Source organism: Beta vulgaris, chromosome 8, assembly GCF_026745355.1.
Source record: "Beta vulgaris subsp. vulgaris cultivar EL10 chromosome 8, EL10.2, whole genome shotgun sequence".
NCBI lineage: Eukaryota > Viridiplantae > Streptophyta > Magnoliopsida > Caryophyllales > Amaranthaceae > Beta > Beta vulgaris.
Genome location: NC_079209.1, coordinates 12,483,594 through 12,555,682, shown reverse-complemented (window position 1 = coordinate 12,555,682; position 72,089 = coordinate 12,483,594). Strand labels below are relative to the sequence as shown.

Sequence of the window (72,089 nt, the reverse complement as noted above, 5' to 3'; positions counted from 1 at the left end):
GCGGTTTGAATGAAGCTGGCAAAGGCTCGCCAGGAGTCAAACCTGCGCCTGGCGCATGGTTGTGCGTCAGGCGCGGGTCTTTCCACCTATGTCAGGTGCACTGTGTCAGGTGCACTAATCTGCACCTGACACGTGGATTCATGACTCATTCAGAGTCTTGCATCAAGCGCAGGTCTCTGCGTGAGACGCAAAGTTTCTTTTTTTTTTTTATCTTTTTTAAAACGCTTGCCACATGTACGCTTTTTACCGGGCATGCCGTGTCATATGCTTAACATGTTAGCTGCGCCAAGTGCCATTGGCGCGTGATGCGCAATGTCGTTTTTCTATAAATACTCCAGATTTCCAGAATCAAACACGACTTTTCAGATTATTATTTTACGAATACAAAACATTCTCTCGAATACTAACAAATACACTTCGACTTCTAAAATACTCAAACACACTAATACTTTTAATGCTTTCAATCTAATCCTAATCACATTGTGTTCTTAGTTCCACGATTGCTTAGCCTAAAGATCGTTGTGCTTTTCAATCTAAACCGCATAGGTATAATCATGAGGATCCTTGAATATTCTCTATTTTTATATTGAAGTTACCCATCGTTTCTTTCATGATGTAGATCTTCAATATAAAAATCGCTCCTTTATTTATAATTTGTATATTCTAATCCATTTTCTCTTCGTTATTTCATATTATATTTATTCATGGCTTTGGATATCATATACCTGCCTGATCATTCTATGCGTATGATATGATTGCCCAGCATGATTGTTATCACCCACATGTTCTTATTGCTAACAAGACCTAAAAAAATGTTCTAACATTAATCGGATTAATTTAGACAACATGTTAGGTTCCTTGTAATATTGATTGCCTAAATAACATATCATTAAAATTAATCCTTTTATGTGTTTCTTGAACCAACCTAGACTAAATATTTTTAGGGTAAACATTATATAAATATTCTTTGGTGTAAGATCTGTAATGAATCGATATTTAGTAGAGACCAACAATGGGCAATATGGTTTCTGACGGTATTGTCCCCTTAGCCTCGAACTCAATCTTTGGTTCATTTTGAACATCTATGAAGTCAATGACGGGCAAATCTACATTGGACAAGTCCTTCGTTTTTGTCCCTACAATTTTCCAAGATCCAATTAGGTTCATGATTCTTCCTTTAAAGAAATGTCGGCGACTTTAGAACATTTTCAGCATAAAACCTTTACAGTGGAGTAGTCAAATCAAATAGGCTCTCACACCGCGTAGGCGAAATAAAAACACGCCTATAATTTGAGGATATCACTAGGGAGGATTTTTAAAAATATTATTATTTAAATGAGTGGGTGAAACTTGAAAAATACGATTCTTTCTTATTTTTATGCCTCTGAATAATATACAGTTTTGCATATGCATGGCTTTTGATCAGCCACCACGAGGATAATCTACCTTGCCGCATTAGCACGTGTTCTATGTGTGAGGTCACCTCAGGGGGTTTGCGCTTTGTCCTTCCAAAAAGCTTCATGAGCGATAGTGTTAGATCTTAGTTATAAGCAAACATACCAAATCATGGTATTGTTCTCTTGTTCCTGACTTGAGACTGGAGTGCGTCTTACATGTGACCATCTCTTAGCCATGGACCCTTTTCAGACTGAACTTAAACCTGGCCAATAGTCTCCAACATAGAACTGGACTTTAGGTTGAAACTTTGCATCCATGTTATATGACATTTGCCTGTGATTGCAATTTATGCCTATTATTATCCAGTCAATTTGTCATTATTATTCGTCTTCCTAAAAATCGCGTCTAAAAACAAGCAAAATCATCAATCGACAAAAACTTCGCGTTGGGGGAGTAGTGCGCCAAGCGCATAATGTCTTGCGCCAGACGCACACCTGTGCGCCGGGCGCAGCAATGCTACGCGGCACGCAGTTTGTGCATCACATGCTTTTCTCTGATTTATTCATCGTGGTCGTCGATCTTACGTCCAGTCCTATGTTTGTCTGTCTACATTCATGTAGTACATGTTCTAATCAGAGGTCCTACCTAATTCAAAAGGGTCAGCCTTTTCATGGAAGGTCGATTCTCTCCTGAAAAAAATGCATACTAGGAGTCAATTAAGCACCCTTGAAAGTTCATCAAATCTAGTATTCTAACATCATTAGACGTCTATCAAGTTTAGGATTCTGAAGTGATTAGAATTTCCTATCTGTTAGGACTCCATTGATACTAGAATCCTTTTGCATTGCATAGTCCATCGTTCATACACTTAATGCATAACTAGAGTCCATAGGAGTCTTATTGCATCCATACTCTCTATTTCATTTCACGCATTCCGTATTTATTAGTCATGGACTACAAGCGATCTGATTCCCTCTTTTGGGATATGTAGGCAACCTTTACAGGTTCGAACGCATAGACCGAGTCACTCATACATTATCATGCATGTCTACCTTCTCCCTGCTTTTCAACTAATCCTTCGTATCAATCATACCTTACCATGTTCAACCAATTTCAAAAACTTACATTTTTCAAAATTAATCCTACGCTCTCTTCTATTCTAATCTTTTTCAAAAACATTTACAAATCATAATCATACACAACATTTACAAATATTTTTTTTTTTCAAAATTAATCCATTATCTTTTCCTAAATAAAAGATAAAAACAAGGGGTTCTTTTCAAAAACAGACTTCGAAAATTCTAAGCCCTTTCCAAACACCTTCAATCCAATCAAATTGACCCAATTGACTTACATTCATTTTTTAGGCCCATATGCATTAGAGTCCATTTTACATTCATATTAGGTCCGTCTGAATTGGAGTCCGTGCATTCCTATTAGGCCCGGTAGCATTATAGTCCATCTTAGGCCCATATAAGTCTAGCATGTGTTAAGGTCTAGGCTCATTTCACTAGTAGAATAATTGCTTATTGCTGCGGTGATATTGTTACGGTTTTACCCATACGCGACAATATATCACGTAAAAAGAAAAGGAAAAATATAAAATAACCATATTGTTACGGTTTCGGCCAAAAGCCGCAACAATATGGTTTCAACGGATATTTTTTTGAAAAAAATTGACCCTTTGACCAGGATATATTGTTGTGGTATCTGGCCGCAACAATATTTAAAAAAAAATATTATTTAAATATATTGCTGCGGTTCTTGCCAGACGCCGCAGCAATATATCCTACGAGATCTAAAAAAACACGGGAGTTTCATTTTCCCTCTTTCCATTTCTCGACCCTCTCTACTCTCACACTCTCTCTCACTCTACTCTCACACTCTCTCATAAAATCCGGAAAAGGGTTTCAATTTTCGGCGAGATACGTTGGTTTTTCGACGAAAGGGTTGGTAGAATTTTCGGCGAAGGTTCGTATAATCTCCTTCGACTTACATTCATTGTGCTTTGATTGGATCCGTCGTTCTTGGTGCTAGTATCATCTTCACACTAATGTTTCAAGAGTAATATTCTATCTTAATATATAGTTTTACAAATATTGATTGTTGCATGATATGTGATTTTTTTAGTAATTATTGTTACTCAATCTTGCAATAGCCGTCATTGGATGCTCCTTGTCATATGTCCCTCGCTCGGGATAGTTTATGTCTTTTATTCCGCTAGCTTACACAAGGAGCGTAAGTTAAAGATTAGAACGCCTATGATAGCGTAAGTTTATCAGTTTGATATATTTTAAATGAATTAAAATTATAATATACAACAATTAAAGTCTAAATCATTTGATGTTGTGCTTATAGGAGGTTTCGGTTGAGCGGCAACACAGTTCGTCCAGAGAAGCTTTTTTGGAAGCATGTTGAGGTATAATAGACTTGTTTTACTCAATTAAAATACTGAAACGTGTTGAAGTATAATAGACTTGTTTTACTCAATTAAAAGCCTACGTTAAAAACCGCAATAATATATTATTTACCTGTTGTTGCGCGACCAAAACCGCCGTAATAGGCCACTTAATGACTGCAACAATAAGCATTTACTCTATTAGTGTTTTCATCTATGTGTGAAACCTAGTCTATGTTAAGCCAAATCCAAATGTGATCCAACTCTAGTTTAATCCAATGTTAAGCCCATGTGCATTTTCAAATCTAACTTTATACCAATATAGGACTAAGTCCAAAATTAGGTTTATATAAGGCCATACTCGTTTCCTAAAGTGTAATCAAGTCCAATTTAATTTCAAACCATATAGGACGAAGTCCAAACCATTAAGCCTAGCGAAGCTAGCATCTCCATAAGACCATAACATCACCCCTTGACTTACCTAAGCTAGTCACCCTTAAGACCATAATGACACCTTTTAAGTCCATAACAGCGCCCTTTGACTTAGCTAAGCTAGTCACCCTTAAGACCATAATGACACCTTTTAAGTCCATAACGACACCCTATAAGACCATAACGACACCCTTTAAGTCCATAACGGCACCTTGACTTAGCTAAGCTAGTCACCCTTAAGACAAAACGACACCTTTTAAGTCCATAATGACACCCTATAAGACTATAACGACACCCTTTACGTCCATAACGGCACCTTGAGTCCATAACGGTACCTTACGTCTAGTGAAGCTAGTCTAGCCTATAAGTCCATAACGACACCTTGACCTAGCGAAGCTAGTCATCCCCAAGTTCATGAAGGCCCCCTCTGAGTTTAGCGAAGCTACTCCTACCTTATATATATAGAAGTCTACATCCTCGAGTCTAGCAGAGCTAGTCTACCCTAAGTCCATAATGGCCCAAAATCATCGAGTCGTGCGAAGCCAATCACCCATAAGTTCATAAAGGGAATCCATTAAGTCTAGTGAAACTAGCATAAAAGCCCAGTCATTTAGTCCATTTCATTTGCATAGTCCAGTCCAACCCAGTTCACATATGCATATGCATATAGTTAGGCCCATGTCGCCATCATAACCATAATCATACCCATTTCTAATAGTTTCCGATTACCATGTCCACTTGCATCCTCATTTCTCATCTCTCATTTTTCATTTTTCATTTCTAATCTCCATTCCCATATCTCCATCCCTCATTTCCATGTCTCATTTCGAAAGCATCATTCGAAATCTGTTTAGGACGAATCGTGAGATTATAACTTAGAAATGCCTGACAAAGAGGATACAAGGTCAACCTACTCCTAGACTCGTTAAACGCATTCTCACATTCTCAGACGAATCCTCTGAATCGTTTGAATCATCATCTAAAATGGGAGACGCTAATGAACAGCTCAGTGCCATTATGGCCTAACTGCAATTGATGAACTCTCGTCTTGCTGAACAAGACAAAGAGATTAAAGCACTAAGAGAGAAACCAACTAAGGAAAAGATGACACTCCTCTGTTACTACCACCTCCAGATAAGACCTAGACTGAACTGAGGTTTGAGAAACTCGAGCGATTGTTCCAATCAATTACAGTGCTCGAGGGTCAGGCTCTTGGCCATGACACTATCAATCCTGAACTGAGGGACAAGCTCCCTAAAAAGGTAACATTTGGTGACCTCCCAAAATTCAAGGGGGTCGAAGACCTGAATGATCATTTGAGAGCTTTTTCCATTTCTGTGGCTCTCAAGGGCATGAGCAAGGACCTGTTTGTCTTTTCTTTAACCTTGGATGCACATCCATCCAAGTGGTTCTAATCACTAAACAAAGTTAAGTTGAATGACTGGGACTATATTAGATAAGAGTTCCACAAGTAATACATATACAATACTCAACTTCCCATTCCTTCTCGAGTTAGAATTAACAAAACAGAATTCTAATGAAGATTTTGTTACCTTCCTTAACAGATGGAGGGAAAAACTGCACGAATGACAAATAGGCCATCCTAGGAGGATCAAGTCCGACTGGTGATTTGTAACCCGCAGCCTAAGTATGGGGATCATATCAAGTTCCAACCCATATAGTCTTTCACGAAGCTCTATAAGGTAGGCCTGCTAATTGAAGAATAGGTACAGGCCAACAAAAACAAGGTTTCCAACAACAACAACTCTTTCAAGAAGAGTAATAATACAAACCCTTCTAGTTTTAACATCAATGTCGTAACTACTAACAAGAGAAGTTATCAAGGACCTCAAAGGACATTCACGGCATTGGGCATGACTCTAGAATAAGCCTTCACTAGGATTCATGCAAAAGGAGCGCTTCAACCTATAGGCCCTACTCCGAACCCTCCTTCTGAGAAAAGATCCAGCAAATGCAATCCTAATGCATACTGCAAATACCATCAAGGGAATGGGCATACGACACCACAATGCTGGACTTTGAAGCATCATCTGCATGATATGGTTGAAGACGGTAGATTGTCAGTTTCGCCTGCAGCAAAAGTCTGCAATAGCGGCAACCTCTTGGGAAGTGCCTAAATAAGGTCAGGGCATAGTCATTTAACACTAGTTTTCTAGGTTGAGTCGGAGAGTCCCTCCCATAGCTCTTTCATTTCCTTTCCTATCAAGTCTATGTCATTTAGTATTTATTTTTTTAGTAAGTCTTGTTTTCTTTATTTTTAATCAATAAAATAATTGCATTTTCATTTTCATTGGCCTTCCATCATTTTATTTATGCTTCTAATTCAATGATGAAACTTAAATCACCTAATGAACTTGACTAATAATAATAAAAAGAGCACTGAAATAAAAATTATTAGTAAGTAAGAAATGAACATACTTTAGGTCAGGAGTTATTCCTCTCTCCCTTCCATTAACCTTCATAGGCCATCCACATACAACCAAGGAAAAGCAAAAATCCTTTAAACCATCATCCACATTAGCCAAATAGCCTTTCAATTCAAAACTCCACAAATATCCTTCAAGCCTTCCAATACCCTAAACCAAACTTGTGTACAAGCCTTACTACATCAAAAATAGATCAATGTCAGGTAAAACAAGAAGTGAAAAATTCAAAGTGCCAAAGAATGCAGAAAAAAGCTAAAGCTAAAAAATCCACAAAACGAAAAGAAAAATGACAAAACGAAAGAGCCGAAGGCAAAGAGATAAAAAGTCAAGTTAGGGGGTTTGCACACAAGTTCTATCCCTTCATTCAAATGCTTCAACCCATCAAAACCTTAGCCTATATAATTCAAATCCATGATCCTACCTTAGCGCATCCAATTAAATTTTCATCAAACCTAAACCTTTTAATATTTCATCAACCTCAACTCCTTTTTCAAGGTATGTTCATGCCCGCTAGGTTGAAAACCTGAAAGGGCGGCCTAGGCATAAAAAAAATATATATAATAAAAAAAATTAGATCCGAACTACGAATGGTCTAATTCCGCAAGGATACATAGGAATCCTCATCTTGAGGTTCGACCCCTTCAATAAAATAAAATTAATCAAGTTCTAATGATTTGATTTTCTAGAGTTCAAGAGCATAATCTCTTTCTAGATCCCCGCATAGACTCGAGTCCGCACCTAGCCTCGTCAAAGCCTTTTCCCACCTACATTCATTTGAGTCACAGATTCGAACTTTTTATTTTTAATCCAAACTCTCCTTTTCCCTGAAGGATTCTCTGATAATTCCATGGTTTTTGACGAAACTTGACTTTCTTCTATCAACTTTCCAAAGAAGAATCCCCATCAACAACTTTCAACAATTCAACTACATTTCAATATCAGATCAAGTACATTTCAATTAAGGCTCAAGCCTAATTCAAGGCAAGCTCACCCAAAGTGGGGGCTTCCTACGTGTGGTCATTCCTCCAAATCAAACTCCTGAAGAGTTACAATCCACATACCTCATTTATGGACCCCAATCATTTACTAAAAATGATTTTCGAAAATCATTCTATGCATTTCAAATCACTCTATCATTCTACATATCCACATCTTCTAACCTTGCAAAATCCTGACCTTGCATTGCAGCTTTGCAAAATCCTGACCTTGCATCACATCACATACATTCTAGTCTTGCATAACCCTGACCTTGCATGACGTATCAACCCTTAGCTTTGCATAAACTTAATCCTCGCATAGCGTCTCACGCATCCTTATAGAGTTTATGTTTGCATCTTTGCATCACTATGTTCTTACTAAAGTTGTTTGCATCTATCTGCTAACATATTTCCCTGCAGGAAATCAAATTGCTTGTAGTTAGTGCCTTGCATACTAACTTAGTTTTGCAGAGACCGCCGTATATAGATCAATTTTAAATTGCAAAGCGTTTAGAATCGTTCTCTGTCCCAAGACTGTATACTTTGACTATTGGTTTCCTAAACCTCAGCCAAAGTGGGGGCTTCTATAGACACATAATTGTGTCTCACCTTTTAAGGATCCAATGATGAAACATACCGCGGATTAGTTCGCGCGATCCAAAGGAAGAGTAATCTAAAGAATCACTCCAAAATTGTGTTTCGAAATGATATTTTAAAGCCCAATTAACTATTCAAGATAATTAATTGTATTTGAGCCCAATTCTTTGTAAAGCCCAATTATTAGTAATTAATTGATTTATTTTAATAAATAAATATTTTCAAAAGATATTTTTTATAAGTTAAAATCAGATTTTATCTCGTATAAATTAGATTTTCACAGTAAAAGGGATAAAAGAACTCTTTTAAATGCGGTTTGAATAAAACTAGCAAAGGCTCGCCACGAGCCAGGCTAATGCGCCTAGCGCACCACCCTGCGTCTGGCGTAGTCTTTCCACCTGTGTCAGGTGCACTAATCTGCACCCAACACGTGGATTCTTGACTCATTCAGAGTCCTACGTCAAGCGCAAGTCTCTGCATGAGACGCGGAGTTTCTTTTTTATCTTTGTCAAAACGCGTGCCATGTGTACGCTTTTTACTAGGCATGCCGCATCATGTGCTTGACACGTCAGTTGCGCTAGGCGCAATAGGCGCGTGAGGCGCAGTGTCGTTTTACCTATAAATACTCCTGATTTCTCGAATCAAACACAGTTTTCATATTATTATTTTAGGAATAAAAAAAACTCTCCTGAATACTTACGAATACACTTCGACTTCTGGAATACTCAAACACTCTAATACTTTTAATAATTTAAATCTATTCCTAATCACACTGCGTTCTTGGTTCCACGATTTTTCCGCCTAAAGATCGTTGTGATTTTCAATCTAAACCGCATAGGTTTAATCCTGAGGATACTTGACTAAATTCTCTATTTTTATATTGAAGTTACTAATCGTTTCTTTCATGATGTAGATCTTCAATATAACAATCACGCCTTTGTATCCTAATCCCTTTATTCTTCGTTATTTCATATTATATGTATTCATGCCTTTGTATATCATATACCTGCCTGATCATTCTATGCGTATTATATGATTGTCGAGCATGATTGTTATCACCCACATGTTATTATTGCTAAACAAGACGTAAAGAATTGTTCTAATATTAATCAGATTAATTTGTACAACTTGCTAGGTTCCTTGTAATATTGATGGCCTAAATAACATATCACTAAAATTAGTCTTTTTATGTGTTTCCTGAACCAATCTAGACTAAATATTTTTTAGGATGCTTAAAAATATTATATAATTATTATTTGGCATAAGATATGTAATAATGAATCGATATTTAGTAGAGGTCAATAATGGGCAATATGATTCCTGACTGTATTATACCCTCACTCATGAACGCAATCTTTGGTTCACTCTGACCATCTATGGAGTCAATGATGGGAAAATTTACATTCGATAAGTCCTTATTGTGTCCCTACGGTTTCCCAATATCCAATTAGGTTTATAATTCTTCCTTTACAGAATTGTTGGCGACTTCAAAATATTTACAGTACAAAACCTTTATAGTGGGGTAGTCAAATTAAATACGCGTTCACACCGCGTAGGCAAAATAAAAACACGCCTACAGTAATGTCCTAAGATATCATGGGTTATGTCTCTAAATGATAGCGACCAACCCAATGAATATTGATACATAAAAGACAAGACATTCTACACAACACAATGACTCTTATGTCTCATTATGGATGAAACCCCCAAACATAAAGGCTCACCATGGTATATCTGATAAGGTACGAGAGATAACTTTATTGTATTTCTTAGAATGATTTCTATCATTGATTGGGCAATTTATTCAAAGAGAAACATTTAGATAAACGATCAATAAACCCTCCCATGCTCTATATCTTGGTCATATTTGGTTAGATGAAACCCTTTAACTAGTACATTCAATGAAATAATGTCCAATAATCACCATTGGTGTCTTTAAAATTTGAATGAATAGACATTGCATTGCTCGATTTAAGCACATCACCAAACACTTTAGACTTAGAATATCTTACGACTTAATGTGGAAATTAAATAATAGGTACACTTTATTAGGTAATGTCCTATAATAGCATGGGTCATGTCTTTAAATAATATCGTATGTCTTAATGTGGAAATTAAATAATAGGTACTAACTCATGATGAATCCCACGTTCATTCTAAATGACTGCAATAAATATACAAGTTCACTTAATTTTCAAATTGTCTAACTGGTGTCATTACATAGAGTCTGACTTATATCATTTCATAAGGTTTGGCTTAAGGAAGAACATTACAGAAAGAATCATATTTTATATTCCTTGTTTTGAGTCAGTTCCTATGAGTTCAAATTTCCTACGTGTGTCATGTTCCTTTACAGTTATTCAGTTTCTATATACTAGAGTTAAACTAAATTATAAAGCGTCTGTATTTGAGGTTGGGGTTAAAGGGTTTGAGTGAACTCTTATAATGGTGACTTGGTGAATAGTTGAGTGAATTCTTGTATCAAGTTCAAGTTAAGAACATGAGTAAGTTCTTGTTGTTTATGCGGAGACTTGGGGTAAAGTCTATCTAGGGGTAAAGGGTTTGAGTAAACCTGTTTTAAAGAGTTGTGGGAATCTTAAGGGTCTTAGAATTAAGTCTGGAGAGTTAAAGTTCCTAGTGGAGCTTGTGAGATTGTTGGAGTTCCGAGTGTAACTTGGGTATGTAATAAGTTGTAATAGAGGAGGTTCCCTATTATAGTGAAGAGTTTCAATCCTAAGTCTTTTATTCTTGTATTGAGACAAGAAATTTCCACGTAAAAATCTCTCTTGCATTTACAGTTCCGTGTTGCTTATGTTTTAAAGTTCGCTTATTTGGCTGTAAGTTCCACACTACAATTCACCTCCTTCCCCTCTTGTAGTATTCTTTTCGAGTTAACACGATCAATAACCCTTCCCCCGCTCTGTATCTTCGTCGTGTTTGGTTGAATGAGACCCTCTAACCACCACTTTGAATGAAATAACGTCCAATAATCACGATTGATGTCTCGTAATTAGGAATGATTATATACTGCATTGGTCGATTTAAGCACATGACCCAACACTTTAGGCTTATAATATCGTACGACATAATGTGTAAATTAAATAATTGGTAGATATACTTAGGTAATGTCCTAAGATATCATGGGTCATATATTTAAATGATAGTGACCAACACAATGACTATTGATTCATAGGAGACAAGACATTCTACACAATACAATGGATCTTGCGTCTCAGTATGGATAAACCCTGGACCATAGTGGCTCACCATGTTATAACTGATAAGGTACGAGGGATAACTTTATTGTATTTATTGGAATGATTTCTATTATCGATTGACCAATTTATTCAGACAGAACAATTGAGATAAACGATCAATAAACTCTGCCACGCTCTGTATCTTGGTCATATTTGGTTAGATGAAACCCTATAACCACTACTTTGAATGAAATAATGTCCAATAATCAGCATTCGTGTCTCTTAAATATGAATGAAATGACATTGCATTGCTCGATTTAAACACATCACCCAACACTTTAGACTTAGAATACCGTATGAATTAATGTGGAAATTAAATAATAGGTACATTTTATTAGGTAATGTCCTATGATATCATGGGTCATGTTTTTAAATAATAGCCACCAACACAATGTCTATTGATTCATTAGAGAGAATACATTCTACATAAGACAATGTCTCTTGCGTCTCACTATAGAAGAAATACCCGGACTGTAGTAGCTCAACATGGGATAAGCCGACAAGGTATGAGTGATGACATTATTTTATATCTCGGATTGAAATATATCGTTGATCTGCACATTTATTCGTGGAGAACAATTGAGACAAACGATCAATAAACCTCCCATGCTTTGTATCTTTGCGATATTTGTTGGTTAAAACCCTCTAACCACTACTTTGAATGAAATAATGTCCAATAATCACCATGGTTCTATCTTAATTTGGAATGAAGAGACATTACGTTGGTCGTTTTAAGCACATGACCCAACACTTTAGGCTTAGAATAGCGTACGACTCAATGTAGCAATTAAAATTTCCTTAGTTAATGTCGTAAGATATCATGGGTCATGCCTTTAAATAATAGAGACCAACACAAAATCTTGATTCATAGGAGACAAGACATTCAACACAACACAAGGGATCTTGCAGCCCAATATGGATGAAACCCCCTGACCATAGTGGCTCACCATGCGATTAGTCGATAAGGTAGAAGGGATGACGTTATTATACTTCATGTAATGATTTCTATCTATGATTGGCCAACTTATTTGGAGAGAACAATTTGAAACAAACTATTAATAAACCCTCCCACGCTCTTTATCTTGGCCATATTTGGTTGGATAAAACCCTCTAACCACTACTTTGAATGAAATAATGTCCAATAATCACTATTGGTGTCTCTTAATTGGGAATGAATAGACATTGCATTGCTCGATTTAAGCACATCACCCAATGCATTAGACTTAGAATATTGTACGACTTAATTTGGAAATGAAATAATAGTTAGATTTTATTAGGTACTGTCCAAAAATATCATGAGTCCTATCTTTAAATAATAGCTAGCAACACAATGACTATTGGTTCATAGAAGACAATACATTCGATACAACACAATAGTTGTTGCGTCTCAGTGTAGTTGAAAAGCACGGACCATTGTGGCTCCCCATGTGATAAGCCGGTAAGGTACGAGTGATGACGCAATTGTATTTCTTGTAATGATTTCTATTGTTGATTGGCCAATTTATTTGGAGAGAACAGTTGAGATAGACGATCAATAAACCCTCCTATGCTCTGTATCTTAGCCATGGTTGGCGGATGAAACCTCTAATCACTACTTTGAATTAAATAATGTCCAATAATCACCATTGAAGTCTCTTAATTGGGAATGAATAGACATTGCATTGTTGTATTTAAGCACACACTAGTAGAATAAATGCTTATTGTTGCGGTCATAAAGTGGCCTATTGCGGCGGTTTTGGCCGCGCAGCAATTAAGGGGGCAGCAAATAGGAATTTTTTTAAATATTATTGTTGCGGTTTGTGGGTAAAACTGCATCAATATATATTTTTTTAATATTAAAAATGCTGATCTATTGCTGCGGTTTCTTCCCAAAACCGCAGCAATAGAGGCAGGGCAGGTAAAAAAAATAAAAAATTTCATTTCTTTGGACGTACATTTTTTGATAGTTATAACACAATTATAACATAAATATAGTTACAACAATCCACTATTACAAATCTGACAAAAACAAACTAAAAAACTGGAAAAAAAAACTAAAACAAAAAAGGCAAAAAACTAAAAAATTAAGAAGCTGAAATATAAGCTGAAAATTAAATATAGAAATTAAAAAATAACAAAAAAATCAAATCCATAACATAATAAGAAAAGAAAACTAAAATTGTGGATATAATTGAAACTAATTACATACAAAAATGAAAAGATAAATAAATTAATATATTCAATAAAGCAGATACACGGCCAACGAACGAAGCCTGCATTTGGGGAACGAAAACCAAAAGTCACGGCCTGTGTTTGGCCACCAGACACAACCACCTCCATTTTTTGTTCATCCACGAGCACACCTGTGTCTGGCCACCAGCCACAAGCGCCGGCAACCAAGAACCCACGAATCATGTAGCCGACCGAAGTCGAAGGACGTTGTGCTTGGACGTTCGTGTTCGGCCGCCATCGACGATGAAAGGAGAGTAAGGAGAGACGTGCGACGAGACTCAATGACATGCACAACTGAGGAGCATGAAGACGACGGAGAGAGAGAGAGACAATAGATGTGAGAAAGGGTGCTGCGAAAAAATGGCGAAAAAATGATAAAGGAGGGTGTAGAATTAACGACGGCGAGAGAGAATATAGGTGTGAGAAAGGGTCCTGCGAAAAAAATGGCGAAAAATGATAGAGGAGGCTATAGATCTAAAGAGGAGAGGAAGAGAGAGGAGGGGAAGAGAGAGGAGGAGAAGAACGCTAATTGACAGAATGAAAAAACAGCGCCCTAACCCTAAGTCCCTAATGGCGTGTTTTATTTATAAATCTTAGATATATTGCTGCGGTTTCACAAAAAACCGCAGCAATATATTAAAATATTATTTTTTAAATAATATTTTAATATATTACTGCGGTTTTGACTAGAAACCGCAGCAATATATATGGTCAAACAGTCAACGAATTTGAAAAACTTCCATGATTACTTGCTGCGGTTTCCAACCACAACCGCAGCAATATATTTAATTCCGATTTTTCAATTTTTTTCGTGGTTTATTGCTGCGTACGGGTAAACCGCAGCGATACTACCGCAGCAATAAGCAAAAAATCAACTAGTGACATGACCCAACACTTTACTTAGAATATCGTACGACTTAATATGGAAATAAAATGATAGGTATGTTTACTTAGGTAATGCCCTAAGATATCATGGTTCATGTCTTTTAAAAATATCAAACAACACAATGACTATTGATTCATAAGAGACGAGACATTCTACACAACATTATAGATCTTGCATCTCGGTATGGATGAAACCACCGGATCATAGTGGCTCATCATGGGATAAACCGATAAGGTACGAGGGATGTCATATTTGTATTTATTGGAGTGATTACTATCGTTGATTGGCCAATTTATTCGGAGAGAAAAATTGAGCCAAACGATAAATAAACCCTCCTACGCTCTGTATCTTGGCCATATTTGGTTGGATAAAACCCTCCAACAACTATTTGAATGAAATAATCTTCAAGAATCACAATTGGTGTCTCTTAATTTGGAACGAATAGACATTGCATTGCTCGATTTAAGTACATGACCCAACACTCTAGGCTTAGAATACAGTACGACGTAATGTAGAAATTAAATAATCGGTAGATTTCCTTAGGTAATGTCCTCATATATCACGGGTCATGTCTTTAAACAATAGCGACCAACACAATGACTATTGGTTCATACGAGACAAGACAAGACAATCTACACAACACAATGGCTCTTGCGTCTCGATATGGATGAAACCCCCTTACCATAATGGCTCACCATGCGATTAGCCGATAAGGTAGGAGAGATGACGTTATTATACTTCATGTAATGATTTCTATCGTTCATTGGCCAATTTATTTGGAAAAAACAATTTGAAACAAAGATTAATAAACCATCCCCGCTCTTTATCTTGACCATATTTTGTTGGATGAAAGCATCTAACCACTACTTTGAATGAAATAACGTCCAATAATCACCATTGGTGTCTCTTAGTTAGGAATTAATAGACATTGGTTTGCTCGAATTAAGCACATCACCCAACACATTAGACTTAGAATACCATACGACTTAATGTGGAAATTAAATAGTATTTATATTTCCCGAGCTAATATCCTATGATATCATGGGTTATGTATTTAGATGATAGGGACCAACACAATAACTATTGATTCATAGGAGACAAGACATTCCACACAACATAATTGCTCTTGCGTCTCAGTATGGATGAAACTCTCGAACCATAATGGTTCACCATGGGATAAGCCAATAAGGGATGAGAGATGTCGTTATTGTATTTCTTGAAATGATTTCTATCGTTGATTGTTTAATTCATTCGGAGAGAACAATAGACACAAACGCTCAATAAACCCTCCCACGCTCTTTGTCTCAATGTGGACATCAAATTACGTGTAGTGCAGGGCCGGATTTTGGCTTGTGCAAAAAGACCTCCAGCACAGGGCCAAAATATTTAAGGGGCCCAAATTTAAGCTTAAGCCCAATTGAAAAAAAATATGATATTTTGTTAAACAATAAATGCTCCTTCTCTCTCCTCTATTTATTGATATCCCTTTGCCAAAAAAAACCCCAAATAACATTCCATCCCCAAATCGCACTTTAAATCCTTCAAGTTTGCATGAATACCTCTCTCCTAATTCGTGGAGCATATTATGGCAAAGATAAAGTCCTTCAAGATCTTTGAATTGATTTCAGTTCAACAATTAATTCAATTTTTTTTCCTCAACTCAATCTCCATTGTGTATGTGTCGAACGGCTAAAATTTTCCCCAATTATAAAACACAATCAAAATTCACCCTTTCTTCATCATCCTTCCCCAATTTCTTTTTTCAGTTTCTCAGGAGAAAGAAAAATCTTGAATTCTCAATTGTGGATATATTTACCATCAAGAATTCGTTTGGATACTCGGTAAATGTTAGAAATATATTAGGATACTAAAGATATGATAAATATCTTTAGGATATATTAGTAGTTAGGATATTAAATATATTAGGAAAATATTATCTTATGATTTATTTCCAATAAGTGTTAGATAGGTATTAAGAATAATATATCTTCTAGATATTGTTTTCGGGTAGGAGTTCCTATGTACTCCTATATATATTGCAGTCGTTATTCATTATTGGACACCTTAAACCTAGCCTCCCTTCTCCTTTTCTCTCTCTAAAACCCTAGCCTCCCTTACCCCTTCTTCATCAATTAGGAGGCTGCCATGGATGTTTTCATCCATGGTAAGCCCCTTTTTCCCTTTTATTTTCAGTTTTTAGTTCATTTTCTTGTTTTGTTCAATAAATTAGTATCTCTTTATGAGATTTTCTCAAACCCTTTTATGGGGTTTTTAGTTTCTGTTTTGGAAATCTCCTTCTCCCCTATGGGAGTTGTGAGTATGGTTCTTTTGTTTTTAGGTATGAGAAATTATTCTCATTGGTTGAAGTTCGAGACTCAATATGAAGAATTAGGGTTTCACAACTTCTGTAAAATTATGGAAGACTATTGGAGTACATTCATCCCAAAATTTCCGCATCTGCAGATCGTATGCCGAACCCGAGCGAACTCACAGATTGCATTGCTTCAGATGAAGATTTTTATTAAGGCAAAATTAAGTCAAATCTGCGATGTTTACATTTCTAGGGTGATATGTATTTCTATTAGAATATTATGTTTTTCAGAAATGACTTGTAAGTGCCGTTTGGCGAAATATTAATGAAATCCCTTTTCTTTCAAAAAAAAAGTACAACCTAATTCTAAAAACAACCAAATAAACATAAAAAACTAAAATGAGCGAAACTCGCTCTTACACAACAACCGCAATAACATAAACTAAAATAAAGCGGCTCGATTTGGTGGATGACGCTTATGCTAGTAGATGACGATCGCCAGAATCCGGCTAAACGGAGTAGGAGGAGAGAGCTGATGTCACGAGCGGGGGAACTAGGTACCAGCGAGATTATGAACTCGCGACAAGACCAATGCCAGGGACCTGCTGTCACCTGAAATTCGATGGTCGAGTTTGTTGAGAAAGTCACATTCTTTTGTGACTTAATACCCTGTTAGAAGGGTATTGCAGGCTTCTCCTGTGAGGAGAAGCTCAAATAAGTTGACGCGCTGAAACCCCAATTGATAAATTGGGGGGCCACCTTCTGATTTCGTTTTGTCAAGGCAATGATAAATGAAATCATTACCGAGCGAGAAGGAAATCTAACCAAGGTTAGATCTCGAAGAACCATCCGATTATGAAAATCAGAGAAAACAAACCCCAAACATGATATCAGTTGCCACTCAAACCCTAACCAACGACATAGACAGACTGAAGTAATAATTACCACCACCATAATAAACAACACCAGACGAAACCAACCAAAAACCTCGACAATGAAAGCAGTTAAAGCCAGAGAAACTCCAGGGGAAGGGGGATAGCAGCACCACCACCGTGAGAAACTACGACCACAACACTAAGGGGGGAGGGGAAACCAACCACCTACAGCAACACTAAGGGGGGAATAGAGGAGGGGAAGCCCTATAATTTTTCTTGTACCGTGAGATAACACTAAGGGGGGAAGGGGAAGGGAAGCCCTGTATGTTTACTGTATCCTTGAAACATCACTTAGGGGGGAAGGGGAGGGGAAGGCCCAAAAAAAAACAGACAACAAGGGGGAGGGGGAGGGGGAGACACTAACTGAAAATAACCCTAAGCACGAAACAGGGGAGAGGGGAAGTGGGAGCAAAAACCAAAAGGACTCACGATGCGCGGTGGAGACGGCGGAGATAGGCTGGAGCTAAGGCAAGCAAGGCGACCGAAAAGACGATGAGCGACGGAAAAAGACCCGCCGCCGACGCGCCGACGAGGCTAACAGGAAAAACCTAGGTGACGAGGCTGAAGCGTTAAGGCTAGAGAAAAAAAAATGGATGGAAAACCGACAGGAAAAATTGATGAAAAACGATGGTTTTAACTCGCCGGATACCCGCCGAAAACCTGCGGGCGCCGGATCTCCGGCGAGTTCTAGGGTTAGGCGGTTTTGTTGTTTGTAGAGAGAAGGAAGAGGAAAAATTTTAGAGAGAGAAGAAGATTGAAGAATAATTTGTGGCGTGGATTACATGAGATTTTCTTAAAATATCTCTAGTTTGTTGCAGCTGCTCTCCTCGCATATGGAGCGTTTTCATGATACTAGGATTATATTTATAATAAAAGCGAAGTTGTTTGAATTGTGTTGCTTTTTATGGTAAAAACAATCAAATATATTATAGTATACATGATGTGTTTAAAGGTCGTGCTTATACTTACAATAGAGGCCTCATTGTTAGAAGAACGGGACCACAATAATCTAAAAAATGACCCTGGTGTAATGGAGATAATAACAAATTTGATAAGGCTATCATATGTAAAGTCGGGTCATTTATTGAAATTAAAGAGCGTTTTATATTTAATAAACACTAATACGAAAAGTTTAATCTTTATTTCGTGCTATAAAGTATAAAGCCTGCTCTAGCTACCCTGCGTTCTAAGTTAAACATTTATTCTGTGTCAAAATTGTTTTGATGTCAGCAAATATCAAAATACACGTATCTCTTTCATTTGCGAATAAGATTACATATTCAACTGGGGAGAAATATTTGACGTGCTAATACCACCCGTCTTCCTGGTCGCTAGTCCTAATATGAAACTCATATGTAACTATGCAGCTCAGGATCGATTCCTCTTGAATGCGAGATGAGTATGTCTCTTTCTATAATTTTTTTAGGTCAGTGTAAGCCTTATATTAGATCAAATAGTAAACCATACACTTTTTGTTGATTATCTATTTTTTTCCATTTCTACGTTATTTTGAATTATTATTAACTACATATTGTCACTAATGACATTTTTATCCCAAACATGAGTTTTTTCAAAAATAATTCCTAGCATTTTTATGTAATGTTTATCATAAACTATTTCAGGCACTAGCAAGCTCAATCTCATGGAATAAGTTGGCTAGATAAACAAGATATTTCAAGCTTTATTTCTTTATTATTGGAACATAATAGTTGGGTCATCACCCAACACTAGTGGAAAAAAGCTCAAATGCTCCGGTTAAAAAGCCCACAAATGCTCCGTATTTCACGCGTAGCAAACGCCATGCGAGCATTTGACCATTTTACAAATGCTCCGGTTGACACCGGAGCATTTGGTACCTCAAATGCTCCGGTTGTTTTTGGAAACCGGAGCATATGACTATCAAATGCTCCGGTTATTAAGGGAAAACCGGAGCATTTGTGGTACAAATGCTCCGGTTTTTCTTAAACAACCGGAGCATTTGCCAATTATATATTTTTTTTTAAAAAGTAGAGCTTACTGATGCTATGCAGCAACAGCAAGCGTAGTGAACATATAAGAATTTCATTGATGAGAAATTAAGCATTACAACTTCAGTAGCACCCTTGCATTAGACACTTCCCGTGTGTCCAAGCAATTCCCTCTACGACAAAATTATATCTAACTTCAAGGTAGATCGACAATACTTAATATATTACATTAACAGGGATAACAAAAACCAAGTACAACTACTGTAAAGGTACACTAAACTACTAAAGTATACAAGTGTACTGTAAACATATAATTTGCGTCACAGGTAGCAAAAGATCACACAATATTAGTATAGTCACCCAAATGTCAAGATAAATATAGTCTTCCTTGATACAAGTTTAGGTATATGATTCTTCGCTTTCCGATTCCAAACATTTCCTATTCAAACAAAGGCATAACAAACCAAGTTAGTTACTAAGGTACGCATAGTCCAGATCTACCAATTCTTATTTTATGCAAAGAAGCAATTAGAAAGTTCTTATACAGCTTTTTTGGGTCAAAAATTTTAGTAGTATAAGGTTTATGTGCCTTCTAATGATACAGGAGCAGATGCAAGGGTTCAAACTACATGAAAAAAGATCTGTGGGTACAACATATATGGATAAGTAGGAATAATTTGGTCTAAGTGGAATCTTTAAGACCTGTAGGCTGAAAAAGTATGTGAAACCAATCAAGTGATGTATGTGAGAATCAACGAGATTATGCAGTTGCATGAGACTTGTAGTCAGGGAACATGTGATGCCTGAGTGAATTTATCAACCCCGTGACCGAACAAGAACCCAACCTAGTGGTAGATTTCATCAACAAGTGTAAGTGACGACACACCCACTAAACCAGTTCTCTAACTTTGTTTCACAACCCAAAACAAGCACTCCTAATCCCTGTTAAGATAAAAGAGGAATCTCTAAGACTAAGAAAATTATAGGGAACAGAAATGGTACCTGACTGCTCTGGATGATCCTGGAAATTAGAGCAGAAATATACATACTGCAAGGTCAAGTTTATAACTTTTCATGATAAGCAGAAGGCAGCTACTTTCAAATCATATTGAACATTATTAGGTCTTTCATAATTATACACTAACCTGCCGTGTGCTTCCAGATACACGAGGTCCCATCTCTGCAAACAGCAATGACATAATGCATATTAGGATTAAAGATCAAGGACTGAAATTAAAGCAGGAGGGAGGGTTTAAACTTCAAAAGCATGTTTAATGGGGTAAAGCTTGCAATTGAAGACTTAATGGACAATTCTATAACACACACTAGTAGAAAAACTTGTGCAACAAGTGCTAATTGATAGTAAACCTGAAGAGCTGCAGAATAGCAACGGACCACTCATGCATACTAATCCTATTCAATGGCTACAGGACATTATTCTAGATCTAACTTATACAACTTTTGCAACAAATCACAACATGACATCACTAGTTCACTATGCTTTACCATTAAATTATAGAAAAAGACCGAAATAATATAGAATATCCAAAAGCATGACCAAATGGTTGATCCAAAATAATCTTTTAATCCATATTGTTTGCAATGAAGTAGCTGATTTTATCTATCAAATATGAGAGGGAGATGATTATGGCTAATTTCATATAACCTGTGGTGATCTAGTAGGTCACTAGAAGATCAAATCTTATTAAAACAGGAAAATTAAATGTTCCCAATTGGCACTTGTATCGAGATGAAATGCGATATATCATTTGGGTAATCATGCTTTTTTTATCGTGGTTCAGAGGCCATTAAGGCCCTGTCCTCATCTTTGTGTTTAGTTAGTGATAGTCTATTTCTTATGTTCTGTCTGCCAAATATTTAGTTTATGTCACTATGTTCGATGTTTTTTCTTGCTTTCTTTGGTTGCAATTTTCTTCTGTAAGTCTTAACTGATTGGCATGTCTGTCTACCCTCCTTTGATATTCTCTCTGTGCCACTTCTTTTCAGTGAGGCAACAGCACTGTGTATAGTTTCAAATGCCTTTATTTTGTTCTATGCTGATATTGATGGTAATTGGTAGTTATTCTGTGTGATAATTTATAATATACTAAGTTGTTATGATATTCATTCTTTTGAGTCCTCAAATGCTCAAATGCTCTCTTGTATCTGACTCGTAGCAGACGTCATACGAGCATTTGAGTTTCTATAGCTAAAGTTGCTAACAGCTCAAGAAAAATGCACAAGAGAGTATGCAGCACATATAATCAACTACTCAAGTGAGAATCGAAATGTTTGTGAGGGGAAGGGTGAGAACAATGGCTCTAAACCAGCATGTTACCTACAAAAGTAAGTGTGAAAAACGGCAACATCATCTGGCCTATCTGAGATTCCTCCGTTCTCTAAGTCCTGCAGGATACTCAAATATGAGACAAAAAGTCATGAAGAACCACAAAAAAGAAAAATTGCAGATGCTGATATTTTCAAAAAGTGAAAAAATCCAAATAATTGGAAAAAGAAAAGGGAAGACAGCATCAAAATAGCAATAGCATGTCATTAGAAACCATTCTAGTTAAAATATGTAATAATGAACCCAAAACCCATGTATACATTACAAATACTTCATAAATAAAATGAAATGAGAAAATAAAGCTCGAGACAACACGGCCTAGTGATGCCTTGCAACAGGGATTATATAAAGAATCTTCCGAGCTCAAAACATCAACCTTAGAAATTGTTAGTGCTAGGAAGGCTTTCCAAAAACAATGCCCTAGCTATTGGATCAGATGAAAACCGACCAAGAACAGCAACTGTAGTTGTGCTGCTCCCAAACTTCTCGATACCTCGGGAGATCATGCATGTATGGCTAGCCTCTACTACCACTATTATGTCTCCACCAACAAGAGGTGCAATTGTTTCAGCAATTTGTCTAGTCAGGTACCTGGAGCTTGAAACCATAAAAGTGGACAATTGACTGAACAAGAGCCTTCCGAAGGGGAATCACTCCTTTAGCACAAAGGTAACCTATATGCATAACTCCATAAAAAGGAAGCAAGTGATGTTCACATTGCGACCAAAACGACAAGTTAACCTCACTGTGGATCTCTGTGTCCAATTTAAGGTCGCCATCTGATTTGAGAGGTACCGACTCATTAGGAGCAAATGTATTTAGCTTCATATCCAAATTACAGTTCTGAAAGTTCATAAGCCACTCACAAATCGTACAGGAGTATCAATAAGCTCTTCCCTTAGTCGATGTTCTCCCAAAGATTTAAGAATTGAAGTGACTGCACTAACCATACCATGATTTACAGTACTTGAACTGGATGATATTTTACTGATTGGAGAAGCCCGAGCTGGGCACCAATAAACAAAGGAGTTCCTTTCTCGACTTCTATCAGCTATAAAATCTCTAATTTTCAATAGACTAAGAAACTCACTCCAAATAATAGAATCTTCATCTTCAAAAACTCCAGATCCAGAGGATACCAGCACTTTGTCCACCCTTCAAGAGAATTAAGAAACATAGACTCTAAACCAACCACATATTGTTCATTTTTAACAAAGGAAAAAGTGTTTGTCATACACAGGGGTGGGGAAAAAAGGCTGCACAGGATATAACTATTAGCTTATGAGACAATGGACAACCTGTTGTAGTTGTTGCTGCTGTAACTGGTCTTGTTGCTGTGAAGAAGATTGCTGATTCTGACCCATTTCCATCTATAAATAACTCACAAAAACCAAAAAAAAAAATCAACAAAGTTTTCAATCTCTATTAAGCACAAATAAACAGTCAAAATTTTGCTGAAACATACAACCTCATTGGCTATTACTTAGAGGGGAAAAAACTGCATAATAATTAATTGAGCATAACATACTAACAATACCAAAACTAAGCTTTTATAATATGAAATTGTTGACATAACTGTACTGCAGAACTAGAGACACAACAATAACTGCTTTTATAATGTGAAACTCTATTCTTCTTAAAGCACAAATCTACAACGCCATCAAGGAACATATACGGCAAAGAAACCGGCAGAACAGGATGTATGAAATCATGATCGGGTGAACCACTGCAAGGAACTTCATTGCCATTATAATAGAAACAAAGTAACAGATTGCAGGTTTTCGAATAGGATACAGATAGAGGTTGTGTGAATCTGATGGCAAGATTTTAAACACAAACGTAACAAACCTAAATTCAATAGGAAACAAAAGGTTATATTAATTGTAAAAAGTACCACATGAGCCCTGCTTGAAATAACCAATAGAAAATACAAAGCACATTGCCACGAAAAGAGATCCATACAGACAAAGGAGCCTTCTAAAGGATAAGAGAGAATAAATCAAATCAAGATTCAAATAGGAACTTAGCTCTTTACAAGCACCAATCTAGATTGCCTGCTAACAAAGTGGCAACGACCAACAGAAAGACAGAATCCAGCAACCTTCCACATGAGATTGTTTCCCTCTATCGCTCCCGCTTCTAATAGACCCAAATAGGGAGGAAAGAAATAAGAAAATATAGGAACATGATTAGCAATCAGAAATGCAAGGAAAGAACACATTAAAAAGCAAAAGGATATGTTTTAGTATAGATTTTCCATTCAAAATTCACTTTCACATAAATTGAAAATATATTTTCCACAATCATTCTTAAATTGATGTAAAGATGCCACATTTCACAACTTGCAATGACATGAATATGACTAAAACAATAACAATGAAATCAGACACTTAAAAACTGGTGAGTGTGTGACAAGGCAGCATGCAGTGGGCAGAGAGGTTGCGAAACAGAGGTGTAGTGCATTGAATATGGGGAAGGGAGGTTTGGCTGTTTGCTAATCTTCAGAATGATAAATTCATCAGTAGAACAACAATCCAATTCTACTAACTACACTCAAATGAATACAAATGATTATGAACCTGTGATTCGAACTTTTACGACATAAAGAACAATTAAATGAAAGTCATCAATTCGACTAAATTTGACAGCGTGTTGTTCGCCGGTGAGTTGGAGGTTACCGAAGACGATGACAATCATGGCTCCGGATCTGGAAGAATCACGAAAGAGGGCGAGAGAATTAGGAAATCGAGGTAAGAGATAAAGTTTTTGACCCAAATAAAACCCTAAACAAAATCAAAGAAAACCCCAAAAAATCCCCAAATCTAGAAAACCAAAAAAAACCTAAAATACAGCAATAAAACTAAATTACAATAATAAATGTCGAAGGAAACTACCTGGACATGCATTCCAAGGAGTAGACCGAGAGTGAAGAGGGGAAGAGAGAGAGAAGCAGTTTGATGGAGATAGAGAGAGAGAGAGAAGCAGTTTGATGGAGAGGGAGAGAGAGAGAGAATGACGAAGGACGAAGGAGGAGGGATGGTGGGGTGAGTAAAGGACGACGAAGGGAGGGACGATGATGGTGGAGTACAGTGCGAAACTTCACTTGAGCGAGGGGCTTGGGAGTTGGGACTGAGGGAGGGGAAAACAATCCAGGGAAAAAAAAGATGACGAGGGTCGAAATAAAAGTATCCTAGAAATCGGTACAATGCAACATGAATTGAGAGACGGTCTAAGTGCTCGGGTTGGTTCTAACCAACCCGGAGCATTTGACATTCAAATGCTCCGGTTGACTAATCAACCCGAGCGTTTGTGAATTTTTTTATTGAGATTTTCACAAATGCTCGGGTTGATTAGTTAACCGAAGCATTTGATAAGTAGCAAAAGCAGTTTTTTCTACTAGTGCAAGGCTCTATAGTTTGGTCATCACCCAAAAGCCATATAGTTGGGTCATCACCCAAATATCCGTAGTTGGGTCTTTACCCCAAAGCCGGCAGCTGGATCATCACCCAAAACCCCATAGTGGGGTCATCACCCAAGAACCCCCAAAATAAAAATAAAAAAGCACAACAGTCGGCCATGTTAAATTTGATAAAACACTAAAAAAAAATACCCTGAAATCAATTAAATGCAAATCTAGATTGAAGAACATGATGGTTTTGTTCAGGCGAAATGGACTAAAGACCTAAATGAAACAAATTAAGACAACTGTAATCAAACTTTCCCCCAAAACCGGAACCCCAGATATGTAAAGATGACTGAATCGAGCTTTCACTCAAGGCACACTTCCACTCCTTGGTGTTTGTGTAAATAAGATTCACTTATGCGTGAAGATTAGAGTAATAACAGAGCAGTTTATTGATTGAAAATGGTCGAGAAAGCAGATGAGATGGGTGGAGAGAGAAGGTAATGAAGGAAGAAGGATGAAATCGGGGTTCGGGGAGAAAAAGAGGAGAGAGAAACAAAGGTGGCTAAATTTGAAAATAATCAATTTAAGAAAAATGAAATATCTATTTTTTAGGATTTTCTTATTATTTTTTTTGGAATTTACAAAATTATTCTAAGTATTTACCGAAAAATTTTCTAATTTTAGCAAAACAAATGAAAAAGAAAAGGGTGGCTGAGTTGGCAGAACTTGTGATTTTAAGGTCACTTGACTTTCATTAACTTCGGTGATCATATTTTTGTGAAAAATCATCCTATTTTCTTATTTGATAATCTTCTAAATGATGAAAAAAAAAATGTGTGGAAGCACCTATAAATGCTTGTGGGAGTATTTGAAAGTCCACATTCCGAATACCCTACAACTTCTTGATGAAACATTGAAACTATGATCTTTCCTCCAAAACTCTTTCTTATCGTCAAGTATTGTTATTTTTCACAAGAATAGAAACACGTGTAATGTATGCACGATTAAATCGAAAATTATAAATACAAGGAACTTCCTGTAAAAGAAATTATACGGGAAAGAAGGTTAGTTTTATTTTATTTTTTAGAAAGTACCTTTTGAAAAAACGGTTTTTCTTTTTCAAAATACTTAGGGCGTTCTTACAATTCAAATTTATTCTACCAAAATGATATTTTGGCTTTATATATAAAATATATACTCTTTCTTGTCAAAAGAAATTACATCGATACTCTTCTGTTGATCTAAAAAAGTCGAAGAATGAGTGGTAACTGCTTTGCAATTTGTTAAATCAATTTTACTTTGTTTTTTTTGAACGAATAGAATGGCAGGTGTTGTAGTTTTTTTTTTCCTAATTAGATACACTCCCTCTGTTTTTTATTTTTCTCACTTTCCTTTCCTATGCGTATCTCCCAATGCACATTTTTGAACTCAAATATCTTTCATCATATATTAGTAAAAATTATAACGATTAAATATTAATAATGTACTCCCTCTATTTCTTATTATCTTTCTCACTTTCCATTTACACATTTTCCAATGCACATTTTTGAACTTAAATATCTTTCATCATATATTAGTAAAAATTATAACGATTGAATATTAATAATGTACTAATTGAGACGAATCAAACAAGATCCCACATGACTATATTTTTTCTTATAAATTGAAAAAAATTGAGAATATTCTCTCTAAGTATGAATAGTGTCAAGATTCTAAGTGAGAATGATAATAAAAAAAAAAAACTAAGGGAGTCCTAATTGAGACGAATCAAACAAGACCCCACCTGACTATATTTTTTCTTATAAATTGAAAAAATTCTCTCTATGTATAAATAGTGTAAAGATTTAAATTTCTAAGTGAGAACGAAAAAAAAAACAGAGGGAGTATTGGTCAAAAAAAAATAGATACTAAAATCATTAAGAGTTTCCATATATAATAGAGATTGTATATGAGTTTTACCTATTCAATTTCTTTTCTTGCACTCACACTACAAGAATAATGATTAAATAACATCCAAATGAAAGGAACTTTCATATAGTTTCCAATAGACATTTCTTTCTATAAATCAAATATATTATGAAACTTATGAACAATTTCCCTACCTTTGCAACCTAGAGTAATGATGCTTCAACTTGTTCAATAATTAAATCACCTAGATTAAATAAACAATGTGGAACCAATGTTATCTCCAATGTATTTTGATAGTTTAGATCATCTTTTGTTGTCTCTTCTCCGTCAAAAGCTTTCATGTCCTATCAGCCACAACCAGTCAAGGCAAACACCTGAAAATATGCCGCATAAAAGGAATACAACCAGCAAATTCCCCATTGCGTTCTGCTCCGGTCCCTGTATAATAATCAGCACAAAAGATTAGGCATAATTTGCTTATAGAAATCCATAAATAGCAGTATCATATGACACCAAACGATGTTATTGGGCAATTGGCATGATTATTAATTCTATGAATTAGTCAGAGTACGTACAGTGTAACCCTTAGGCGCAGCAGTCATCACACAGACAGTGAGATGACCGTTAGTATATCCCAGTAAGGACGTGAGCATGATCATCCATCCTTCATCTGCATATTTTGCAGTGAAGTAAAATGCTGGGACAAAGAGGAAACGAGCTAGGATCGCTATCATCAGGCCCTTTCGAGACTCCAAATTCAAGCATTTTATACGAGGTGTATATCTTCCTACTAGGTCCAAAACATTGTACATGGCAATCAACACAAGGGGATACCTGCAAAAGAAAATTATCAATTCAATTGGTATATCTTTTATCGTAACTTCTAAGAATGGGGAACTTTAGAAGAAATAGAGACATACCACGAGCCTAATCTGTGAGTTCCTGTATTTTCGTACAGAAAACCAGGGAAAATTGACAATGTCAGCACATAAATTAGGTATAAACCTAGAAAATAATCCCAATTCAGGCGTAGCAACTGTTTCAGTGTCAAACGTTCTAATTTTGCACCACTCTCATCCTGCAAAGTTTCAAGAAGTAGTTTCATAAAAAACTGCCTTGAATATACAACTGAAACACAAAACTGTGAGCATAATGAATTAGTGCAGCTTGCCTGTTTGATACCAGCAGCAGCAAGGTCAGATGTAACAGTTTTAGATCCTTCTGAGGCTGCTTTTGCTCGAAAGTACTTGACAACTGGCAACTTAGGGAAGTAAAATGCATACAAGAAGATGCACAAAAACTCAATACCTGTACAAATTGCCAAGAACAGTACTGCAAAACGAAGAGTCTGAAGCATCAGTTCACTAATCCAAAACAAGAACAGTATGGAGTAGAAAGAGAATTGCTTCAAACATCGAGAGCTAATGAACTTACAAGCACCCTTGCGTAGGCCATCATGAGATTTTTCGAATGCTGCTTTTGTCACTAACCTAAGACCGGAGGTTAGAGCACCAGAAGCAGCCAAACCAACAAAAAAGGACTGTAGGAGGGCATCACATAAATAGTATTAGAACTTGTATGATAACAAACAATCAAAATCCCAACATCTGCACAGACATACTTGAATAAACTCAGGCAACATAAAAGCTAAGTCTCCACACATTCCACCCTGAACATGTCCATCAGCAACCCCAAAAGCCGCAACCAGGATACATAAACCTACATAAGGTCCAACTCCTGTTGCTCCAGATGTTCCTAAATCTAACTGTTATGATCAAACAAAAGCAAAAAATTTCAGTAAAATTTCTCCCTGCAAACTCCAAATTCCAAATCTGAACTTATACAATTGGCATAAAAAAAGATGACATACCAATAAACAACCCAGAGTACTAATGAAGTAAAGAATGAATCCACCAATGATTCTCCATCTAGTATCAATGCGTGCTTCATTATATGCAAGTATAGCTGTTGTTCCAACAGCAAAGGGTTGATATACAAGTGTAAGTACCCTTGAAGGATGGTAATCCTTCATAAGAAAAACAATAAAAGCAAAATCGTCAACAACAAAAACCCATATATGAATTAAGAACATAATTACATAAACCAATTTTTTTATAACAGAAATTCAACCAACATTATCATGAAGATGCAGAATTTCCAAAGTTTCAATAACTCAATTAATTAAACACAATAAAAAGTGGGAGTTTCGTAATTCATACTGGAAAAACTTTGTAATAGTAATCTCCAAGAGTGAGCATAGTGTTCCATGAGAGAAGAGAACCCAGTCCAAGTAAGAAACATACAATAACAGCACTTGTTTTTCCCTGAAAAACCCAGGAAAAAACAATCCATGAATGGAATCTATATTAATTATACTCAAAAAATTGATTAATTGGTAACTAGTTCGAACATCTTACCTCCAATCTAGCAGGAATACTATTTTCTTGAGCAACCCCCATTGCTAATCCACCTCTGACAGAATTAATCAAGATGAAGCTATGATTTTAATCATAGTATAAACGAAATTTATAGAATCAATTTATAACATTGTGGGTAGTAATTACTAAAATTAACGAACTTGTAAGAAACTATCTAATAAAGTCAATTTTAGCGAGTAGAATACAAAATAATGAGCAGAAAAAGACATAAAAATGAACCCATCAAAGAACAAAAAACCAAAATTTTCAGATTTGGTTCACAATTTAAGTCTAAAAAAGAGGCTAAGAAAATTGGAATTTGAAGAAAGAGAGAAAAGTTTACTCTGTTCTGGATGTTCTTGGTGGGTGAAAGTACGTGAAAAGAAAAAAGATACGAAGAGATTCTACGGCAATATTTATAGGATATACTAACAAAAACGGAATTTCATGAATTATAAATGAAAATCTTTCTTATACTCACAAGTCACGATTAGGGAAAGAAATAAAGATTGTACTCCCACGATCCCCAAATATGATTCGTCTTTCTTTTTACACATTATTCAAGATGCACATTTAATATATGATATTAATCTCGTATGCACGCGATGCGTGCGACAGTATATTAGTATGAATATCGATATTCGAAAGCGTATAAAACAATATTATCGCAAAAAATAAACATGTTTAACAATGTTTACTTTTTCTCACTTAGAAATTAGAATTAATCTTTACAAAACATAGGATTAAAAATGAAAATAAGAGAACTTGGTTTATGCTTACTTTTTCTCAGCAAGTTTAACAATTTCGATTGAATAACATCTTGATTACGATAATTATGTAATCAAATAATAAAAATATGATTTATATTCTTTTTTCTCAGTAATTTTATGAATTCTTATCTTATATTCTTTGTAATTGTTATTGAATATTTTAGTAAAGAAAACTTTATAATTTTGGCTTTACAATTGTTGGAAAGTTTCTTTGTTAGGTTAGTTTCCTCATCGTAAGTAATCATTTAATGGCAATTTTAAACCTATTATGTTAGTTTTCTCTTTTTATAACTTTCCGTATTATATATAATTGTAAATCAGAAAGTGAATGAGAGATTTTAAATAGTTTATATTTTAACTTAGTGGTAGATAAGTCTTTTTATAGGAGTACACCATAACTCTTCCCTTGACTTATATAATAGAGATATTTTATTTTGTACTACTAAAAGAGATAAGAAATTAATATTTTAAATGTATATATTGAGCCGAATTTAACAACATTCCACATGAGTATGTTTTTTATATACATTAATGAGAGTATTTAGTTAAAATAGTTTTTAACATTTGACTTTCAAAATAGAAACATGAATTGTACTTTGAGACGAAGAGAGTACTACTCCCTACGTCCCATTTTGTAGTTCTCGTATTCCATTTTGGGTGTCCCAAAATGTTGCTCTCATTTCTCTTGTTTTCATTTTTCAGCATGACTTTTTACTCTCTCTCCATCTTTTCACATGAGTTTTTGATACCTTCATTTAATGTTCATTTAATCTCATTAATTGGGTATTATAGAGGGAGAGGTGGTAGCTCAGTGGAGTACCACTCCGAATTCCAGGATATTGCCCAGGGTCCGATTCCTCATCCCTGTAGACTAGTAGTCTAGTAGGGGTTGGTCTTCGGACCAATTATCTTTCCCAATAAAAAAATTTAGTTGGGTATTATAAAAAATTATTTTTTTACTTTCTCTCACGTGCTCATCCATTTCATCTTCTAATTCTTTTTTATGTTTATATGATGGAAGAAAATCTCGAAATCTTAATAGGTAATATTTTTATTGTATGAAGGATTAAAAAGTCTTTTCGTAGAAAACATTATAACTCCTTCCTTGATCTATAGTATAATAGAGATAATTATAATTTCTTTCATTTTCTGCTTAAAGTGAAATGGTAATTATAAAATCGGATGAGTATTTAGGAATCTTTTGTGGTTGGCGCAGAGTGTGACAGCTAGAGTCCCCACTCCGAGGAATGGGGGAGACTGCAAGGATAACAAGCAATGAAAAAGCAGGTCAAATATTGTCGTATTTAAGATGTATCAAACTTTTCTTTTAAATATATCTATATTTATTGACTATAATAATGGTTGACTCATTAAATTATTTTATTTTTTAACAGAACATGTAAATGGTGTAGACATATGTGAACAGTTCGAACTTTGATATTATATTGCACAAATGCACAAATGCACAAATGCACAAATGCACAATGTAGAGTATACGGGGTTATAGCCGTCTCATATAATGAAATGTCAAAATAGTATTTCACATAAAAAGATATTTCCTCCGTCTCATAATATAGTGCTTATTTTTTTTTTACACGGTCTCCATTATGTAATTTTGACCTTTAATATTTTCAATTTCGTATTAATAAAAAATATAAAAAGCTGATATTATGAAACTACACATTGAGACGAATCTAACAAGATCCCACATGAATATGTTTTTTTATATATACAAATGAGAATATTCGGCAAAGATTTTAAAGTTTCACCCACCAAAAATGAAATAGACAGTATATCATGAGACGAAAGGAGTAAAAAATTTTGGTACTAATGGTAAGTCAAATGGTACCAAAATAAAGTCACAGTACAAAAATATAACCTTAGTATCAAACTCGAAGTTGGTACGAAATAGACTTCGTACCAAGGTACCAAAGTATTCTATTTTGGTACCACTTTGACTTAGGGCCTGTTCTTTTCGGCATAAAACAGCTGGACTGAACTGAACTGAATTGAACTGAACTGAACTGAACTGAATTGAACTGAACTGAATTGAACTGAAATGAACTGAAATGAATAGTGATACTTCCTCCGTTTTTTTTAGATGTTACACTTTCTATTTTAGGAAGTTTTAAATTTGATGTTACACTTTTATTTTTTGTAATAACTTCTCTCTATCTCTCTCCTATCACATGTTCACATGGGATCCTTTTGTTTTTCATTATCTCTATCTCTCTCCTCTCCAAAAATTACCTAGGAGTCCGTGATTTGAAAAGTGTAACATCTAATAAAAAACGGAGGAAGTATGTGAGAGTAAAAGTATTATTAAGAGCTGAACTGAACTGAACTGAACTGATCTGAACTGAACTGATCTGAACTAAACTGAATTGAATTGAACTGAACTGAACTGAAAATAAGCTGGGGAGAACAGGCCCTTAGTTTTGGTACCAAATTTTTTTTGTCTTTTTGTGTGAGATGCCAAAATAACATCTCACTATGAGACGCCAATACTTTCTCGGATTATAAAACTGTCGAAGATCCAAGTCCCCATTCTTTTGGATTGAACTTCATTAAACTGAAATAATAATAATAACAATAATGATAATAATAATAATAATAATAATAATAATAATAATAATAATAATAATAATTTATTAATTGAAATGAACTAAACTGAAAATAAGTCCAAAAGAGTATGACATAATTCTATAAAAATTAATAATTTAAACAACCAAACCACCATGTTAAACTAGAGGTGTCAAAAACTGGATCGACCCACGGGTGAACCCGCATGCAACCCAAACCCAACCTGTTTCGAGCCGAGAGTGGTCGGTTGGAAAGCCGACCCATTCCGACCCAGCGTTCACTGTGCCGAGTTTAACCCGTGGAATTGGTAACCAAACCTGAGTTGCGCCGACCTAGTTGACCGGTGCCCAGTTGCACCCGTGAACAACGACCCAGACCCAACATGTTTCTGACCCTAAATAACCCGCACCCAACTTCACGCGCCAATGACCCAGTTTATCCTACCCAGTTATCACCCAACCAGTTACCACCCAACCCAGTTACCACCCAACCCAGTTACCACCCAACCCAGTTATGACCCAACCCATTTATGACCCAATCCAATTTCGACCCAACCCAGTTACCACCCGACCCAACTAATTATATGTGTATATATATATATATATATATATATATATATATATATATATATATATATATATATATATATTGTTGACCCTTGAGTTTTGAAGATGACCTAACCACAAAAGACATAGTATATTTTATTTATGTTGTTGCAAGGTAATTCATGCTCGAGCTAAGGGAATACTTGATTGAAGATTAAAGCGGAGAATTAATCAAGATCGAAGTAAAGATGTTCGAGAAATGAAGAATCAAGCATGGAATGAAGATTAGAATACATTAGGGTATTTATTAATCTTCTTGTTAAGGTTGAGTAATAGCTTTATTAAGTTCATGGTGAATTCTCAAAGGAACTTGGTTCTGTTCCCATGAAAGGAACAGACCTGGCACTATAGGAACAAGGCTTAGGAACAAGACTTAATAATTACGGAACAAGACTTTAAAACTAATTTAGGAACTACTAAGTGACTAATATTGTGCGCCTAAAGTATTTGTGTGCCTAATATAGTTGTTAGAGTTTTTATGGATAATTTGACCAAGATCCATAATTTTAGGAAGTTAGTTTAAGTTTGTTAGGAAAAGATTTTAAATAGATTTTCTGATTTTAAAATCTCTGATTTTCAAATCTTATCTTTTTAAAATATATATTTTATCTTTTATATTTTATTTAAAAGATTTAGTTTTCGAAAAATATTATTTCCGGTTTTTAAGAGCTTCGGATTTTTCGAAATAAAAAATCTGTTTTTCGGTTTTTGTAAAAGATTTCGAAAAAGATTTTTTCTCCTAAAAACTAGCTAAAGGATTTTTATTTATTTATTTCCTAAATTCTAGCTTACACGCCTAAGTGATTTACTGCTTCAAGTTTATGGAGTTAGTGGATTTAGTGGCATAATTAATTATCCTCCAAGTATTTAATTAAATTAAATAAGATTAATTATTCTTCAAGTTTGCAAAACCACGTACTTTGTTACTGCTTCTATGGAATGAAGTAATGGGTTAGTGGATGATGTACATGACTTAGAATAAATAATTTAATTTAATTAAATTAATTAGAAATCATGGAGAACATGTGATAATGGTCTAAGTTAGTTGAAAATCATGTCTTGTCTTAAAGTCTATAAATAGACGCCTAATTCACTTGAGAAAAATTGTGTCTGACTTAGTTAATTTGTCTTAAGTTATCTAAAGTGTCAGTGCCTTTCCTTAAGAGAATTCATACTTACATTAATCGAGTTTTTATTACTCTTCCATTGTTTTTACAAAGTGTATTTTTGAGAAAAAGGGTTTGAGTGAACTCTTGTAAGTGTGAGAAAGCTTTGAGTGAAACAAAGAAAAGAGAAAGAGAAGAGAAAGGAACTTCGAGTGAAGTTTGAGAGAAAACGTCAGTTGTTGGGAATTGTCGTTGGGAACTTGAGTTGAGTGACTTAAGTTGAAAAATCGAGAGAAAAGTAATAGGTTGTAATCAGAGTTGTTTTGGCCTATTATAGTGGAAAGTTGTTTAAAAATCCCTTGTGGTCGAGGTTGTTTCTTCCTACTAGGCCTAGGAGGTTTTTCCTCGTAAAATCTCTCGTGTTCCCATTGTTTGTTCCCAAGTTTACTTTTAATTCCGCAAAAAGTAGTGCTTATTCTCTCACTATAATTCACCCCCCCTCTTATAGTGCTCATATTATACAACAATTGGTATCAGAGCGGGAACTCTAATATTCAGGAAACCCTGTTGAGTTCAAGATCTTGAAAAATATGAATACTAGAGAGAAACTGGAAGAAGGGTACTCTACGCGGAGGCCACCAATGTTCAATGGTAAGTTTTACACTTAGTGGAAGAACACAATGGAGATCTTTATCAAAGCCGACAACTACCAGGTATGGAGAGTCATAGAGGTAGGTGATTTTGAAGTCACTACCACTAATGACAAGAATGAGGTAATTCCTAAATCTATATCTGATTTTGATAAAGCTGATTTCGAAAAGATGGAAATTAATGCTCTTGCTATAAAATTGCTTCATTGTGGTCTTGGTCCTCATGAACACAATCGTGTCATGGGATGTAAAACCGTAAAACAAATTTGGGATCTTCTTGAAGTCACTCATGAAGGTACGAGTGAAGTTTTTTTTTTTTTTGAATAGTAAAATTAATTCATTAGTAAAAAGTCATACGACATCTACATAAGCAATCGAATCAAACAAATACATAAGTTGAATCAAACAAAAGTTTCCTTCATAAAACCTACGATCGTCAAACAAATCTTGCAATGTGGAACATCTCCCGCTTATATCGCTGGAAAATACAGCCTTGTTGGAGAGACAATCTAACGATCCCTTGTAGTCGTGAGGATGATTTCCATCGGATTCATCTGACCGTATTCGAAAAATTGATAACCTTTGTGATCCCGCATAATTCTTCACCAACAAAATAATTTCACGGCAATCCATTAAATAAATCTAGTATCCCGGATTGTAACCTGTAGAAATTCCCCCTCTAAAAGAGGAGAAAAACCCTGTCTTTCGAAGGAGGTCGAAAAACCTTGTCTTTCGAAGGAGATCGAAAAACCTTTTCTTACGAAGGAGATCGAAAACCCTGTCTTTCGAGGGAGAAATCGTTATTGGAAACCTAAAAACAAATAAAAAAAACAAAGGTGGGGGCTTTCCAACGGTAAAAACCGATGGAAGCCCCTTTAAAAATCAACAATGGAGGCTAGGGTTTTTGAAAGTAGAGAGGAGAGAGGGGAGAGAGAAAAAAAAGGGTATTTGCTATATCTCCTTTAGGTAAGGTACGAGTGAAGTTAAGAGATCAAAAATAGATCTTTTGATGAACCAATATGAACTTTTTCAAATGAAATCAAAAGAGTCTATCCAAGATATGTTTACACGCTTTACTAATATAATTAATGAGCTAACATCTCTTGGTAAAGTGATTACATCTGAGGAACAGGTACGAAAGGTCCTAAGGAGCCTTCCTAGGGATCGTTGGATGGCTAAGGTAACTGCCTTACAGGAAACTAAGGACTTTACTAAGTTCAATTTGGAACAACTTGCTGGTTCCCTCATGACTCATGAGTTGCAATTGGACAATGAGAATGGAGATATGTCCAAGCAAAAGTCGATTGCCTTAAAAGCTGATGAAAGTGAAGGCTCAGAAACAGATGAAGAAGAATCTGCTCTCATGGTCCGAAAATTCAAAAGAATGTTTAGGAACATGAAGAAAGGTGATACAAAGGTAAGAATAAGAAATATTCTAACAAACTTGTTTGTCATAAGTGTGGCAGTTCTGAGCACTTCATCAAGGATTGTCCCCAATGGGAACAAGAAAAAGGCAAAGGAAGGGAACAGAGCAGAGATAGGAACAAAGAATACAAAAAATCCTATACTCGATCTGACATGAAGAAAGCTATGGTTGCTGCATGGGGAGACTCTGACTCTGAGGAAGAAGATGATCCTCAACCAAATGAGGAGACTGCAAACTTCTGTCTTATGGCTCTTGACAATTCCGAATCTGATGAAGAGATTGAATCTCTTGAGGCAAGTCTAGACACCATCAAAACTCGTCTTAATTCTTTAAGTAAAGAAAAATTATTTGAGTTTATTGTTGACGCTGTAAATGATTGCAAAGATGAAACCATTAAACTAAAACAATGTCAAAATGCTTTAAGTGTAGCAAAGGAACATACCTCTTGGCTTAAAAGTGTTCGAGTTGATATTGAGAAAAGATTTTTCGAATTGTTTGACAAAAATCTTAAATTAAAAGAGGATTTCGAAAATCTTAAAAATGAGAACTACTTGTTGAGCCTTGAGTTGTCACAACTAAAAGAGTTTGTTCCTGAAGTAAGTTCATTTGACATTAAGTCAGTTCCCTTGCAAAGTTTTAAATCTGAAATAAACGAATTGAAAAATCATGTTTCATTTTTGGAAATTGAAAATAAAGAACTTGAAGGGGAACTGACCAAATGAGAAATGAAAAGAAAATGCTACCTATTCCAAACTGGATTAAGAACCCTCAAACAAAACGAACTGAAGGTCTTGGTTTTAATCACAAAAAGAATTTGAAAAACCTAAAAAGAGATTGATTTACCAAGTGATAAAGTTTGTATGTTTTGTGGGAACACTGGTCATTTTAGGAACTCTTGTCCTAAAAGACTTGGCGATCAATGAGAACTTGGAAACAAGTAAAGTAATTTGGAAAAAGAAATCTATTGTTCCTGAAGGAAAGGAACCCAAGAAAGATTGGGTTCCTAACTCTAACAATTAGTTTTCTTGCAGGTTGGAGTGAGGGGGAACAACACATGGTACCTAGACAGTGGTTGTTCTAAGCATATGACTGGAGATAAATCAAGATTTCTCTCACTCTCAGCCTACAATGGTGGAAGTGTGACTTTTGGTGACAACAAGAAAGGTAACATAGTTGCCATGGGCAAAGTTGGTAAGTCATCGTCACATTCCATAGAAAATGTGTTTCTAGTTGATGGATTAAAGCATAACTTGTTAAGTATATCCCAATTCTGTGATAGAGGGAACTGTGTGAAGTTTAATAGTGAAAAATGTTTGATAGTCAACAATAGCACAAAGGATATCATTTTGGAAGGAACAAGGAAAGGGAACACATATGTTGTGGATCTCAACCTTGTTCCCAAAAACAAATTCACATGCCTTAGTGTTATTGATGATGATTCATCTTATGGCACAAGCGTCTAGGTCATGCTAGCTTTTCCTTGCTTGACAAACTGCGTTCTAAAGAACTAGTTTTAGGTTTACCCTCTACTAAGTTTCATTTAGATCATGTTGTGATGCATGCGCAAAAGGCAAGCATGTTAGGTCCTCTTTCAAGTCCAAAATGTGGTGAGTACCACAAGACCTTTAGAGTTAATACATATGGATTTATGTGGACCTATGAGGATACAAAGTAGAAGTGGAAAGAAATATGTGTTAGTAATTGTAGATGACTTCTCTAGATTTACTTGGGTTATTTTTCTTTCTAGCAAGGACGAGACTTATGATGAGTTCCTTGTCTTTGCAAAGAAAGTACAAAATTTGAGTGGTCATAAGTTACTTCACCTTAGATCCGACCATGGTAAAGAGTTTGAAAATTATAAGTTCGATGACTTTAGCAGAGACAATGGATTAGATCACAATTTCTCAGCCCCTAGAACACCTCAACAAAATGGTGTTGTTGAAAGGAAGAATAGAACACTAGAAGAGATGGCTAGGACTATGTTGATAGCTAGTGGACTTCCTAAAAACTTTTGGGCAGAAGCTGTGAATACTGCTTGTCACATTATAAATCGAGCCATGGTAAGACCTTTATTAAATAAAACGCCCTATGAGTTGTATTTTGGTAAAAAGCCCAATATTACATATTTCAGAACATTTGGATGTAAATGTTTTGTTCATAATAATGGGAAACAAAATATTGGAAAATTTGATGCTAGAAGTGAAGAAGCTATTCTTAGGATATTCTTCTAGTAGCAAGGCTTATAGAGTGTATAATAAAAGGTCTATGTGTGTAGAAGAAAGTGTGCATGTTATTTTTGATGAAACAGATAAATTTGATGCAAGCACACAGGTTGAAGATGACTTCGAAATAGGATTGACAAAAGACCTAAGTCTTATTGATGAGACTTTGGAAGACGAAGTCATGGGAACAAAGCCAAGGGAACAACATCCTGTTCCTGTTCCCAATGAGGAAGAAGAGGAACTAAGTGATGATGCACTAGTGAATGAATCCACTATTGTTGAACCTGGTTCCCAAGTACAGGAAATGAAGATGATCAAGGAAACCAAGTTTCCATCCAGGATTTCCAACCAAAACCTTGGAAAACTCATCGTTCCCATCCTGTGGAACTAATAATCAGTGACATAAATAAGGGAACTCAAACGAGATCTCAATTGAAAAACTTTTGTGCTTTTCATGCTTTTCTTTCTATGTTGGAACCTAGGAATCATGAAGAAGCTCTCACTGATGCTGATTGGATCGTAGCAATGCAGGATGAACTTCATCAATTTGAAAGAAACAAAGTTTGGCACCTTGAACCTAAGCCTAAACATAACAAGGTTATTGGTTTAAAGTGGGTGTTTCGAAACAAATTAGATGAGTTCGGAACTATCATAAGAAACAAGGCCAGGTTAGTTGTGAAAGGATACAATCAACAGGAAGGCATTGATTATGAAGAAACTTTTGCTCCAGTTGCAAGATTGGAAGCAATTAGAATCTTCATAGCTTTTGCTGCCTTCATGGGTTTCAAATTGTATCAAATGGATGTAAAATGTGCTTTTCTAAATGGTTATCTTAATGAGGAGGTATTTGTAGAACAACCTCCAGGTTTTGAAAATAAAGAATTTCCTAATCATGTCTTTAAGCTTGACAAAGCTCTTTATGGGTTAAAGCAAGCTCCAAGAGCATGGTATGAAAGACTTTCTAAGTTCCTTCTTGAAAATGAGTTTAAAAGAGGAAAATTGGATCGAACCTTGTTTTTAAAATCAAAAGGAAAACATTTATTAGTTGTTCAAATATATGTTGATGATATTATATTTGGTGCACTAATGAATCTTTGTGCAAGGACTTTGCTAATCTCATGAGTAAAGAATTTGAAATGAGTATGATGGGTGAGCTCAACTTCTTCTTGGGGTTGCAAATCAAGCAAACAGAAGAAGGAATCTACATCCATCAACAAAATACATAAAGGAACTATTGAAAAAGTATGGTTTGGAAGCATCCAAAGTTAATCATACACCTATGGGAATCTCAACCAGATTGGATGAAGATTCTATAGGAACAAGTGTGGATCAAACCAAAATCGAGGTATGATTGGCTCATTACTATATCTAACTGCAAGTCGTCCTGATATTGCTTTCAGTGTAGGTTATGTGCAAGGTTTCAAGCCAATCCAAAGGAATCTCATCTCACAGCTGTGAAGAGAATCCTAAGATACCTCAAGGGAACAGATGATTTAAGCCTATTCTATTCGAGGAGTGATACCTTTGAATTGAAAGGATTTGCGGATGCTGACTATGCAGGAGATCTGGTCAATAGAAAGAGTACATCAGGTATGGTTCAGTTCCTTAGTCATAGTTTAGTTTCTTGGAGCACCAAGAAGCAAAACACAGTTGCTTTATCTACAGCAGAGGCTGAATATGTTGCAGCAGCAGCATGTTGTTCCCAAATGCTATGGATAAAACAACAACTACGTGACTATGGAATCTACTTTGAATGTGTTCCCATCTATTGTGATAATACTAGTGCTATTAGTATTTCTAAAGATCCCGTACACCATTCAAGAGTCAAACACATCCATATTAGGCATCACTTTCTGAAAGATAATGTTAGAAAAGGGTCTTATTAAAATGGAATTCTGTGAGACTGAACGTCAAATTGCAGATATCTTGACAAAACCCTTAAATAGAGATAGGTTTGAGAAATTGAGACTTGAACTTGGCTTAATAAATTGAAATGATTGCTACATTATTCCCCTTTGTGTTAATTCTTTGGCATTATGTCTTGATGTGCATTTTTGATGTTTTTATTTGCTTAAATACATCACAATTCTTATATGATTATTTCATATGTATAAGTAAAAATGTCTGAAAACTGCTCACCAATGTCCAATAATATTCCCCTTATTGTTCATAGGACAATTCTATGCCTTAAGTGATAACAAAGGATTAAAAGAATTAATGGAGTTCCAAAGTAGCAAAATTTCATTGTTCCATTCACTGTTCCCAAACGCTGTTCCCAATTCCCAGCGTATTAGAGTTAGATTTTTTTTTCAAAATTCGAAAAAACCAAAAATATTTGTTCAGATTTTATTTCCTAAAAAATCTGATTTTTCCTTATATCTCTCAAGTTAGTTGAAGATATTTCTTTTAAGATTTTTTTTAAACACGTGTAAATACACGGTTTTATGTTATTCTTTCCTTAAACAAAACAAATTTTTTTCCTTCCTTCTCATAAAACCGAAAATTACTCCACAAATATGACTACCAAAAACACTCATCACTCTCTCTCCTCCCACAAAGCCGAAAAACCCTCTCCTTCATCCTCTAAAATTGAATCACCAACACCCATGGATATTTCTCCAAATTCTTCATCAAGAATTCTAAGGAAAAGGAAGAAACAAGAAGAATCGGTTGAAATGGAGGTTGAAGAAGCTCATGCAACTAGTGAGGGGGAATCAGATGTTCCCGAGAGAGGAACAACTCGGTTGTTCGAAAAAATTCCACGGCAACTAGGTATGTGCATGGACTTTTTATTGATGTTTCTTGGTGCAAAAGAGTAAACTTTCGTCAATTACTTAATATGATTAAGTTTCAAGGTTGGGAAAATCTTTTTGTGAAATGTTATGGAAATAGTTTGATTCCTAAATTGATGGAGAATTTTGTGAAAACTTTTCCATGGATGAAGAAGGAAATTGTTCCACTTGGTGAAAGGAACTCAAATTGATTTTAATGCTAAAATTTGGGTAAACTGCTTGGTGTTCCCGTGAGAGGAACAGATGTGTTATTTCAAGAAACAACGTGGTTCTATCCATTTTCGGACATTTCCTTTGATCAATTGATTGTTAAGTATGAGGTCAAAAGGAAAAACATTTCTTGACCTAATCTTCTTTCCCCTTATCACAAAATTTTGTTTCACATCCTCAAGAAAGCTTTATTGCCTCGCTTTCCAAACGTGCTCAAGTTAGCATGTTGGATTTAATTTACATTCATTGTCTTGCTCTCACAAACACATAAACTTTCCTTCCTTAATGATTCAACATTTGAGTCATTGCATTGAAAATGGATTTGTTGTTGGCTATGGAGCCTTAGTAACCGAAATTCTACTTAAGTTTAAAGTGAAAATTTCGGGAACTCAGTCCATAAGTGTGTCCACGGGAAATATGTTGAATGTGCGTGCCTTGAATAACTTAAATGTTTGTGTTGTGAATGGAGAAGTTATTAAAGGGCGTGCTAATCTTGATGATGATGAGGATGATGATGAGGTGATGAATGATGGAAGAAGAAGAAGAAGAAAAAGAAGTTGAAGAGAAGAAAATCGAAAAAGAAAAAGAAAAGAAAAATCAAAAAGAAAAGAAAATTGAAAAAGAAAAAGAAGAAACTAAAAGAAAGGGAAGAAGGTGGTTGATGAGGTGGTGAAACCGGTTATGAAGAGCACTAGAGCTAGTCAAAGGGTTCAAAAATGAAAGTGCTTAATTTTCCTATTCTTGATGCCGAAGAAAGTTGTGAGGAAGATGAAGTAAAGGTGATTGATAGGGAAGATTATGAATCTAACCTACCTCCTTCTAGGGAACCGACTCCTGTTCCCATGGAAACCAATCCTCCTTTTCCTCCATCTCCACAAAAATCTGCCTCACCCTCTACCCTAGCACCACAAGATGATTCTATCCCTCCCTCTACCTCAAAACCCTCCTGTTCTGTTCCTAAAGCTAAGGAAACAGTTGGTGTTCCCATTCTAGAGGAACAACCTGCTGTTCCCAAACCAAAGGAACAAACCGAAACCCAAGCCTTCTCAAGCTCCCTCGACTTCTCAAAATCCTACCATTGGTTCTACATATACTCTAGCTCATGCTAGAAGGTTGGATTCTTTGTTTTCCTTGGTTATGGGTCATTCGGAAGCAATGATGGAGTTTGCTACGGAAGCTAAGGATTTAAATGGGTTGGTAAAAGGGGTTATGAGCAAAGTTGACAAAGCCTTGGATGGACAACAGAGATAATGGCTCGGCTTGGTGAACTTTCTTCCTCATTCAAGCTATGAACTCAAGATTGTTGAAGTTGGAAGAATTGTGCTCAAGGGAAATGATACATGGCCGAAAATCATCAAGAAGTGATGGCAAAGCTTCATGATGTGGTGGAAGAAGTAGAACAACCTCCCTCTCCTAAACTAAACTTTTCTCATTTAGCTTGTTTTATTTTGTGTGGGAACATGAACTTTGTTTAATATTTGTCTTTTCTATCCTTCTCCTTTAATCATGCTACAATGGAACTTCTTGGTTTGCTTAATTCTAAGTTTGATCTTTTTGCATGTGTGCGTCTAAATGAATGGCTAATATTCTTGGATTGCGGTTTTTGAGAGTTGAATGCTTTATTTGCTTATACTAACCAACTTATTTCTTACAAGTTTGGTGGTGTGATGTGTTTAGTGAATAATATCATCTTTTTGAAATCGTGGACTATGTTTTTGAAGATGCCAAAGGGGGAAAGATAAGGCAAATCAGAGTAAATTTTTTTTGTCATGAATTATGTTCTCATATTTCGACTTTACAAAATAAAATAACGAGTCTATAATTAATTTAACTTGGTTACATACTTTGTTAAAATTATTTTTATATGACTTATATATATTATTTTTAGTATATGCCTTTTGTTGCCATCTTCAAAAAGGGGGAAATTGTTGACCCTTGAGTTTTGAAGATGACCTAACCACAAAAGACATAGTATATTTTATTTATGTTGTTGCAAGGTAATTCATGCTCGAGCTAAGAGAATACTTGATTGAAGATTAAAGCGGAGAATTAATCAAGATCGAAGTAAAGATGTTCGAGAAATGAAGAATCAAGCATGGAATGAAGATTAGAATACATTAGGGTATTTATTAATCTTCTTGTTAAGGTTGAGTAATAGCTTTATTAAGTTCGTGGTGAATTCTCAAAGGAACTTGGTTCTGTTCCCATGAAAGGAACAGACCTGGCACTATAGGAACAAGGCTTAGGAACAAGACTTAATAATTAGGGAACAAGACTTTAAAACTAATTTAGGAACTCTAAGTGACTAATATTGTGCGCCTAAGTATTTGTGCCCAATATAGTTGTTAGAGTTTTTAGGGATAATTTGACTAAGATCCATAATTTTAGGAAGTTAGTTTAAGTTTGTTAGGAAAAGATTTTAAATAGATTTTCTGATTTTAAAATCTCTGATTTTCAAATCTTATCTTTTTAAAATATAATTTTATCTTTTATATTTTATTTAAAAGATTTAGTTTTCGAAAAATATTATTTCCGGTTTTTAAAGTTTCGGATTTTTCGAAATAAAAATCTGTTTTCCGGTTTTAAAAAGATTTTGAAAAAGAATTTTTTCCTAAAAACTAGCTAAAGGATTTTTATTTATTTATTTCCTAATTTCTAGCTTACACGCCTAAAGTGATTTACTGCTTCAAGTTCATGGAGTTAGTGGATTTAGTGGCATAAGTTAATTATCCTCCAAGTATTTAATTAAATTAAATAAGATTAATTATTCTCCAAGTTTGCAAAACCACGTATTTGTTACTGCTTCTATGAATGAAGTAATGGTTAGTGGATGATGTACATGACTTAGAATAAATAATTTAATTTAATTAATTAATTAGAAATCATGGAGAACATGTGATAATGGTCTAAGTTAGTGGAAATCATGTCTTGTCTTAAAAGTCTATAAATAGACGCCTAATTCACTTGAGAAAAATTGTGTCTGACTTAGTTAATTTGTCTTAAGTTATCTAAAGTGTCAGTGCCTTTCCTTAAGAGAATTCATACTTACATTAATCGAGTTTTTATTACTCTTCCATTGTTTTACAAAGTGTATTTTTGAGAAAAAGGGTTTGAGTGAACTCTTGTAAGTGTGAGAAAGCTTTGAGTGAAACAAGAGAAAGAGAAAGAGAAAGAGAAAGGAACTTCGAGTGAAGTTTGAGAGAAAACGTCAGTTGTTGGGAACTGTCGTTGGGAACTTGAGTTGAGTGACTTAAGTTGAGAATCGAGAGAAAAGTAATAGGTTGTAATCAGAGTTGTTTTGGCCTATTATAGTGGAAAGTTGTTTAAAATCCCTTGTGGTCGAGGTGTTTCTTCCTACTAGGCCTAGGAGGTTTTTCCTCGTAAAATCTCTCGTGTTCCCATTGTTTGTTCCCAAGTTTACTTTTAATTCCGCAAAAAGTAGTGCTTATTCTCTCACTATAATTCACCCCCCCTCTTATAGTGCTCATATTATACAACATATATATATATAATTAAGTATTTTTAATTACTATTTAAGCCAAATTTTCAATTAAAGCACTATTAAATAAGAAAACTGAAAATTAATAATAAACTATGAAAAACTAACCTGCTATAACACAGGGAAGGTCGCTCCGGCTGTAAAGAATGATAGTGGCGGCAGTTAACTGAATAGAGGAGTGAAAACTGCAGGAAAACCCGTCAATGGAGGAGAGGGCTGAGAGTCGCACGAAAACCCTTCGCCCAAACCCAGATTTGAAAAAATGGAAGCCTTATCAATGAAAACCACCGGTTTTGGGCCGAAATTCGAACACTTGTCGTCGCCTCGTCGGAAACCACCGACTTTGGGCCGAGAATCAAACACTTGTGTGAGAGAGTGAGAGAGTGCAGGAATAGAGAGAGAGAAAGTGAGAGAGACGAGAGAGAAAGAGTGTAAGTGTGAGAGAGAATCCTGTGTTTTTTATTCAGATCTGGAGTAGCTCTATTGCTGTGGTTTCAAGCAAGAACCATAGCAATAGATTAAAATAATAATTTTTAATAATATTTTAATTTATTGTTGTGGTTCTTGCCAAAATTCGCAGCAATAGATCTGGTCAAATAGTCGACGTAATTTCAAAAAAAATCTCGTTGAAACCATATTAATGCGGTTTCTGGCCAAAACCGCATCAATAGATTTGTTTTATATTTTACCTTTTCTTTTCACGTCATTTATTACTGCGTATGGGTAGAATAACAGCAATAGCACCGCAGTAATAAGCAATTATTCTACTAGTGTTGGCAAGAGTCAGTGCCCGAATAAGCCTGATGAGTTGAAGCGAATAAGTAGCATACCTTATGCTTCAGCTATAGGATCTATCATGTATGTCATGATAAGTACTCGATCAGATGTTGCATATGCCTTAAGCATGTGTAGCAGGTTCCAAACAAATCCAGGAGAAGTACTTGAGGAGGACTAAAGGCATGTTCTTAGTCTATGGAGGAGAAAGTGAGTTGGTTGTTAAAGGTTATAATGATGCGAGCTTTCAAATCGATAGAGATGACTATCGCTCTCAGTCAGGGTATGTCTTTTGTCTAAATGGAAGACCAGATAGCTGGAAGAGCTCAAAGCAAAGCACTGTCGTAGACTCTATGATTTAGCAGCGGTTGAAGCAGCTAAGGAAGCAATTTGGATAAAGAAGTTCTTGACAGAGCTAGATATCAAACCTAGTGCACTAGAGGGGATTGAGTTGTTCTGTGATAACAATGGTGCTATTACACAAGCAAAAGAACTGAGATCACATAACAAATCCAAGCATGTAATGAGGAAATATCACCTTATTCGGGAGATAGTTGACATGAAGGATGTCAGAATATGCAAAGTTCACACGGATGAGAACGTGGTTGATCCGCTCACTAAACCACTACCTCAACCCAAGCATGAGTGTCACATAATAAAGTTTTGTCTTATTTAATTTTGGTTTAGTATTAAATAAAATGTCCAAGATATATTCTGAATTCAATATTTTTGTCAAATATGTGATTCGATGAATAAAACACCATAAGTGAACTGAATTCATAGAATATTCGAGTTCCTAATCTAAGTCATTAAATTGGACATAAATGACTTATTAAAATATTAGCATATAATATTTATTGATAGTGTCGTTTCATGGGCTATGGGAACATGGAGATGTTTAGTCAATCACATGGATATGTATAGTTGATAGAATGACGAAGAGCATACTTCTTACCACTCAAATTTTGAATCCACATGGATATGAAACACCACTCAAATTTTGAACTCTCTTTGCAAAGACGAGGAGCTCATCATATGTTTCGTCCTTGCTAGAAAGAAAAATAACCCAAGTAAATCTAGAGTAATCATCAATAATAACTAGCACATACTTCTTACCACTTCTACTTTGAATCCTCATAGGTCCACACAAGTCCATATGAATCAATTTTAATGGTCTCATGGTACTTACAATATTCTTTTATTTAAAAGAGGATCTAACATGATTACCTTTAGCACAAGCATCACAAACACGATCTATATGAAACTTAATAGAAGGTTGACCCAAGACTAGATCTTTTGATTGAAGTTTGACAAGCAAAGAAAAAAATAGCATGTTCAAGACGCATATGCCACAAGAGAGGATCATCATCAATAACACTAAGGCATGTCAAATTATTTTTGGTAACAAAGTTAAGATCCATAACATATGTGTTCCTTTTCCTTGTTCCTGCTAAAACGACACCCCTTGTGCTTTTGTTAATGATCAAACATTTATCACTAGTAAATTTAACATAGTTTCCCTTATCACAAAACTGGGAAATACTCAATAGATTATGCTTTACTCCATCAACTAGAAAATCATTATCTATGGAATGTGACAGTGACTTGCCAACTTTACCCATGGCAACTATGTTACCTTTCATGTTGTCACCAAAAGTATCACTTCCACCATCACAGGCAGAGAGTGAGAGAAATCTTGATTTATCTCCAGTCATATGCTTAGAACAACTACTGTTTAGGTACCATGTGTTGTTTCCCCTCACTCTAGCCTGTAAGAAAATTACTTGTTAGAGTTAGGAACCTAATCTTTCTAGGGTTCCTTTCCTTCAGGAACAATAGGTTTCTTTTTCCAATTTAATTTACTTGCTTCCAAATTCTTGTTAAAGAGACCAAGTCTTATAGGACATGAGTTCCTATAATGACCAGTGTTCCCACAAAACATACAAACTTTATCACTTGGCAAATCAACTCTCTTTTTAGGTTTCTCGTGTTTCTTTTTGTGATTAGAACCAAGACCTTCCATACATTTTGTTTGTGAATTTTTAATCTAATTGGGAATAGGAAGAATTATTTTCTTGTTCCTACTTAAGTTCAATTCCCGTGCAAGTTCTTTATTTTCAATTTCCAAAAACGAGACTTGATTTTTTAATTCTTTTATTTCAAATCTAAAGCTTTGTAAGGAAACTGACTTATGTCAAAGGAACTCACCTCAGGAACATATTCTTTTAATTGAGATAACTCAAGGCTTAACAGATAGTTCTCATTTTTGACAGTTTTGAAATTCTCATTCAACTTTAGATTTTTATCAAACAACTCAAAAAATCTTTTCTCAATATCAGTTCGAATACTTTTAAGGCAAGAGATATGTTCCTTTGCAACTACTAAAGCATGTTCACTTTGCTTCAATTTAGTAGACTCATCTTTGCAATCATTCACAGCATCAACAATAAAAGTAAATAATTGCTCTTTACTTAAAGAATTAAGACGAGATTTAATAGTGTCTAAACTTGCCTCAAGAGATTCAATCTCTTCATCTGATTCGGAATTGTCAATAGCCATGAGACAAAAGTTTGTTGTTTCTTCGCAAGCTTAGGGATCATCTTCTTCCTTGGAGTAAGTATCACCCCATGCAGCAATGATAGCTTTCTTCATATCAGATCTGGTATAGGAACTCTTGTAGTCCTTGTTCCTATCTTTGCTTCGTTCCCTTCATTTGCATTTGTCTTGTTCTCATTTAGGACACTCCTCGATAAAATGATTGGAACTGCCACACTTATGACAAACAGGTTTGTTAGTGTATTTCTTATTTTTACCTTTATAGTCTTCATTCGTCATGTTCCTAAAAATTCTCTTGAATTTTCGGACCATAAGAGCGGATTCTTCTTCGTTAGTTTTCGAGTCATCACTTTAATCGGCTTTCAGAGCAATCGACTTCTGTTTGGCCATGTCACCATTCTCGGTGTCCAAATGTAGCTTGTGCGTCATAAGGGAACCAACAAGTTGTTCCAGATTGAACTTCGTAAAGTCCTTAGTTTCTTGTAAGGCCGTAACCTTAGCCATCCAACGATCCTTAGGACCTTTCTTACCCGTTCCTCAGATGTAATTCTTTTCCAAGAGAGGTTAGCTCATTAATAATATTATTTGTAATAGCCTATATTTTAAGCAGGTTTAATAACGACTTTATAAATGAGATTTGATAAGTATAATAGCTGATATTTTCAGACACGTTTTAGTCAAAGTTAGCTATGTTCATATTAGTAAAGAATTACTTTGAGAATTATTTTTTTTATCGTCTAAAGTAAGTTCCAAGCACAAATAAGTTAGTATGGATTTTATATAATAGAGATATTGAGTTAAGGATTTTAAGCTTTGAAATAAAGAGAACCCATTTTTATTACAAATTATGTCTCCTCACTCATGCTATCTACTCTAGATGCTAGAGCATCACTCTCCCCTCTTCATAACTTCTCAATCAAGTGCCAAAGTGTATTTTTCCCATAGATCAATTATTCTCTTCAAGATTTCAGTTTAATGACCCAAGTGGTTAAGAATTGGGAGAAACATTAAAACCAAAATAAAACCCCAAACAATAATTTTCTCTCTCCTCTGATTTTATACCCCGTACTGTGCATGCTCAATTTCCGCATTTTATAGTGGGAATTTTCCCAACCTTATTCAATCAAAGTTGTAGATCTTAAAAAGTTATTGAACTTAGACCCAAAAATCACTTGATTTGGAGTTCGGAGCTGTGAGTTATGGTCTTTGCAAATTTGGTGTTGCTACCTCCATTTCTCTCTCCTCTGTTTTTATTCCGACAATCTATTTCCCCAATTATCTACAACATGCAATCCAATTCTGCTCTTTCTTTCTGAATCAAAGTTGTAGATTACTTTGAGCTAATGAATTTGGGCACAAAAATCACTTGATTTGGAGTTCGGAGCTATGAGTTATGGTCTTTGTAAGTTTGGTGTTCCTATCTTCTTTTCTCTCTCCTCTGTTTTTATTCCGACAATCTATTTCTTCAATTATCTATAACATGCAATCCAATTTTACTCTTTGTTTCTGAATCGAAGTTGTAGATCACTTCGAGCTAATGAATTTGAGCACAAAAATCGCTCAATTTGGAGTTCGGAGCTATGAGTTACGCCTTGCACAAGTTCAGCATTACTGTTGTACTTTGTGTTGCGTTGCTGCCGTGGTTGGCTTGTTTGCCTTGTTGCTGCCATTATTTTGGTATTCCTTTCCATATGAAGGTATAAGCTAATTTTTCTTGAGTCCTCATCTCCTTTGATTCCAATTCAAGTGTGTGCAATTGGATTTTATATTCTGATTTTAGAAATAAACTTGGTTCTCAATTTTGTTATTGGTTAGCAAATATAATTATGATAAGAGTTGTTAAACTTAAAGATTGAATATTTTATCTTTCTTACTAGATTGAAGCTTATAATATGAAGTAAGCCTCTTAAGTAAGGCTCTGTTTGGTAGGGCGTAAAATATTTTCAGTGTAAAATGATTTTCATGGAAAACAATTTACAATGGAAAACACAATTCCAAAATTAGTTTTCCGTTGTTTGGTTCGATGTAAAAAAAATGATAAAATGAAAGGAAAATGAAAGGGAAAGTAAGGAGGTAGTGATAGGAGTGTACAAGAGAGAGAAGGAAAATAGTTTTCCCTTCATTTTGAAAGGAAAATGGTTTTCCATCCTTGGGAGAGTAATTTTAGCCCAAGGGAAAATAGTTTTACACTCTTTTGCCAACCAAACAATGTAAAACTTAAAATAGAGGAAAACAGTTTTCCGGGAAAATGTTTTACGCCCTACCAAACGGAGCCTAAGTTTATAAAAACTGGTTTTTATAAATTATGTCGTTTGATAATACTCTCTGAAATCAGAATGATGTTAGTTAGAGATGGAATTGATATTGTGAGTTGGATTAGTAGAATGAGTTGTATATAAGAGTTGTGGTGGTTAGTTCCTGGAAGAGCTTAGAAAGTATGAGTAATTCAATTTGTTTATCTAAATTGTTGTGAGGATGGTTAATGATTGTTGTTATTGTTTTGAGGTCGTTGTTGGAGTATGTATATGGAGATAAACTATGAAGTTCGAGCTATAGTGGTTATCCAGAATGTCGAATTATTTGAAATTGTTTCAAGGTACAACATGTCCTTCCACCTTTGAATCTATATTCGTGTTTTATGTGATTTCATGTGCTGAGTTAATAAGCCTTTTATATAAATACAAAATTATTCAAAGTGTTATTCGTGTGTTTACAAGAGTTGTTAACTACATATTTGGTTTTAAGCTACGAGCGAAAGCTTTTTATGTGATGAGTTTTACTGAGTGATATTTTTTGTGAAGAACTGATTGGAGGTAGTTGAATCCTTCAATAATATAGATGTGTGATATTATTAAACCTACTTGTTTCCACATCGAATTTATAATAAGCTTCTTATGCTTAGTAAGTTGATCTTTTATATGAAAGTGTAGCTATGAGAATTAAAGCAAGGATCTTGTATATCTAACTATATAATGGTTTTACAACAAGTACTCCGATTTATGAACTAAGTCGGGACGTCGACTCGATATATGTATGAACTTGCTCTCGATTTAAACTATAGTTATATTTGAAAGTTTCAGAGAAAAAGAAAGGAATTTTGATCAAGGATGTTGAGTTAAAATTTTAGGTTTAAGACAATTGTGAAAATATATGTGATATAAGTTTAATATGGAATTCTGAAAGTATGAAAACTCTTTTATTAGGTTTGAGATTTTGATTATATATGATCATGAACTTTGAAAATTATGAACTGGAGTTATGACAAATATGGACTCGTGAAATTATAAATCAGGTTTTTCTAGTTCTATTAATGAGGGGAGGATCTTCATCCTACTTAAATTTTTATGAAAAGTTCTCATAGGAAAAATCTCTCAAATTTGGGTCAATTTAATGAACATTATTTTCGAATTTAAGTTTGGAAACACGTAAGTCTAGTGAAACAAGTTATATCTTTACAGAATATCATGGATGAATTATGTTATATGGAGTTTGGAATCTAAGTTGAAATGAGTTTGTTGTGAGATGGGTACTTGTGAAGTTATGTTTAAGAAATAAAATTGTCGCTTTGAGGATATTATTAGAAGTAGTCAAATATCCAAAGATTTACTTATGACGTATAAACAAGGCGAATGGTATCACCGAAGATATCTCCGAAAAATAATATGGAGCTTGATTATTAAGAATGAAGATTTGTGATGTCATAATTGAAGGATGAAGTAATTGTTGGGAGGTTCTAACTAAGAATGAAGATGTTATGTGGTGGACGTAGATTAGATAGTTAGGAAAAGTAAATTTGGATGTGAATTTCAAAGGTCAAATATAATTTATGAGTTAATGGAGTTGTTCAGAAGGTTTGTGAGTTCAGAGGATGTGTAGGATTGAGATATGAATGTCGTATCAGTGAAATAAAGGATCCAATCTGTGGTGGTTTAGAGAGTATCGATTAGAGAGATATAATTTACAATACTTATGTAATAAAGATCATATCCGCAAAGGGGTCAAGTAAAAGAGTTTGGAGCATAATTTCTCTATTGGATGAGTAAGATTATATAAATGATGTTGGGAAAGAAAAATATAAATCTAGATAATAGAGAGCATGGTAATTAAAGTTATATAATGGCAATACTAAGCGTATGGTGTTAAGACTAATATGAGCTTTCAGTACAAATACATGGGGACGTATGGTTGTGAATTATAAATTTAGGAAGGATGAGGATAACAAGTTGAGTATTAGGAAATATGGAGTGAGATATTTTAACTTGTCATAGTAATTGCAGGTGATTTATGATAATGTAATAAGTTTTATTATGGCAATGAAAGTTCATGTATTGGGAATAAGAAAACCTTTAAGGGGAATATTCATATCATGAGAAATTTGGAATGCTATAGTTTAGATGTTATAAGTTAAAGACGGAAGTCCAAGTACAAAGAGAAACTATTATGATGAAGGAAATGCCAAATGTTGAGATACTTAAGTCTACAAGTAATATTAAGTTAATTGAAGCTTATAATTGGTCTCGATAATGTTAATTATTTAAGTCTTTGAGAAACATATTTTACATTTTGATTATGTTATGGGTTCGACTGCAGAGAGACATTTGATTTCGAATACGTTTTGTCTATATTACTTCCTTTAAAAGAATATTTGGGGTAAGTGAGATTACTTGAGATTCAAGTTTGTGTTATTGAGAAAATAAGTATTATGATTTAGTTATTGTTTTATGGGAAAGTAAACAACATTTATGGAGCGAGATGCTCAATATGTGTTATGGAGCGGGTATTGTTCCTTTGAGTAGATCCAAAAGTTATTGAGGTTAATTTTTGGAAATTCCTAATTCGAAGTACCGAGCAGGAAGTTATGTTCGTTTTAAGTTCAGTATTTTTGTTGTAATTATTTTGACAAAAGTTCCAAATGTTCAAGTTAACTCAACCCTTTTGGTAAAGTTTAAATGAGCACACTAAGTGCATATACGACTTTTACAAGCAGTAAAGAATTGATTATTTCCTTATATCTTTACACGTAACTAATTGTGAAATTGTTACGTAAAACAAAAAGATTTCAAAAGAAGATCCAAGTCTTGCAATGATTAGCAACACCATAGTAGTTGTATTCTTTTTTCCTCTTCATGGATAAATATGTGTTCTTTGGAACACGTGTGGTATTGATAAACTGTGCATTTAAACTATTTATGTAAATAAACTATGGATACAAGTGGGTAAAGGCCGATACCAAATAAGGTACGGTTGAACAACAACCTTGGAGGATGGGTGATCTCCTTCGAACCCTCGCTGGGTGGGTGAAGTCCAGCAATATAATAAATGGGACTGTCCTGGTTAAGGCTTGCAAGCATAAATATTTAAACGGTGGGGTGCGACCTCCATTAGCTTAGAGACAGTCGGCTCCTTGTGTAAGGAGTCCCTTTCTATTCGTGTTCGCTTTACCCAAATAAATTAAATGCTATATACCCAAAGGGTTTTGAATGATCTAAGTGGTGATCTTCATAATAAAAATTTTTACTTTTGCGATTGTGCAAGGATAATAATCCTGAAATTTTTAAGCAAGCACCTTACTTGTGAAGCATACTGAATTCTAGCATGAATTGTATATGAATGGTTTTAAGCCACCAAAAATGAGGTTGGGATGAGCTTATGTATTCAACGGTTGTTGAAATTTGTCCTTATGGCAAAGAACTTATTATCTGTAGTATATGTATGAGTACTCTTTATCGGACTTTCTAGTTAAGGGTTGCTGGTGCCATAATAAAAACATTTCTAACTATTTGATTCTAAGTATTTTTTTGAAGTTTGGGATTGTTCCACTTGATGAGTAATAAACTGCACAACTATATTTTAAGCCACAAAAAGGAATTTCTGGTTGGACAGTGTGTGTACTCAGTTTTTCTGATTTTGTTCTTGGAACCTGTCCTGGTGGGGGCAGGAATCATTGTTAGTGATTTTGCAGGGTTAATGTCGAGGACTTAGAATATGATTGTTGATCAAGAAGAAGATTTTTTTTATGTTATGAAATGGTGGGTTAAGGTTAAAGTTAGATGCTTTGTTTGGAAGTATTTGTAATATGTTATTTGATTTTCAAGTTGTTATGCTGTGGGCCCCTGACCCACAAATCCAGGATTGTTTTTTTAGGTTTTGTTTCCGCTGTGAATAAATGTAGATTCGAGGTTTGTTAAGTGTTGATTGTGTTTTTTTGTATCTTAAGTGTGATTAGTTAGCAGCTTGGAAGTGCGGGCTGTTACATTATTAAAGCGTGTAAACATCTCTTGAATGGATTCCTTACATTTCATTTGAAAAATTTCATATTGATTCATTAAAAGATCGATTTTTGATCTCTTAACTTCACTCGTACCTTCATGAGTGACTTCAAGAAGATCCCAAATTTGTTTTGCGATTTTGCATCCCATAACACGATTGTGTTCATGAGGTCCAAGACCACAATGAAGCAATTCAATAGAAAGATCATTCACTTCCATTTTTTCGAAATCTTCTTTCTCGAAATCAGTTTTGGATTTAGGAATTACCTGATTTTTGTCGTTAGTGATAGTGACTCCAAAATCGCCTACCTCTATAACTCTCCATACCTGATAGTTGTCGGCTTTGATAAAGATCTCCATTCTGTTCTTCCAGTAGGTGTAGAACTTGCCATTGAACATTGGTGGCCTCTGAGTAGAGTACCCTTCTTCCAGTTTCTCTCTAGTATTCATATTTTCCAAGATCTTGAACTTAACAGGATTTCCTGTATTTTTAGAGTTCCCGCTCTGATACCAATTATAATAATATAAGCACTATAAGAGGGGGGTGAATTATAGTGAGAGAATAATTGCGGAACTAAAAGCTAGCTAGGGAACACACAATGGGAACATAAGAGATTTTCGCGAGGAAAAACTTCCTAGGCCCAATAGGAAGAAACAATCTCGACCACAAGGGATTTTGACTCAAACTTTCCACTATAATAGGCCAATAAATATGTTATAAACCTATTAATTCTCTCAGGCCACAACATGAGTTTCTAAACTCAAGTTCCCAACAACAGTTTCCACTAACTATTGTTCCTCTCAAACTTCACTTGAAGTTCCTTTCCCTTCTCTTGCTTCACTCAAAGCTTTCTCACACTTACAGGAGTTCACTCAAACCCCTTAACTAAATAAATACAATTTCTGATAACAATGGAAAAGTAAAAACCAAAAAGATAGTAAGTATGAATTATCACAAGACACTGACACTTTAGACAACTTAGGATTTTAAGCTATGTTTGACACAAATTAATCTTGGGATTAGGTGCCTATTTATAGAGTAAGTAGTCATGAATTATTTACCACTAATTAACCCACTAACCCCATGATCTCCACTAATTAAATTGCTTGGGAACAAAGAGAGTGACCCACTAACCCACTAAAACGTGCATTAGAAAAATATTACGTGGTTTAGAAATTACTTGGAGAATAATAAACCATTTTAAAATAAAGTAATTTAAGAAAAAAATATTTTCAATTTATTTTAAATATACCAGAAATTTCGGTTTTTTTTGGAAAAGAAAATCATTTGATTTATTTAAAATAAACAATACAATATTTTAAAATAAAATCTTTTTCAATTAAAAGAAACTATTTAAAATCTTTTCCTATCTAATTCCCTAAAATAGTGGATATAGGCCAAACTTAACTAGGATTCCCAATTTACTATTATTTGCCAAAACTGAATTAAGCGCTTATCAATAGAAATAGGTTTAGTTGTTCCTAAGTACGTTTCTAAGTCAGTTCCCAACCAAAGTTTCTAAACTGTGCCAATGTCTGATCCTGTCATGGGAACAGAACTAAGTTCCTTTTGAGAATTCAACACCAAACAACTTTTATCTTTACTCGACCTTAACATGAAGCATATAATACATCTTAATGCATTCTAATCTTCATTCCAAGTTTGATTCTTCATCTCATGAACATCTTCACTTCGATCTTGATTAATTCTTCTTTCTTTAATCTTCAATCGAGTATTCTCTTTGTTCTTCAATGAATAACCTAGCAACATCATACATGAAATAATACAAGTATGTCTTTTGTGGTTAAGTCATCTTCAGAGGATATTTTGCACAAGGATCACAATGCATCCGTTTGGGACAATTTCATCTTTTGTGGCATTATTTAATCTTTTTTTTAGATAAAAATAATAATAGTTATAACTATAGTGTACTGTATGTGACTATAGCATTTTATCATAGGTTATAGGATCAAACACATTATCTTCTTAAAACCTCAGTCTTACAAGTTCTTATCCTCTAGAGTTTTAATAAACTTCTACAAGGTAGAGGTGTATATGAATCAGACATTTTAAAATCAAGAGTGTGTCTTGGTAAAAAAAAGGGGGGGGGGGGAATAAGGGGTGGATTTAGTATTCCAACAAAAATTATTAAGGAAATTTTGCTATTACAGCAAAAATTAAAATTTGTAGCAATATGATGAAAAAATTAGAGTATGATTTTACAAAAACAACCTTAGAATATTATAGAGAGCTCCACCTAAGCATGACATGTCATTCTTTTTAGTTTTTATTGGAAAAAAAGAGTGTTTAACATAGATATAAATACATATAAGGTGTTTTTAATAAGTGAAGATTACATTTTGATTTTGAAATAAACAACCTAAATTATTCAACTATTGAACATTGCTTTTGCTACATAATTCACAATATTATATTTTTTTACCATCGAGAGTGTTTGAAATATGTTTCGAAATAAGTTCCATATACAACATAATTTTACAAATTATGAAAATTCATTTATTTAGATGAACAATAACTGATTATTTATTATTTATTTTAAATACATATAAAATTAACTATAAAAATAGCGTATTGATATGTCAGATTTATATATAGTTTTTATATGCATTTTGATTGCACTTCGACTTCTTTTAGAGCATTTAAGTGCATAATGGCATGAAATACGTAAGTTGTGCTCTACTACTCCCCATTTGCGTGTTTTAATGATTTTCAGGTTATTTTGATGCAAAATGATTATGATTATTTACGATCAAGCTTATTAATCATTGAATATGAAGATATCTTGCACAAGGATCACAATGCATCCGTTTGGGACAATTGAGTTAGAATGAAGCAAAGAGTTAGTGAAAGAAGTGCCAAAACTGACACTTATTCACTATTCGAATCATAATTTTTGATAGTAAATTGATAATCAAGAAATTTTAGTTGGGTTGGAAACTAGACTTCAATATCTTTCCAATAATATGTCACACGCCCCGATCCGACTTCTGGTTTGAGAGATACAACCTTCGCAAGTTACGTAAAATCGCAGTTTTCCCGCACGGTCGACCGGGCGATTTTGCCCGACTGGGCGAAATGAAATTTTCACCAGGATGCAAGGCATGTTAGCCCGGTCAATCGGGGGAGAAAGGAGCCAAAATCGCTTGCGCGCCCGACCGGGCGAAATTGTTTCTTTGTCGTCGTTTGAGAATCACCGTCGCCCGATCGGGCAGTTTCTCGGGACGAGTTAATTTGCTTTTTTAGTCGGTTTTGTAAAAAGTATAAATTGATTTTTTGTATTTTCGATTAGCCTATCTTCTTTTCTACGTTTTTAGGGCTAAAAACTTACTTTTTCTCTCTCTAGCTTTGTATCAACTTTTACCTTTGAAGATTATAGAGATCGTGGAGTTCGTTTTCATTGTTCCTCAATCATTCGGTATTCCTCTTTACTTTTTTTAATTTAATGAATTCTTCTACTTGCATTATGTTTATTAAGTTTATTATTATCATGAGTGAATAGTCTATCTCTAGGGCTTAGAGAGAGAAGCCATGTTTATACCTTTTTTATTGTGTTTTAGAGTTCTTCGTTATTTGGATTGAATTAGAATAATTCCTTTTGATTTGCTATGCTTGTTTAATTCATGTAATTGCACAATATCATGAGTTATGTTTAGCTAATAAGAATTAGAATCGAAAGATCGTATTCATTAGAGGCTTGTTACAATAGGTAGGCTTGATTATGTTGAGCGACCATACTGGCATATGTTAATCTAAGAGTTGTTAATGCCTGACCAAGGATTAACAAAATACTCTATTTATTCGAACCTCAATCCAAGTATTGTTGACCTATATTGTAGTGATTAAATTGGTATAAGCATGGTGGACCGATCAATTACCCTAGGTTTTTAATTATTCGATAAACTTACATCATTTTGTGTTCTAGTTTATTCTAGTTTAGATATTAATTCTTCAATCAATTTTCTCTCTTGAAGTAGTTAAATGATTGAGCATAAATCTATAGAACTCCTCTCCCTACCTGTATTTGCCAGTTTCTGCTATACAGACACCGTGCACTTGCGGTATATTTGAAAACCCATCAAGTTTTTGGCGTCGTTGTCGGGGAGACGGCTAGTTTCTATAGCTTTATGATTTTTGGGTTTTTCTACGTTTTACCCTTGTATTTTTTCAATTTCTACGTTGTACCCCAAACTTTTCAAAATTCTACATAGTACCCTTAAACTTACCTTTTTTAATGGACAATGCCCCTACCGCTGATTATACATCATTAATTTAGTCTATTTTTGATATTCCGGTGGAACGAATCTAATTAGTGAATAACCCTCTAAGGGTTAAATTATGTATAAGTCAAATTAGTTCCAATAAATTTAAAAAAATTAATGAAATTAATGACATTTAAGAAGCAGTTTGGGCATCGTGCATTAAAAAAGGTAAGCTTGAGGGTACCGTGTGGAATTTTTAAAAAGTTGGGGTAAAACGTAGAAATTGAAGAAACACAAGGGTATAACGTAGAAAAACCCTTGATTATTTGAATTATCTGCTATCTTATTGGAACTTCAAGTTCCAATTGAGGCCATCTCACTGCACATTTTTCTTTGTTTCTTTTATGCCCAGGTCTAAAAGAACATGTACTCCAGTTCCACCTGATCTTGAGAAAACCCTCCGACAACTCAAGAAGACACAAAAGAAGAAAAAGCAGTCTGCTAATCAGGGAAAAACCACAGAAGAACCAACCGAATCAATCATGCCCCTCAAGTCATTGAAGTTTTATGGGGTACCTTCTCCTGGCAATGTTCCCACAAGCCCTACTATGCCTGATATACAGGCAGCATCTTCGAAATCAAGCCTGATCTCATTAATCTAAAGACCCTGCAAATCAATTTACAATGGTTTCAACAACTCTGTCATATCGTTAATCATCAAGAGGTCACTCCTGGTCAGTTGAAGGTCATGGTCTTCGAATTTTCATTAAAGGACAAGGCGCAAAAATGGCTAAATGATGTTAATGAAACTGAGTGGAGTGCTATATCTGAAGCATTCCTGAAAGAGTACTACCCTCCCACCAAGACTGTAGAAATAAGACATAAGCTTGCTACCTTTCATCAAGAACCCGATGAAACACTGAAGGAAGCATGGAATAAGTTCAAGGACCTACAGAGAGAATGCACACACCACAACCTTGACAAGTGGTTCATCACGCAAGCATTCTACAATGGTCTAGTACCCCATATCAAGAGTACAATTGATTCATCTGTAGGGATTGTCTTCCTAGATAAGGAGGTGGATGAAGGGTATAATTTTCTGGCCAACTTAGCAGCGAATGATCATAGTTCCTCAAGGACTATTATAAAGAAAAAGTTGGATGCTGATGCATATGCCTTGTTGTCTTCACAAGTAGCCCAGTTGAGCATGAAGATGGACCCCCTGAAATCTTCGCAGTCTAGTACTCCTCCTATGAGTATTAATGCGATGTCTTCCATGGCTCCTATTACTTCTTTATTTTGTGAAGTGTGTGGTGTTCAAGACCACTTTGGTCATAATTATTGCTACAATCACCCTGATCCGAATTAGATGTAGCATGCAAATGTTTTTCAGCAGAGACCTCCACACAACCCATACTCTAACACATACAACCCAGGTTGGAGAGATCGTCCTAATTTATCCTATAAAAACAATAATGTTCAGAACCCTCCACCTATGTCGCAAACATCCTACCAACTACCTCATCAAAATCCACCACCACAACTGCTAGACAACAATATTATTAAGGGGCTCCTCAGAACCCTCCTCCTGGTTTCATTAGGCCTTCACACCAAGGCTACCAGCAGCAGGCTTCTCAGAATGCCAGCTCTCAAGAACCCACTATGTCCGATCTAATGAAAATGATGGTTTATATGCAGAAAAATCATGAGGAGAGCATTAAGGAGTTGAAGAACACTACCAAACACTTGGAGACTCAACTTGCTCAAGTGGTCGAAAATAATGCACAGAGGCAACCACGTTATCTGCCAGGGCAACCCATCCCCAAGGAGACTGTCAATGCCATTACACTTCGTAGCGGCACTGTTTATGATGCTCCTCCCATGCCCATTGATGATGCCGCTCCTAGCAACGAGAAGGAGGTGGTAGAAGAAGAAGCGGAGAAGAGTTCGATGTCTGAGGTCGAACTAGCTAAGAAAGATCAGACTAGAAAGCGGGAGGAAAAGGTTTTTGAAATACCTATTTCACCAAGGCTACCTTTTCCCCATAGGATGCAATAGTCAAAGGTCGAGCAACAACTTGGTAAGTTCTTGACTCTGGTCAAGAACCTTGAGGTAACAATGCCTTTTACTGAACTTATTTCTCAAGTGCCTGTTTATGCTAAGTTTTTAAAAGACATGATTACTAAAAAGGAAGACTTTGGTGGGGTAGATCAAGTCGCTCTAACTGAAGAGTGTAGTGCTGTTTTACAAAATAGAACCCCACCTAAGTTGAAGGATTCTGGTAGGTTTTCCATCCCTTTCCATGTAGGTGCATTATTTATATATAAGGCATTATGTGATTTAGGTGCATCTGTGTCTGTCATGCCTTTATCTGTTTGTAAAAAACTGAATATGGGAGCACTTAAGTGCATCAAATTACTTTGCAAATGGTTGATCGTTCTATAAAATACCCTCAGGTGTTTTAGAAGACGTCCCTGTTAGGGTGGAAAAGTTTTATATTCCTGTTGATTTTGTTGTGCTTGATATGGAGGAGGATACCCAAATTCCTATTATTCTTGGTAGGCCGTTTTTTTGTACTATTGATGCTGTTATAGATGTCAAGTCTGGGTCATTAACTTTGAGTGTTGGTGATGATAATGTCACTTTTGAACTAACCAATGCTGTTAAGTCTCCTATGCTTGAGCAAACTTGTTATAGGATGGATATTGTTGAGGAGACTGTTCTATCTACAAACCCCCACATGCTTTCTACTGACCCTCTAGAGGTTGCACTTACTATGGATGCTTCCCCAGGCATCGATGCTAAAGTCAATGCATGCATTATCGATTTGGAGTGACCTCAGGTTGAAAAGGGAAAAAGATCGATGGGTATGAAAAAATGTGCAATCTACCTATGCACCTGAGGTAACATGCCTGACTACAAGCCATAGTGGCAGTCTTATGAGGAAAATATTTGATGGAGGGGGGGGGGGGGAACTCATTGCCAATCCCCTCCGATTTGAGATTGAGGAGGTAATATGATAGTGTGGGGACCTTTATAAACCAGCGTTGTGCGGGAGGCAACCCGTAGTTTTTTTTCTCTTATCTTTTTATTTTTATTTTTTCATTTTTTCCCTTTTAGAGAGTGAGAGAGCGGGAGAGTACTAACATTAATTTTTCCTCTGAGCATCGTCTTATAGTTCATCTTGCAGTATTCTCTCTCTTTTACTGCCTTTTTAGTGTAGATTTTTTGCTTTCTTAGGCTAGATTTATTTGCTTTCGGAAAAAAAACCAAATATTGCTGAAAAAATACCAAAAATGTGATTTGACTGGATTGGTTTGATTGCTTCCCGGTGTCCCGTGATGTTCTTTGAAAGTGTATTTGGACTCTTTATCCGGATAGCTGGGCACTTGAGTTTGTGATGCTGGAATGTGAACTTTAAATACCTTGACCTTAAGTGAGTTTTGATGATAACGCGCTTATCTTGACTGCATACTTGAATTGGTTAGACTGTGAGGATTCATTCTTACCAATGGATTTATATCTATATACATTCTGTTTCTTATGTGTTAGTTCCTCATTAGCTGACTGATCTTGAATTTGACAACGTACTTATTGATATCTGATGACTTGTGGCAATTGCTATGATAGAGGTGTCCTTTTGTTTGATTTTTGAGCCTCAAAGTGATTTTTTTTATATACTATTATCCTCCTTAGCCCCACTGAGCCTAATGACTATTTCATGTTACTAAACCTCACTACATGCCCATGGCCCTCATTTTGATATTAATCCCAAGCCTAGCTTGGGGGAGCATCTGTCTAAGTTAGTATCTGAGATGATTTTTATGAATTACTTTGGATGGAGATGATTGTATTTTGTAAGGTTCAAAGTTTGAGAAAAAAGAAAGAATAAGCAAAGTAAAATAAATGTGATTGTTGGATCGAAAAAAATGCAAACAAAAAGAAAAGAAAGATTGAAAAAGGTTCAAAATTCCTTCTTTCACAATTGTTATTGCTTTTGTGTTTTGGTTGATTCTTCTAGTGACTTTTGCTCCCCCATTCTTGGTTTTTCCACCACATTTCCTGTACATATTCCCTACTCTCACCTAAGCCCCATTACAACCCTAAAAAAGTCCTCTTGAGCATGTGTTTACATTGTTTATTGGATTGATGTGGAGTCAGTTTGTCAAGGTTAAAGAGCACGTTCGCTACTTGAGTCGACATGATTAGGATGAGTGGCATTATTACCTTTCTAAACACATAAGAGTGTGAGTGGGAAGGGTTGTTATGGTTGGGATGGTGAGTGTTCGGGCTCATTTATTGCCTACCATAAAAAAGTTGAGTGGAGTGACACCCTAGTGAGTGCCTTTTCAAGATTTGCATGTCATATAAGGCAGTCGCATTTGATTGCTTGCTTGGGCAATTGGTGGATAGAATAATCTGAACAAGTGAACTTGAATTATGCCTGTTTGAATGGTTCTTAGTCATGAAAATATTTTGAACTGTGATTTTCCTATCTGAGGGGTGAGTCAATTATTTCCATGTTCATGTCTTGTTGGCTTGGGGACAAGCAAAGGTCTAACTTGGGGGAGTTTGATATGTCATATTTATATATAGTTTTTAGATGCATTTTGATTGCATTTAGACTTCTTTTAGAGCATTTAGGTGCATAATGGTATGAAATACATAAGTTGTGCTCCTACTCCCCGTTTGGGTGTTTCAATGATTTTCAGGTTATTTTGATGCAAATTGATTATGATTATTTAATATTGAGCTTATTAGTCATTGAATATGAATATATCTTGCAGAAGGATCACAATGCATCCGTTTGGGACAATTTTGAGTTAGAATGAAGCAAAGAGTTAGTGAAAGAAGTGCCAAAACTGACACCTGTTCACTATTTGGATCATAACTTCTAATATAAAATTGATAATAAAGAAATTTTAGTTGGGTTGGAAACTAGACTTCAAGAGCTTTCCAATAATATGTCACACACCCCAATCCGACTTCTGGTTTGAGAGATACAACCTTTGCAAGTTGATGCAAAATCGCAATTTTTTCGCACGGTCGACCGGGCGGTTTCACCCGACCGGGCGAAATGAAATTTCACCAGGATGCAAGGCATGTTAGCCCGGTCAACCAGGCGAGAAAGGAGCCAAAATCGCTTGCGCGCCCGACCGGGCAGAATTGTTTCTTTGTCGTAGTTTGACAATCACCGTCGCCCGACCGGGCAGTTTCTCGGGACGGGTTAATTTGCCTTTTTTTAGCCCGTTTTGTAAAAAGTATAAATAGATTTTTAGAATTTTAGATTAGACTATCTTATTTTTCTACGTTTTTAGGGTTAAACACTTAGTTTTTCTCTCTCTAGCTTTGTATGAACTTTTACCTTTGAAGATTATAGAGATCGTAGATTTTGTTTTCATTGTTCCTCAATCATTCGGTATTCCTCTTTACTTTGTTTAATTTAATGAATTCTTCTACTTGTATTATGTTTATTAAGTTTATTATTATCATGAGTGAGTAGTCTATTTCTAGGGCTTAGAGAGGGAAGCCATCTTTATACCTTTTTTATTGTGGTTTAGAGTTCTTCGTTATTTGGATTGAACTCGAATAATTCCTTTTGATTTGTTATGCTTGTTTAATTCATGTAATTGCGCAATATCATGAGTTATGTTTAGCTAATAAGAATTAGAATCGAAAGATCGTATTCATTAGAGGCTTGTTACAATAGGTAGACTTGATTAAGTTGAGCGACCGTATACTGGCATATGTTAATCTAAGAGTTGTTAATGCCTGACCAAGGATTAACGAAATACTTTATTTATTCGAACCTCAATCCAAGTATTGTTGAACTATATTGTAGTGATTAAATTGGTATAAGCATGGTGGACCGATAAATTGCCCTAGGTTTTTAATTATTTGATAAACTTACATCATTTTGTGTTCTAGTTTATTCTAGTTTAGTTACTAATTCTTCAATCAATTTTCTCTCTTGAAGTAGTTAAATGATTGAGCATAAATCTATAGAACTTCTCTCCCTGTGGATCGACCTGTATTTGCCAGTTTCTGCTAAACAGACACTGTGCACTTGCGGTATATTTTAAAACCCATCACGTATTATATGTAACAATAGCAATTATGCTTTTCAAAATCACACTTTTAAAAATTGAGTTATATAAAGATAAAAAAATACAAACATATATTTTTGAACCTATAGCATACCATGATGACATTGCATGAAGAATCAAATGAAAGTTTGTCAATGACGTTGCAGAGGTATTATGCAATTGACTAATTATTTTATCCCTAGAATATTTGTTGTATAAATAATTATTTATATTTTTCTTTTTCATATATCTATGTGTCAGATTTTATTGTTTTCTTAATGAACTTAATTCTACTAAAACTAATTGGAAAATCAAGGTTTCGGTGTCTAGACTGTTTGAGGTCGCAGATCATAAAAAAAGGAGAAGATTGATAAGTCTTGATATGGTCATGATTGATGAAAATATTTTTTCTCTTCAATAGTATTTTCGATTATTAATATAGGTTAGTTTTATATTTAATTTAATTTATTCATGATACCGTCATTATGATCTTCTATTTTGCTTTCTCATCTTTTATTCTATATGCGTCAGTGTTCATGTGCTAATAATTAAAAGTTGAAGTTGTGGCTGACACTCATTTTTTTCTCTATTCTTTCTGTCCTGCATCTATTAAAATTTTACCCTCTACTTTCTTAAAGTATCATTCGGGTATTTTTCATGTTATAAATGTGTTAGCTATTGTTAATCATACGAATTATTGGAATACTATTTAATAATAGACTTAGATACAATATTCAACTGAATATTAAAAATATAAAATTTATATATCACAATAACAAATTTAAAAATTAAAGTATAAGGACAAATATTTTTCTATCTTTTTCTACTGCAACAATGAGTTTCGGCATGATTTATAAGAAAATAAAAAAGGGTAGTTTAGCATAGAGGGTTAAACTAGAGTAGGGGATAACTAAATCCTTGATAAAGTAAACGCAACTTGATGAGGCAATTTGAGTAATTAATGATGGTTTTATTAACATAAAGTAAATGTGATATTGTCAATTATAGTTGCTTTTTTACCAAAAGTGAAATGATTCGATTAGATGAAACTACTCAAAGTGGTAATTGTCGCAATAGAAAAAGAATGGAGAAATTATATAACAATTGTGTTGAAAAATCTCATTTCACTACAACATAAAATAAACAATGTAACAAAAATTTTGCAAAAAAATAATAGACAATAACCCGTGCAACGGACGGGTTTCAAAACTAGTTTTTAAGAAAGGTAGGAATAATTTGGAAATTTTGTGTGAAATTTGAGGATAATTTAGTGAAAACAAATTAATAAAAAATGAAGTAGGCACAAACACTCAAAATGAAAAGTAAGCACTATATTATGAAGCGGAGGAAGTACATCCTTTATGCTTTCTAGATTAATTAGATTGCAAGAAAATATCTTTGAACTCCAAAATAAACAGAGCTATGGATTATAATAAACCATCTCATCAGTGTGCAAGATCCAAGATTCATGGGAGCAAAACACCTACACTAATTGGAAGACTCTAACGCCTTACCTTGCACTTTCTAACAACAATTAGTCTATCAATCTCCCAGAAACCGAGTGCGACAGCTAGCAATCCACAACTGATCTATTGAGTTCTCTAATACGTCTGTTCAGTTCCATAATTCACCCCTTTTGGTAATGGGCCAGTTTAATTCACTACTAATGCTAAACCATTATCTTAAAATTCAAAGCAAATCAAGTTTGTTCAAGACAATAAATATGCAAGTAAGATGTTGTAATTGTAATTCAATGTAATCCACCCCTAGATTACACTCTCTCACTATCCCTTAGTTATCGATCTTAATATTGTAGATTTTGTGACTGAAAGTTGCGTGAATTCATTCCAAAAATTACGACCACTAATGACTGAATTTAACGAAAAAAATATCATTTTTTGAACTTCATAATTCCCAATTCCTTTGTTATGGTAATAGTGTTTTCCGAAAATTGGAGTACTTTAAATTTGTAAATTTATCCTAATTTGAGTGTTTGCTTTTGATTATTATATATACACCCTTCTAATTTTTGGTTTTTGTCTTGCATGATGCACAATTTGAAATATTTTGCGGATAGCATTTCGAAAATTGAGAGTCTGAAATCAAGAAGTTAGAAGTACATATACCATTTTTTGCTTTATAGTGTTATGTGGTATTACATTGCCCTGGTTCATGCCTTATAGTTCATCAATTTTTCTCTTTGTAGTTTAATTCGGTGATTTAGGGTTTAGGATTTTCATAAAGTATATCCTTCAAAAGCGTTGTTCAAAAGTTGTGCAATATCATTAAGAAACAACTAACCTCTAATGAAATAACCTATGTTAAATTTCACATGAGTAAACAACTCGTGTGGTGTTCATGTAGATTTTCCGTAAGCCATATGGTAACTATAGGAATATAGGAAGTGGTTTTGGGTGGAATTTTAAAAAAGGCTATTAGGTGTTGATTTTATTTACTTGTGGTTATAATAGGGGTAGATATTTCTGGTATGTATAATGTTAAGTGTTTTTTACTGTAAGCTTTTAAAACTTCAAATGAATGATGGACTAAGGCCATATATTAAAGTGCTAATAAATAAATTGATTTTTATAAGCTAATAAGATTAGAAGACTAGTATTTTCTAAAAATTTGTACTAAATAAGTTTACAAAATTTGTGATAGCCACTCAAAAAAGGTGTAGATTTTTTTCCTTCTCTCAAATCCTATAAATAAATGTTATTAGACCAGTTACGTTGACCTAAATCTATAAGATTGGTTTAGGGTAAAATACTTTTTGACCGGTAATCCAAATTAAACCGACCCAAAACCTATCACATGAAGTAGCCAAACCATAGTCGGACTTGAGCGACTCGATTAACAAGTCTACACATATTATCATTAGATGTTGTCTAAGCCCTAAAGTCCTAAATACCTATCAAACATTTAACATTTTAACAAAGAATCATATGTAACCGCTATCTTATCATTGTGTTAACCTAGCACAATCTTGGTACGACCCAACTTAATATTATACTTGTTGCACTATAGTCACGCTCACACTTGAACCAAACTTTATAACGGCTAGAGCACGATACGACACATAGCAAAAAATCTCAGTATGACACAAGCCGGCGCGTGAGCTACACCGTGTGTGGACTAGCCCCTATCTCCGGCGGCACGTCGTATCTCAGCATGAGGCACCCCCGGCACGGCCAGTGACTCAGTAAGTGTCATGCCTTCATTGTGGAAAGCATTGTAACTTGTTTTCTTTATAGAAACTTTGGAGACTTGATTAGAGGCGACTAAAAGTGGACTCTCTCTCTTACCGCATATGTCGTTAGAAGGTCCACTGCTCAAAATTATCGAAAAATTCCATTACACACCCAACTTCTACTTCCTTTTTTACACACATCGATCCATCTCATTCTTGCTCATTTTCTCCCCCCTTTTTCCCCCTGGAAACTCCACTCTCTTTCCTTCTGTTGTTGATTTGCTGTAATACTAATTTCTTCACATAAGAGGAGAGAGAAAGTTAGAGAGAGAGATTGGCTTTCTTTGATTGTTTTCTTTGCTCTGATTGTTTCCGCCATGGGTTGCGTATCTTCCCGCGATAAAGGTGCTGCTGGTGAGCTTCAATTTCTCTCTCCTCTTTTTCTTTTTCTCTTTTCATTGAAATCTTTACTTTTCTTTTTTGTTTGTGACTTTGATCCTGCATTTCGTCGAATAAGTTGAATTTGAGATTATGATTTAGTTGATTATACAGACTCTTGTGGAGTGGTTTTAAACTCTTGAATTGAATGTCTTGTATTTAATCTCGAGTTTGAGTTACTTCTTTTCTTTTCTTTTCTTTGAGGGGAAGTTTGAGTTACTTCCTTATGACGCAAATTTAGTAACATTTGCTTGAAATTTCATTTTTTCTTTTAGATGAACATTTGCGAGTTGAATTCTTTCATTCGTGATGATTTTATGGAAAGTGATTGGAATTGTAATCATTTAAGTAGTGAATTCTGTTAATGATTTTGATCCTGCATTTTGGCCAATACGTTGTATTTGTAATGATGATTGGTTATTTTTTGAGAATCTTGTGGAGTGGTTTTGTTGATTCTTGTGCTTTGCAGGCTTGAATTGAATATTTTTATTAACTTTTTAATGAAGCAGATTTAGTAACATTTGCTTGTTTGATTGTTAATTTTGTTTTCTGAGATGAACATTTGCAAGTTTAGTTCTTTCATTGGGTGTGAATTTATGGAAAGTAATTGGAACTGTAATTGGAAATGTAGTTATCAAGAAATCTCGATTATTAATATGATCAGTAATAGCCTTGCATTGTTTTGATTACTTCGATTTATTCATCGAATGTGCAGTCATCAAAGTTGTTAACAAGAAACCTAGCCTGCGTTATTAGTATTAAAAACAATGATTGTTTTGCTTTCTTGGTTGAATCTATATTAAGTTGGTAACAGTAGTTCTGGATGAATCATACGACCTGAAAAAAAACTTGCATGATCATGATAATCTTTCTTCTAGATTATTATTAGTAAAATTAAAAGTTGATTATCAGCTATACAGAATAGCACTGAGATGATAATAATTGGTTCTCCACCACAGCTGTAGGTTCTTTTCGATCTTCTTGAGCCATTTCTGGCTGGAAAATCATATTTTTCTTGTGTTTTTGTGTACCTAAATTATATTTTGCTTGGTAACATGACCTTCTAAGTACCGTTATTCTAGAAGTCAGCCAGAGATTTAGTTTGTCAAGGTACAGGATGCTGAGCCTTTTCACTGTCTGAGACTGCTCATGCAAGTTATATCCTATATTGGTTTTTGAAGTTTGAGCTTTTTTTGTGGCAAATTCAATTTTGTTGAGGTACATATGTAATGTGTCAAATGGCATTATATGTAATCTAACCCCTCATAGTGAAGGAGTTGACGTGGTTTCTTTGATCTGGCCCTTTATCATAGTTGGGACATGATCGTGGAAATCGAATTATACATTATTACTATCTTGATAGAAGTTTAGAGTTCTCAAACATTCCTAAATTGTACAAGTGACTACCATTTTTGGATGGAGGGGTAACCTTGTGATCAAATAGGAACATTTATTTTATAAAACCCTGAAAAATGAAACTTATATTCCTCAACAAAATCATAATTCCATGCTGCTTTCTTATCTTTTCTACTTTTGGGGGAGAGGGGGGTTAGGTTAAGTGATAAAGCAAAAAATTGCAAGGAGAGACCCCTCTCTAGAGTGCTTGAATAGGTGCAAGGGGTCAAGAAGCTAGGTTACCTGTGAAATTAAATGGAAGTTTCTCCTAACTTTGCCAGTTCTATGAGATTTCTGAATTGCTCCATGAAATTTGATATATGTAATAGGGAATTGTATTGGTTATAAGACCCCCTCAAGAAAAAAAAGTATTTGCTTCTAAGAAGCCAAATACTTGCTGGAATTTTAGTTCTCTACTTTTGCTACTTTGTTTAAACACTTGTGACGCGATTATTAAAGATTTACAGACAGGGAAAAACATACCAAGGGTCTGTTTCATTTGACAGAAAACATTTTTCATGGAAAGTAGTTCCTTTGGAAAACAATAATGAATATTAGTTTTCCTTTGTTTGTTTGATGGAAAATTATTAAGCAAAAATAGGCAAATGGAGATGTTGGGAATTAGAGTGGAAGAAATGGTTTTCCTTCAAATCTTGGAGGAAAATGTTTATTATAGAGGGATGGAAAACTCTTTCACACCTTAAATTTCCTTTTTAAGTCCTTTGTCCAACCAATCAACAGAAAATGGAGAAAATAATTTTCTTCCAAAACAAACGAAGCTTAAGTAATACTTCCTGACTTCCTCCGTTTTCATTTATATGCAACAATTTCTTTTTTTTAATTCTCTCACCAAAAAGGAAAATTTTGCATCTGAAGAATCAGAGGAAGTACTTTATAACTATTAAAATTTTCAAAATTCGCTTTATTGAGATTTTTAATTTACTCAAGTTTCAAAGAAAATGCAACTTACCAGGCTGTTTTGCTTTATACTTGCTGCTCATGAAAACTATATTACATCTTTGTAATTGATATGATTGTTGAAGTAAATTGTATTAATTATAAATCAAGGACTGACAATTAAAGTAAGCTTTTAGTCAAAAAAAAAAAAAAATTGTTACATAAAAGGAGATCTGTGTCATCCACGATTATGCTCTTCTCTCCCCTTGATCAACTTTGCTGTTTATCATCCTTCTCTGTTTTGTTTCTCAAATTGTTGACACTCATGGTTATCAATCAGGTTTGTAACCAGTTCTATGGAGAAACTTAATTGTTGAAGAAAAGTTGGTCTATACCTGCCACCAAAGGAAGCATGTCCAACATGATTAAAATTACCAAATTACAACTTACTTGAATAAGCCAATGACCTTGATGTAATTTATATTCTGTCAATCTGAAGTGATTGA

The 72,089-nt window shown here is 34.9% G+C and overlaps 3 protein-coding genes and 1 pseudogene across 8 annotated transcripts in view; 2 read left to right on the top strand and 2 right to left on the bottom strand.

Annotated features, from left to right (window-relative positions):
- Positions 1-22,473: 22,473 nt before the first annotated feature.
- On the bottom strand, positions 22,474-23,839 carry LOC125492900 (GTP cyclohydrolase 1-like; annotated as a pseudogene).
- Positions 23,840-27,470: 3,631 nt separating this feature from the next.
- Positions 27,471-30,382, bottom strand: LOC104884955 (equilibrative nucleotide transporter 3). 4 transcript variants are annotated; one of them, XM_010669662.4, is made up of 10 exons: positions 30,238-30,378; positions 29,895-29,949; positions 29,697-29,801; positions 29,348-29,503; positions 29,099-29,242; positions 28,912-29,017; positions 28,649-28,809; positions 28,398-28,555; positions 28,053-28,311; positions 27,471-27,915 (listed from the first exon to the last, which is right to left on the bottom strand). In XM_010669662.4, exons 2-10 carry the CDS (start codon positions 29,934-29,936, stop codon positions 27,805-27,807), a joined length of 1,242 nt encoding a protein of 413 aa, XP_010667964.1. In that variant the 5' UTR covers positions 29,937-29,949; positions 30,238-30,378; the 3' UTR covers positions 27,471-27,804. The 4 variants fall into 4 exon arrangements, with proteins under 4 accessions (XP_010667964.1, XP_019103269.1, XP_048491045.1 ...); XM_019247724.3 differs by having other exon boundaries at positions 28,398-28,809; positions 30,238-30,382; XM_048635088.1 differs by lacking the exon at positions 30,238-30,378 and having other exon boundaries at positions 29,348-29,442; positions 29,895-29,913.
- A 19,651-nt stretch (positions 30,383-50,033) lies between these two features.
- Positions 50,034-64,919, top strand: LOC125492350 (uncharacterized). 3 transcript variants are annotated; one of them, XM_057391357.1, is made up of 6 exons: positions 50,034-50,489; positions 50,605-50,784; positions 51,593-51,683; positions 58,722-58,793; positions 59,990-61,657; positions 64,365-64,919. In XM_057391357.1, the coding sequence occupies exons 1-5, from the start codon at positions 50,474-50,476 to the stop codon at positions 60,237-60,239; spliced, it is 609 nt and encodes a 202-aa protein (XP_057247340.1). In that variant the 5' UTR covers positions 50,034-50,473; the 3' UTR covers positions 60,240-61,657; positions 64,365-64,919. The 3 variants fall into 3 exon arrangements, 2 of the variants coding, with proteins under 2 accessions (XP_057247340.1, XP_057247341.1); XM_057391358.1 differs by lacking the exon at positions 59,990-61,657; XR_008967438.1 differs by lacking the exons at positions 58,722-58,793; positions 59,990-61,657; positions 64,365-64,919 and adding an exon at positions 55,026-55,374 and having other exon boundaries at positions 50,605-51,683.
- Positions 64,920-68,936: 4,017 nt separating this feature from the next.
- Positions 68,937-72,089, top strand: part of LOC104882802 (uncharacterized) — a 7,537-nt gene continuing 4,384 nt past the window's right edge. Inside the window, exon 1 of the mRNA XM_010667202.4 lies at positions 68,937-69,267. Within this exon, the coding sequence (XP_010665504.1) occupies positions 69,231-69,267 (37 nt within the window). The 5' untranslated portion in view covers positions 68,937-69,230. The remainder of the gene's footprint in view (positions 69,268-72,089) is intronic.

What these genes read in the sequence shown, in the direction of transcription:
- LOC104884955 (XM_019247724.3), bottom strand. Translation starts at nt 29,936, where the DNA reads ATGGGGGTTGCTCAAGAAAATAGTATTCCTGCTAGATTGGAG. An exon ending in GTACTCTGGGTTGTTTATTG is followed by an intron (nt 29,243 to 29,347) that starts GTATGTCATCTT and finishes TGATCATAACAG; the next exon opens with TTAGATTTAGGAACATCTGG. An exon ending in TGTTGCCTGAGTTTATTCAA is followed by an intron (nt 29,018 to 29,098) that starts GTATGTCTGTGC and finishes GCCCTCCTACAG; the next exon opens with TCCTTTTTTGTTGGTTTGGC.
- LOC125492350 (XM_057391357.1), top strand. An exon ending in GTATTCCTTTCCATATGAAG is followed by an intron (nt 50,785 to 51,592) that starts GTATAAGCTAAT and finishes TATTGTTTTGAG; the next exon opens with GTCGTTGTTGGAGTATGTAT. An exon ending in TTATTTGAAATTGTTTCAAG is followed by an intron (nt 51,684 to 58,721) that starts GTACAACATGTC and finishes TTCTCTCTCTAG; the next exon opens with CTTTGTATCAACTTTTACCT.